The sequence below is a fragment of the Vigna unguiculata genome, chromosome 11, assembly GCF_004118075.2.
Source record: "Vigna unguiculata cultivar IT97K-499-35 chromosome 11, ASM411807v1, whole genome shotgun sequence".
In the NCBI taxonomy this organism is placed as follows: Eukaryota; Viridiplantae; Streptophyta; class Magnoliopsida; order Fabales; family Fabaceae; genus Vigna; species Vigna unguiculata.
This window is the reverse complement of record NC_040289.1, coordinates 34898308-34970396: the sequence shown is the minus strand read 5'-3', so window position 1 is coordinate 34970396 and position 72089 is coordinate 34898308. Positions and strand designations below refer to the sequence as shown.

General features: G+C 30.0%; 5 protein-coding genes and 1 long non-coding RNA gene across 14 annotated transcripts in view; 3 read left to right on the top strand and 3 right to left on the bottom strand.

Annotated features, from left to right (window-relative positions):
• Positions 1–29472: 29472 nt before the first annotated feature.
• LOC114170579 (helicase protein MOM1-like) lies at positions 29473–39993 on the bottom strand. 3 transcript variants are annotated; one of them, XR_003601099.1, is made up of 9 exons: positions 39225–39993; positions 38094–38649; positions 37483–37577; positions 36194–36312; positions 35247–35351; positions 31416–34670; positions 31100–31313; positions 29745–30534; positions 29519–29657 (listed from the first exon to the last, which is right to left on the bottom strand). XR_003601099.1 is itself a non-coding variant. In XM_028056088.1 (8 exons), the coding sequence occupies exons 1-8, from the start codon at positions 39634–39636 to the stop codon at positions 29879–29881; spliced, it is 5412 nt and encodes a 1803-aa protein (XP_027911889.1). In that variant the 5' UTR covers positions 39637–39993; the 3' UTR covers positions 29473–29878. The 3 variants fall into 3 exon arrangements, 2 of the variants coding, with proteins under 2 accessions (XP_027911889.1, XP_027911890.1); XM_028056088.1 differs by having other exon boundaries at positions 29473–30534; XM_028056089.1 differs by lacking the exons at positions 37483–37577; positions 38094–38649; positions 39225–39993 and adding an exon at positions 36755–36843 and having other exon boundaries at positions 29473–30534.
• A 4873-nt stretch (positions 39994–44866) lies between these two features.
• LOC114168804 (lysM domain receptor-like kinase 4) lies at positions 44867–47142 on the top strand. Its single transcript, XM_028053761.1, has one exon. It carries the CDS (start codon positions 45067–45069, stop codon positions 46957–46959), a length of 1893 nt encoding a protein of 630 aa, XP_027909562.1. The 5' UTR covers positions 44867–45066; the 3' UTR covers positions 46960–47142.
• Positions 47143–47626: 484 nt separating this feature from the next.
• On the bottom strand, positions 47627–49962 carry LOC114168204 (alpha carbonic anhydrase 7-like). Its single transcript, XM_028052941.1, has 7 exons — positions 49783–49962; positions 49289–49506; positions 49066–49172; positions 48886–48988; positions 48618–48791; positions 48459–48512; positions 47627–47990 (listed from the first exon to the last, which is right to left on the bottom strand). The coding sequence occupies exons 1-7, from the start codon at positions 49868–49870 to the stop codon at positions 47910–47912; spliced, it is 825 nt and encodes a 274-aa protein (XP_027908742.1). The 5' UTR covers positions 49871–49962; the 3' UTR covers positions 47627–47909.
• Positions 49963–54636: 4674 nt separating this feature from the next.
• Positions 54637–55285, top strand: LOC114169138. Its single transcript, XR_003600830.1, has 2 exons — positions 54637–54697; positions 54888–55285. It is a non-coding gene; the product is annotated as an uncharacterized LOC114169138 (long non-coding RNA).
• A 7444-nt stretch (positions 55286–62729) lies between these two features.
• On the top strand, positions 62730–63652 carry LOC114168933. 2 transcript variants are annotated; one of them, XR_003600790.1, is made up of 2 exons: positions 62730–62955; positions 63114–63652. XR_003600790.1 is itself a non-coding variant. In XM_028053914.1 (2 exons), exons 1-2 carry the CDS (start codon positions 62808–62810, stop codon positions 63375–63377), a joined length of 408 nt encoding a protein of 135 aa, XP_027909715.1. In that variant the 5' UTR covers positions 62793–62807; the 3' UTR covers positions 63378–63652. The 2 variants fall into 2 exon arrangements, 1 of the variants encoding a protein (XP_027909715.1); XM_028053914.1 differs by having other exon boundaries at positions 62793–62955; positions 63118–63652.
• A 5093-nt stretch (positions 63653–68745) lies between these two features.
• The window catches only part of LOC114168384 (BEL1-like homeodomain protein 8), a 6736-nt gene continuing 3392 nt past the window's right edge, over positions 68746–72089 (bottom strand). For 4 of the 6 annotated variants that reach the window (XM_028053171.1, XM_028053170.1, XM_028053172.1 and 1 more), the window contains 3 exons: positions 70735–71138; positions 70548–70608; positions 69112–69642 (listed from right to left, as the gene is read on the bottom strand). In XM_028053171.1, the coding sequence (XP_027908972.1) occupies positions 69112–69642; positions 70548–70608; positions 70735–71138 (996 nt within the window). Of the gene's footprint in view, positions 69643–70547; positions 70609–70734; positions 71139–72089 lie in introns of all 6 variants that reach the window. The other 2 variants (XM_028053174.1, XM_028053169.1) reach the window with 2 other exon arrangements.

Here is a 72089-nt window from a genome sequence, read left to right as displayed (position 1 = left end):
TTATCTTCATTTTTTTCTCCAATTTAATTCTCTGGTGCACGCCTTCTTTGTGGATTTGTTGGAACCTTGATTGAGGTCCATACCTGATTTAAGGATTTGTTGGGATCTTAATATTTGATTTTAACTTTTCTTTTTCATCTTTTGATTTTTTTTCTAATATCATTCGTTCTTCTCTTTATAAATATTTTGATGTGAATTTTTATATGATAATATAATCCTAGTTAATCAGATTCTAGATGTTTAAATCATGATTAGAAATTAATCTTTAAAAATTGATTATAAATATAATTAAAAAAATTAACTAGTGGATAATTGTGTGACATCCCATTAAAATAGAATAAATCTACTCAATAAAGCATCACAAAATTATAATATTAAAGGAGCAATCAGATGAACAGAAAACATAAGAAAATTAACTGATACAGTCATCCGTAAGAGTACTGGAAAAGGAAGCTTAGGCATACTACCATGCCATGAACAAAATAGAATCTAAGCTGCACCACTGCTACCACCAGACCCACCTTGAACGTTTCTCTCATCTGCTCCCACTAAGAGGTGATCATCGCAAAAGAAAATGAAAGACAAGCACAAACACGAAAATGAAAGGGTAAGCTAGTGTAAAATCATTTGAACATATTATAGCAATCAGGTACTTAAAACAATTCCAAGTATACAACACATTAGGCATATTGAATCATGTTATGGCAAGCAAGCAGGATACTATGACTCAATTATTCAGATAAATATAATAAGATCAAATTTGATCCTTTAAGCATCTAAGGCCATTATCCTGCCAAAGACTAGGGTCTCCCGTTACTCTCATCACTTGGGTAAGTTTGTTCTACATGAGACTCATTGATCCTTTAGAGTTTCGGGATGCGATCCTTACTTGAATCCTTGTCTTAATTATATACACTACACACCACCATGAAATTTTCTCACGAGACTCATGGAATTATGCCTATCTCATACCAATTTCATGTCTCTCATACCATAACCACCACCTTTATCTCATACATCCAATTCTCATGCCACAGTACCACCATCCAACAGTTCCAAGCCATACATTAATCCAAACATGCTACTTTCATTTCATACAAATCCAATAACACATGCATATTCACAATAATATTCAGCCACAACAGAAACAAGGAATAAAAAAATGAAATTTTGCACTGTTCTCGCTTAGGCTAAAAGCCTTCGCCCAGGCGACATAAATGGTCTCGCCTAAGCTAGGCATTCTCGCTTGAGCGAGACTTGAAACAATAGTATAATGAGCACTCTGTGAGTCCTCGCCTAAGCGGGCCCATCTCGCCTGGGCGAGACCGCTCTTTGCCTAAAACACAGATCCCTCGCCTGGACGAGAACGCGAGCAAAGAACACCAAGTTTCCTCGAGATCTCGCTTGGGCGAGTCACTCTCGCCTAAGCGAGACAATGCGTTGCTCAAAACAAGAGCCCTCCGCTTGGGCGAGGTGCTCGAGCAGAACCTGGGCGAGTCTCAGCTACTCTCGCCTAAGCGAGACGAGCTCGCTTGGGCGAGAATGACAGTACTCGCCACTGTTATGCGCATGCAACAGACAGAAACACATACCCAAAAATAACATACCAGAACATAAACAAGCCAATTTCATACGACCCAAACATCTTTCAAGCATCCAAGGTATTCAATCAGACCAAAAACATGGAGAAATGTCTTAAAACAGTTAAAACCTAGCTTCCTTTACCTTTTTAGATGCAAGAAAAGGAGCAGCAACTCAAAGAACGCAACCCTAGCACAACAACTCCACGGACTAAGATGTTGACCTGAAACAGAAACCCTAGGACCCAAAACGAGAGTAAGAGGATGAACCCAAACGCAACAATAGCACCCAACAGGAGAAAGGGGAAAGAAGGCTATAACAAATTCGAGGAGTAACTTACTTGGTAGTAGAACAAGCTGAGTTAGCTCGAGGGTGGAAGGTTCTCTATGTCCTAGTAGAGCTTCTGCTTTCGTAGAGAGAGATAGGAGAGAAACTATTTTTCTGAAAAAGAGTAAAGTAAGATTGTGAGGGGGCTGGGCAGAGTATTGGGGTCTCCCTAGTGGGCTGACCGTGTATCTACGAAAAGGCCAGACCCATACACTTAAGAACCGAAAAGGGACTTACAAATTGAATATTCTATCTACTTCGAATACTCCTTAATTATTGGTATCTATTTCTTATTTTAATTATAATATATAAATAATATATAAGTAGGTGTAAACTTTGTTTTACCAAATTAAATTATAGTATGTAAATAGGTATGTATTTTATTTTACTTAAATAATAGCAAATTATGTATAACCTAAGAAACTTCAATAAATTTTAAATAGTTCTGATGTTTTAAAAGTGCAGAATTTTGAAATTGACATCTATCTATATTGTATAATTTAGTCCTATATTTAGTCATGTGAGATGCGTGAAGGGACATAAGCTTTTTTTATTTTTTTATATATTAAAATATTAACTTCCTTTCTTTATGTACTTATACGAGTGTAGATTAAATGTATATGTAAATGTAAATGAATAATTTTTATATCTATCTTGCTTAAGAAGACTTTAGTGTAAAAAGTAAAGTACCTCTTTAATTATTTATAAAATAAGTTGTTTAAAATTGATAAAATACTTGTGATACAACTGTAATATTTTATTTTATCCTTTTTATGTTTTTGGGAAGAAAAAGCTATAAAGGAAGCACAAATATATTGTTTATCCTTCTAATTAACTTTATATAAAATTAAACATGAAAATACTTAATTATTTTTAATATTACATAATAATAATAAAAATAAATAAATAAAGTGGATAATAGTTTAAGAAATAATAATGTTTATATTCTTGAAACACGACTTGGATGTAACACACTAAAGTGCTATGAAAATAACTCATTTTACAAAACTCTTACATAAATATACCCATGAAACACGTTAAAGTATTGTTGGTAAGTTGTAAAACCTGAGTAACAACATCCATAAATTTCCCTTTCACTCCATGACAGTTGAAAATATCAAAACAAGTTGGATTTAAATTCCCACCGATTGAAAATGATGGTTTTGAAAACGATTTGAGTTGCAAAATTTAGAAATATATTTCAAAATCACAAGTCCAGAATCAATAGAGTTAATTTTTAAGGTTTTGGATAAGAATTTTTGAAACCTTTTTATGAATTATATAATTTGAAAACATTGTATTTTGTTATATTATTGTAATTCAAATTAAGTATTTTGTAATTTATTTTCGAATTGATAAATCTACTGTGTATTTTCTTAATAAGTAATATGAAATGTATTTAATAAATGTTTAGATCTTTTAATTCAGAAGACATATCTATATTACTCAATCTAAAATATATCCAAATTGAACAATTTAAAATGTTGTCAAACTGAACAATGTATGGTTCATTTATTTTGTTGATATTCATGTTCATAACTTCTTATGTGCAAATTATTATGGCTTGGACATGATTCTCAACTTATGAATAATAAAAACCTACTATTTTAGCATGTATGAGAGAGTCAAACAGATCCAATTATGTTGATGACATAAATCAAGAAAATGTTCATAAAAATGATGTAAAATGTGAAGAAAGATATTTCACAGAGGTAAAAACATTTTTGGGAGTATGGATTGGTGTTATAAAAAAAAATTACATATTACTTCATTTCACACACCATCACATTTCATTTTTTTTCTTCTTTTCTCATTTTTTATTGAAAAAATATTTTCTTTAATAAGAAAATTAAAGAAAAGATTTCTCAAAATTATAAGAAAAGAGACTAAAAGAAAAAAATGAGATTTATCTGTGTGTGACAGACAAATTGTTCATTTAATATATATATATATATATATATATATATATATATATATATATAAATTACGCAAATAACATTCTTTAATAAACCAAAATTATGTCCTTTGTTACAAATTTTCATCATAGCCTAAACTAAAAGCATAAGAAAGATAAACTTTAAAAATCATCATTTAAGAGAATCTATTAATTATACAAATAATCTTTTTGATGATATCAAGTCGAAGTATATTAAAGGTTATATGACTTCTAATATTAAAAAAAAGAATACTTTAGCAACCATCATCGTAGCTATTGTCCATTTTGTAATAGTTGTTTCTGATTTATGAGAGTCAAAATTACATAAAAGTGTCTTGTCAGAAGTAATCACTTATCTTTCCACCAAGATCATAGAAGAAACTCAAGTCAATAATAGTTTTTAATATTTTCTCTTCACAATCAATTGCACACTAAAAAATTCCATTTGATTTCAAACAAAAAATAATGAAAAAAAAATATAAAATCCATTTTATATATTATCTATAATTACATCATTAATGCATAAATCACATTAAAACGCTTAAATCATATACTAACCAGACAATCATGAAGACAAAGGTGAAGGAAAAGGTGAAAACGCAAAGACAAATGCAAAGACACAATGACTTTTTGTGGATGAAGAAGAAACATTATTCTTATTTGCCTTAATCAATTACTTTGTTTGATCAAATTTTAAAAATAATTTAAAATATAAATAATTTAGTAATATTGTTAAAAATAAAATATAAAAATATTAATATTTAATGTTTAGTAACATTTTACTAAAATGATATTATACAAGTTAATTTTATTTACAGTAACATTTATTTAAAAATGTTACGGTGACATTTATTTCAAAATGTTATAATATTATACCATTAATATTAATTAAAGTGAAATTTATTTAGAAAAATGTTAGAATATTACTATTAATATTAGTTATAGTGACATTTATTTAGAAATGTTACAATACTACTATTAATATTAGTTATAGTGGCATTTATTTAAAAAAATGTTACTATATTTTATAAAACTGATCTATGGTAACATTTTTAATAAATTGACCATTTCTTTACCATACCATAACAATTCATTAATAAGTTACAAAAATTACATTAATCCTAATGAATACCATTAATATAATTCTAAAATTGGGATCTTAGAAGTTATTCTGTGGCTATATAAGTAGGTGTTTGGGTTCCCTTGAAAGACACAACACAAGTTTAAGGTTGTACACAAATTTTTGATATAGTAGAGAGTGGAAAAGAAGTTATGGCAAAGAATGAGATGAAAAATATTGGTGTTGTTGTTGTGATGATGATTATGCTGAGTTTCTCAGAAGCTAAACTCACATGTCAGGCTCAGTGTGGGATAAGTTGTGTTCTAGCTAATCTTGCTTATCCAATATGTTTTGCGATTTGTGTTGCAAAGTGTCCAAAACTCTCTGAAGAAGCCTCCCAATGTATCGGTCGCTGTGGGATTAAGAAGTCCATAAACATCAGCATCGGTATACTCAAACTCTTATTTTCTTATAAAAAATGTTTTTTTTACTATTAAATTTTGACAATTTTCTCTTATAACATAAAGTGTTATTTTCTAAGTGATTTTTTATTTTTTATTTTCAATATTTTAAAACTACTTAAAAGATAATACCTTATATCTTATGTTATAATAAAAGTTGTCAAAATTTAGTAGTCAAAATATTATATATTTTTTCATATGTTAATATGTTTTTTCATTTTTCTAATCACTAATTTTGTCTGTCAGATGATAGCGGTGCTGTGTCTGAAGTGATGGATTCTTGTCTACAGAATTGCCCAACCAATTAGTGTATATATTTTTCTTGTTGAATATTCATCAATAAAGTTGTTGGTTGTAATGATATTCCAAATTGGAATATGAACGGTAAAATATTTCCAAATAAAATTATGTTAAATATTATTATAAATTTTGGAATTTTAATTATATCGATATTTAAAAATATTAAAAATAAAAAATATAAAGATCAAACTCTTATATAAAATTTATATTTCATGATGTAATTAATAAGAGTGCATTTTGGACACATTTTCTGCACCAATTTTCTATAATATTAGAGTACTATATATACTTATTTATTGATTCTAATACCTTAGTTGATGAACCCGTAATTACACTCGTAAAAAAGTTTCTTCTACCGTATACATACACATAAAATAATGTTTTATACTACATGCGTGCAATGGACTTCTAAAAATGGTAATATATTTATTATATTAATTTAAGTTTGTAAAAGTATAATTACAATTTAATATAAATACTTAATTTTAGAAATAATAATATTTTAATTATTTTTATAAGGTGAATGTATTTAAGTTGTATATATATATATATATATATATATAGTAAAATAAATTGTATATAATTATTTTTAATGATATATTATGATCGAAATAAATTAAATTTTAAAAGATACACCTGCCAAATTATGCATAAAAATATAAGGAGTAAATTCTTTAAGAATAAAAAAGATAGAGGATGTAAAAGTGTTCAATAAATTTAGTAAAAATAGAAGTTACACAATGCACATTAATGTGAAGAATAAACAATCTAGAACTAAAGATAGACATGTATAAAAGTATAAAAAGTAGACTCCTTAAAAATATAAAGGTTAAATGATACACAAGAATGGTATAAAAAGCTGGCAATAAAAGTATAAAGGGTAGATGATTCACGAAAAATGTTAAGAGTAGACTCTGTAAAAAAAAAAGTTAAAGGTTAGACGATGTAGATGAGTATAAAGAATAGAGGATCTAAAAACATAAAGGATAAATATGAATATAAAGAGTAAATAATTTAAAAATACAAAGGATAAATTATGAAGAAAAAAATGTAGAGTAATGGTTGTTTGCAACTTCTTGTGCTTATCGGTGGGATTGAAAGCTCGGAGATGTTAGTCTACCCTGTGTATGAACACATCTATCTAATCAATATATGAACATATTATGTGTTTTGATAGACTCGTCTAATAATTGTATGGACACATTCGTATACTGTGTGTTTACATTTACTTTATTATATTAATTGTATGATAAATTCATTCTACTATACCATCTCATTAGTACAAGTGGTAACTTAACTTTGGTTCGTCTGATGAGATCATTTTGACTTGTATCATTTGATACAATTCGTCTATTCAGGTCTCACATATATAATCTTATGATTTCAACTTGTACCATCGTGTCTTGTATCATCTATTTAATGGATATTAAATTTGATAGGGTTTATTTATTATTTATTATCCATTTATTTGTTCATATTATTTATTATTTATAATGTTTATTTATTATTTATCTTTATTATAATTTATTACCATTTATTATTATTTATTTCCAATCATTTTAATACTACTTATTATATTTATGTATTATTTATTGTTACTTATATTTATTACAATTTATTATTTTTAATATTTATATATTTGCTATTATTTATTATGAATTATCTTACTATTATTCATATTTATATTATTTATTTTTTTATTATGAACTATTTTATTGTTATTATTATTTATTTTAAATTCATTTAAAAACACAACTTTTTATACGTGAAGCATTACTTATTCAGACTTCTCAATTTGAATTATACGAAGATGCAGGAAAAATAATATAAAGATTGTAAGAATAACAAGATATACGACATACAATATATTCTGTAAAAAAATACAAAAGTTAAAAAATGCATAAAAATGTAAAGAATGGATGAATCATGTAGAAAGTGTAAAAAGTAAACTCTATAAAAAATATAGAGGATAGACGATGCACAAAAATAATAAATAGTATACTTTGTAAAAATACAAATGCTACACAATGCACAGAAATTTAAATAGTAGATAATGTAAAATTACAAAAAATATAAAGAATAGACTCTATAAAAATACAAATGTTAGAGATGCAAAAGAATATGGACACATTTATCTAATCACTATATGAACAGATTTATCTAATGTGTATGAATAGACTCGTCCAATGATATTGACACACTTATCTATTATGTGTTTATATTTATTCTACTATATTGATTGTATGATCAATTCATTCTACAATATTGTCTAATATGTTTAAGTGGGAACTTTAGAATTGTTTCATCCGATTAATATGATCATCTTGTATCATTTGATTGTTGTGATTATTTGGACTTGTATTATCTTATTAGTGTAAGTACTGATTCGTCTTATTAGGCTTCACATATATATCATCTGATGATTTTAATTTGTATAATCTTGTCTTGTAATATTATATTGAATCTAATAGGACTTTATTCATTATTTATATTATTTACTTATAGGACATTTAGCTATAATAGAATGAAATTAAACTAAGACCACTAACAACATAAAGAAGAAAATCCATGAAGCTAAAGTTGTTAGAAACTTTCAATATAATTTAAAAAGTAAATAAATAAATTATCCCACGATTACTAATGTTTTTACGTCTTATTAATTTTTTGGGTCAATGTTATTTATTTGAATGATTTTAACTTTATTACGAATTAGTATTTTATTTAATTAGATTTATTACAATTTATTCCTCTCTACTTTATTTTACTTATGAATACTACATACTTGCATGAGGAAAAGATACATCAGGCACACCAAATAGCACCTTATATAAAACTGTTCCAGGTTTCAGTTTTTTGTTCTATATTATTTTTTAAAATATTGATGTTCGTAAAGTTCAAATATTCTTTGTTGCATTCGATCAATATAACAAGTTGTTATATCTTGGAAGAAAATCACATAATATTTTGTTTTGCCATTTCTCTATGAGAACAACATTCTGCGTGTATCAACAACCCAAGTTCATTCTAATCCTTTCCTCACTTACAATTTTTATATTATATTCTTATTTTTGTTATAATAGTTTTTTGCCTTTATCAATCTTCATCTCTGCCTTATTATTTTTATTTTTATTATTTGGTTATTTTTCTAACATTCTTAGAGAGAAAAGTTTGTTATTTTACTTTATTAATCATGATTCTTGTTATTGCAAAAATTCAAAGATAATATAATATGTTTCTTATGAATATGATTAAGTCACTCTCAAGTAAGTAAATAAAAAAATGTGCATTTTTTTTTTCTGTTGGTAACAACAAATGAAGTTGTCTCACCGAATATTTTATACGTGATTTCCAAAATTATTGATTTTTCTATTATATTAATTAATTCTTTAACATTATCTAAAAAAGATAAAGATGTTTTATATCATGGACATATTTTAAGTGTTTGATATGATAATATTTGTAAAATAATTTGTCATACTAAAACTCTTATTGAGTGTAGGAAGCACTTGAATTAAAAATATATGCATATGTGAAAAATAAAGAGTTTATCTCGAAAATAATTTAATTTCAAATGACGGGTAATAAATCTAATTTTGATCAGATTCATGAATTTGAAGTTTTTTAATGACATGAAATTAAAAAGAATTATTTGACTTGACATTATGCTTATGACTTTTATGATTTAAAAGTTATTTCATTCATGGTCTGATTGTGGTCGAAGTTTAAAACATGAGTCCACAACTTTCTCTTTTAATGTTTTGCTTGTAAGTCTTTGTATCAAGGAAAACATGTTTTTCTTAGAAGTTGTTCAAAATGTTTAGTGTAATTTCAAACCTAGAGCTAATACTATTATTGGGTGTTGTCTCTAATTTCCCATTTGAAAGGTACTATGTCACTAGGCTTGAGTTAAATTATGTTTTTAACTCAAATGATTGGTTTATAGAATTCGGGGGCTAATGTTCATGTATGTGCTAATAAAAAAAATATGTGCTTTATGTTAGCACAATGACTTTGATGTATAGAGATGTGATGGAGATATTACATAAAGACTTGGTAAGGTTACAAAGGATTGATAAAGACTTGATAAAGTGATGAAGACTTGAAGAAAATGTGTGTTGATCAAGCTTGAAGTTTGCTTAATCTGGCTAACACATGAAGATCTTGAAGTTTGAAGATTGAAGCTTAACTTGAAGATTATTTGGCATAGAATAAGTGTCTTGTGTCTGGTTATAGTCTTTTAGTATGTTAGAAGGGTTTTTAACATGTTAATTGACTTGCTATTATAGTTCTGGTATTAACATATTCAATCAACTAAATTATCATTCAATTAGCTCTGATTACACTTAAGTTAAGTGAAATCAATAGATTCAACAACCAAATCAACATGTTGAATATGTTAACTAACAGACTATTAAGCGTATTTTTTTCATAAAGGTTAGTGATGGATTCATTTTTTAGCTCGAAATCAATGTGAAATCTCTGGAAAACTCATCCTCTCTGAATTACACAGTGCTGCAAACGTTAGTGAATTGCTTGGAGTCTTGGAGTATTGTTGGCTTAGTGTGGATGCCTTGAAGAAAGCTTTTGGTTGGCTAGGGAAAGCCACCACCAAGGTTTGTCTTTCTTGGGTATTTGGGTTTTGTCTGGTGTGATTCCAGTTCTGTAAGTGGGAGTCTTGCTGTATTGAATTAGATTCTTGTGGGACTCAAGAGTCTAGGTGTGGTTTTTTGGGTTTTTCAAAAGTGTAATCTTGTAAGGATTTTATAAAACTTTTGATATAGTGGAAGTCAGGCTAAGGTTGCCTTGATTGACTGGATGTAGCTCTGTTAAGAGTGAACCAATATAAAAATCTATGTGCATTGGTTTAACTCTTCTTCTCTTAATTTATCTTTGATAAAATCTTCAAGAAAACCATTGAAATCAATCTTTTTGTGTAACTTTGGGGCTCTAATGTAATCTATTGTTAAAATGTTGCTTATACTGTCAATTGGAATTAATCTTAATTGGTATTTTGATCACATTCTTTGTTATGTGTTAATTGCGTTTTCTAAATAATTTTTCTAGTTTTTCAACCTCTTGATCTTGTTTCTCAATCTGTTGAATTATACTGATCTTAGTGTGTGCTGCTCTGTTAAACGATTTCAATCTGCTGACTCTGTTTTTAATCGGTTAAAATGTATGTTCCAGGGGTGTGATAGATTGCTAGAAACTTGGTCAATTGAATTCAAAGAAGATATTTTTAAGAGTTTAAAATTGAACCTAATTTTTAGAAAGAGTCAATTCAACCCCCTCTTCTTGGCTAAGAACATCTTTTACATCTTACAATTGGTATTGGAAAACAAACATATGTACTATGAGTATGAGGAATTGGAGCATGACACATGTTCTACAATAGGGTTAAGTGAAATTAGAATTGCCTTCTAGAAATTATCTTACTTTAAACGAAGTTTTTTCATGTTTCCGAGTTTAGAAAAAATCTTATAAGTACTCCTTGTTGTCCAACAAGGTTACAAAGTGGTTCTTTAGTGCCATAAGGTTGTTATTTCTATGCATGGTGTTTGTGTTGGTAAATGATATATTTGTGATACTTTATTTAAGTTAAGTCTTATGTATTTATCTTCAAATAAAATATCTACTAGTTCTTCTTTGATTATTACAAATGTTCAAAGTCGTGATATGTGTGACATGCTAGACCAGGTAATGTAAATTTAAATTCTATTAGATGAATGATGTGTCCTAATCTTTCTATTGATTTGAAGCACAAATGTGAAATATGTGTTCAATCAAAGCAACCAAGAAAGTCTTTCTCTACACATATGAAAAAAAAAAAAACTAATTTATTTGAATTGAATTGGGTAACTGAAAGAAAAATAAAATTGGAATTTTGTTTCATATGATAAATGTTCACTACAAAAAAATATTTCATTAACAATCAATCTTAGCGACCAAAAAGTTATTAATCACTATAGTGATCAATTTAAATAATGATTTACAAAATAAAAAATTATTGGTTGTTAAAATAGTTATTATTATGAATAAAAAATTATAATTAATTGTTAAATTAGTCACTAATTAATTAAAGATTAATTTAAAAACTAATTTTGTTGATAAGAAAAATTTTAATAACTAATATTTAATGACAAATTTTGTTTGGAACTTTTAAATTTGGAAATCAATTCTAATTTTTTATGTGATCTGTTTTGCGGTTTATGTTAGTGTCTAAAGAAGCCTCCCAATGTATCAGTGACTGTGAACAAGTCCATAAAAATCAAGTATTCAAACTCAATATTTATGTTTCATATTTCAGTTAACATGTTTTTTCATCATTCTAATGATTAATTTTCTGTCAGATGCTAGCTGTGCTTTGTTTGGAGCGATAGATTCTTGTTTACAAAAGTGCCCAACCAATTAGTATTTTTCTTGTTGGAATATTCATGCACGTAATAAGAACTACTATTTCTAGGGATTTTTAAAAATTATTATATTAATTTGAGTTATAGATATATAATTATAATTTAATATAAATATTATGAAATTAAATAATAATATTTTAGTTATTTTTACAATAAGAATGTATTTAAGTTTTCTATATATATTTTTAATAAAATAAATTATATATAATTATTTTAAATAATGTATTATAATTGAATTAATCACAATAAATAATTCAAGTTAGTTTTTGAATGAAACAAACGTTAGACTATGCAGATAAATAAAGAGTAAATTTTTCAAGAATAAAAATGATAGGCGATACAAGGAGATTAAATTTGATAAAAATACAAAAGATAGACAATGCATAAAACATGAAAAGTAGATGATCTAAATCTAGAAATGGTAAACCATATAAGTCATAATTTTGTTTCTGTGTTCAAATAGGTTCAATTTTCGTCAATGTTTAATTTAGTTTTTTTGATTAATACCGTTTAAATCATTAATGACCATGAATAGTGACTACCATGTGTCACTTTGTGATTTTTTTTATTTTTTAATTTTTTTTAAATGTTCACGTGTCAACCCAATATCGTGTCACGTGACAGACACTGTTCATTGTCTTTAATGATTTAAATGATGTTAGCAAAAAAAAACCAAATTGAATAAAATTGACGAAAATTTAAACTTATTTGAGCACAAAACCAAAATTAGGACTTATTTAACAAAACTTGACAAAGGTTGGGATCAAAAAAATATTTTAACCAAAACAAAAGTAATTAGTTATTATATTAATTAATTTGATATATTTTTATAAAAAAAAATTTATTAATATCTATAACCACTATAAAAAAAATGCTTCATTAGTGATCAATTATAATGACCAAAAGTTGTTAGTCACTATAATGATCAATTTAGATACCAATTTATAAAGTAAAAAATTATTGGTTACTAAAATAATCATTATTATGAATAAAAAGTTATAATTGGTCACTAAATTTGTCATTAAATTAGTTACCAAAGGAAATTGATCACTAAAAATTAACTACCTCGATCTTGACTATTAAAATAACTTAGTTTCTAAATTGGTTTCTAATTAGTTAATGAACAATTTAGTGACCAATTATAATTTTTTATTCATAATAATAACTATTTTAGTAACCAATAATGTTTTACTTTATAAATTGATATCTAAATTGATTAACTAACAATTTTTAGTTACTAAAATTAATTATTAATAAAATTTTTTTGTAGTAAACTATTTCTCTTATAAGTAAAAAGTTATAATTAATTTATGAATTAGAGTTAAAATAAGTTTTAACATTCTCTTTCTGAAATAAACGTACATTTTTTCCAAAAAAAATAAATAAATTTAATTATTCTAAGTAAAAACTAATTATATTATTCTTGTATATGAAAATCTATAAGTTTCTACTATATTCTCAACAAATATTATCTGTATCCCTTATTGGAAAAGTTTTACTAAAATAGAATCTCTCATTAAATACAGTACTTGCTAATAATAGAAGTCCATTTAATAAAACCCAAATTAGAAACAAGAAATAATATTTCTATATGTCTTTCAGCGATTATAATTTAATATATTTTATTTCTATCTGTTCTGCAGTGATTATTTAATATATTTGTGTGGTGAATAAAACTGTACTCGTCAGATAATATAAGAAAGAAGTGTTTAATATCCATTAAAATACATTTAATACACTCATGCATTAAATTTATTTATGCTCATTAAATAACATTAAATACAGATATAGATCCGACAATGCAACAGTCACCGTTCTCCCCATGCATTAAGGGACTGGGACGGAAAAGCGCACATGTCATGTCTATCTAGAAACTTTTAATAAGATTTTTTTAGCAATTTAGACAAAATCTGGTTATAACCTTTCTCTTTTAATATCTTATTAAAAGAAAATTATCTTTTTTAAAATGACTTTTTTTATTGTTATAATCTAAAACTCTGTCTATAATATTAGATATTATTATGTAAAACTCTGTCTATAATATTAGATATTATTATGTCATGTTATAATATAAAATTTTAAATTGATTTTATTTTAAGTTAACGTGAGACTTTCAACAATATATATTTATCACGATATATATTTTGTGTGTAAAACTTGACACTAATAAGTAGACTGATAGTGAATAAAATAATATGTCCAACAAATATAAATTTTGTTAGAATAGATTCTAAATCATAACTTTAATACTTAAAAAGTGAGTAACTTAAATCTAATTTAATCATAAAAAATTAGTTTGTAAGATAAGGTTTATATCTATTTATATAATCTAAATTGTTATTATCTCCTACTGACACGAGATTTCTAACAATTAATATAAAAGTTTAAAAAGATTTCACATTAAAAATCAACGTTTATACAAGTCTTTGGCTTTTCTTGAAACACACGACAAAAGTTTAAGTTGTAGAGAAAGAATTGATATAATAGAGGATTGATAAGAAGTTACGGCAAAAAGTAAGATGAAAAGTATTGTTGTTGTTGTTAATCTTTACCATGGTGCATGAACCTCAACAATTCATTAATAAGTTAGAAAAATTCATGATTAAAGGAGTGCAAATTACAATAATCCTAATGAATACCATTAATATAATTCTAAAAGTTATATAAGTAGGTGTTTGGGTTTCCTTGAAAAACACAAATTGTACACAAAACTTTAATATAGTAGAGGATTGAAAAGAAGTTATGGCAAAGAATGAGATGAAGAATATTGGTGTTGTTGTTGTGATAATGATTATGTTGTGTTTCTCAGAAGCTAAACTCACATGTCCTGCTCAATGTGGGATAAGTTGTATTCTAGCTAATCTTGCTTATCTAATATGCTTTGCGATTTGTGTTGCAAAGTGTCCAAGAATGTCTAATGAAGCTACCCAATGTATGAGTCACTGTGGTGTTAACAAGTCCATAAACATCAAAATTGGTATACTCAAACTCTTTTATTTATGTTTCATATTTCAATTAATATGTCTTTTCATCTTTCTAATGCTTAATTTTGTATGTCAGATGGTAGCGGTGCTGTGTCTGAAGTGATAGATTCTTGTCTACAGAAGTGCCCAACCAATTAGTATATATTTTTCTTGTTGGAATATTCATGAATAAAGTTGTTGGTTGAAATCATATTCCAATTTGAAATAGGTTTAAATATACATTTTGTCCTTATTTTTGTTGATTTTATTTAATTTGGTCCCTATTTTTGTTTTATGTTTAATTAGGTCCTCATTTTTGTCAAATTATGGTCAATTTGGTCCTTTTCACTAACGGTATTTAAATAGTTAACGTTTTTGAACAGTACATGCCACGTGTCAGCTCTTGGTTTTTTTAATTTTTTTTAATTTTTTTAATTTATTTTAATTTATTTTAGACAATTCAGAAAAATATAAAGAGTATATGATTTAAAAACACAAAGGATAAATTACGCAGAAAAAAGTGTAGAGTAGTGATCGTTTATAATTTTGTGCTTATTGGTGGGACTCAAAGCTCAGAAATGTTGGATAAACTCAATTAGTCTGTGTATGGATTATCAAATCAACATACCGACATATTAGCCTGATGTGCATTAATAAACTCGCCTAATGATTATTAATGATTATATGAACACACTTATCTATTGTGTGTTTATATTTATTCTACCATATTAAATTAATGTGAAATATATGTTCAACCAAAGCAATTAAGAAAGTCTTTTTCTACACACGAAAAACAAAATTTACTTGAATTGAAATGGGTAACTAAAAGAAAATAAAATGGAATTTTGTTTGATATGGTAAATGTTATGTTACAAGTTCTAGTTTGGTTAAAATTATATTATGGTTGTCATATTCTTAAAATATTCTTTATAAATGTTGTGATAAAACTCCTTATGAGTTATAGAAGAAAAGATAACCACATTTAAAATATCTCAAAAAGTGTAAGGGTGTCTTGCAAAGGTTAACATACCCCGTAATAATAAAAGAAAAATTCTTGGTTATTTATTTTTGAAGTAAGTAAAATTTCTTACAATACTATTATGGAATCTAGAAATATTTCCTTTAAAGGATAAATTGACTAAAATTGTTTGTGATACCTATAGTACTCTTTTGCCTTCTAGTGATGATATTATTTATGATTAGTATAGTTATGCCTTCAATATGTGAAATTTTTTGAGAATACTGAAGGATATATTAATGCAAATTAGATTTTGATTTTGGTGACACAAAATCAACAACTGATTATGTTTTTACTTTTGGTAGAGGGGCAGCATCATGGAAATATGCTAAACAAACTATGATCTACCATGGAAGCAAAAATTGTTGAGATTATTGTTGTAGATACTACTACTGCTAAGGAAATTTTTTTAAAATGTTTTTTATGATTTACCATTATTAAATATGTATATACCTCATATTTCAATGCACAGTGAATGTCAATTTGCTATATAGAAAGTCTCTGGAACAAATTTAGTGAAGAATAAGGCATCTAAGAGTGAGACATAAATTTATTAAAAACTTAATTACTCATGGTATTAATTTTCTTGACTTTGTCAGGTTAGAATAAAAATATTATGGATTTGCTTATCATATGGTTGATGCATCAACAAGTACTTGGTTCGTGTAGGGGAATGAGACTAAAGCCCATAAATTAGTTGCAACAATGGATATTCATCTCCATATGAATTGCGATTTCACGAAATTAAGTTCAATAGGTAACAACGAAGTTGTGTTGACTGAGGTACACCCACATATTTTAAATGTTATGTTTCCTTTCTATTAGGAGGTGTATTGTAAATTGTCACAATATTAAGCGATTGAGGTATGTACATTATTATGCTTATATTTTAAAAGTTTAATTATTCTTTTGGTTCCTGTTTTCGTCTAAAAATGTCAAGTTGGTCCTCCAATTTTTTATAGTCTCAATTTAGTCTCGATTTTTGAAAAATTGATGCAATTTGTTCCTTATCATTAAATTTCTTGAAACGGATCAATAATTTTCATCAAAATTGATACTAAGATTATGTTAGTTATACCAACAAATTGTTTCTAAAGCTTTCCTCATTTGAAATTTTATAGTATATTCTTATTTTTGTTATAAGAATTGTTTGTATTTAATCTTTATGTTTGCCTTATTATTATCATTATTTGCATTATTATGATTATATAATAATAATAATAATTATTATTATTATTATTATTATTTATAATTGATTAGCACAAGTAAGTGATGATTTCATTCAAAAGAAAAATAAGTAAAGATGATAAAAGAATGGAGAATTTTTTTGCATAAATAGGGCAAGAATTTTGAGATTTAATGCTAGAATGTTTTTGCCTAATAATACAAAGATTAAAAGGATGATTTTAGAAGAAGTACATAAGAGCAAATTGAGCATACATCCTAGCACAATAAAAGTGTATTGAGATCTTAGGGAAATATTTTGGCGGCCTAAGATGGACAAGGAAGTAGCACAATATACAACATGTCTAGTTTGTCAAAAAACTAAGATAGAACTCCAAAAGTCAGTAAGAATGTTACAATCCTTATATATACCTGAATAGAATGGGATAATATAGTAATGAATTTTGTAGTTGGCTTACCACGAACGATAACAAAAATTTGATTCCATTTGGGTTATCGTGGATAAGCTAACAAAGTCTAGGCACTTTTTACCCATTAACATTAACTATTCATTGGAAAAATTAACTGAGTTGTACATAAGAAGAATTGTGATATTTCATGGAGTTCCAACCAATATTATATCTGATAGGGATCCTAGATTTACTTCTAAACTCTAGGGGATTTACATCAAGACTTAGGGACCAAACTTCATCTTAGGTCAGTTTGTCATCCCCAAACATATGGATAGTTAAAAAGAACCATTCAATCTTTGGAAGATTTATTGAGATATTGTGTGTGGAGGATTCTAATAGTTGGGATCGATGCTTACCTTTGATTGAATTCACTTGTAACAACAATTTCCATTCTTGTATACGTATGACACCTTATGAGGCATTGTATGGGAGAAAATGTAAAACAACACCCTTATGTTGGTTTGATACTAGAGAAAATTTTGTCTTAGGCCTTGACATGATTCTACATATCACAGAGAAAACAAAACTATTAGGAAAAAATTGAGAGTAACTCATAATAGATAAAAATGTTGTGATGATAAGAAAAGACGACCTCTTGAATTTCACGAAGGTGATCATGTATTCCTGAAAGTCACACTAACAATTAGAATTGTGTTGTGGCCTAATTGAGGGTCTAACTTATTTAGCAAGTGCACTGGGTCAATTATAGCATAACAAGGTTGTATCCATAGGGATTTGATAGACAAATCGATAGTCTGTAATCTACTTTAAGTTTGACAATGGAACAATAATCAAAGTTTTGGTTTGGTATTGTTAAAAATATGTTAGAATTAAGTTTGAAAGAGGTGATCAGGGATGTCAAAAGAATTTGTACTTGCAGGTATCCGTGGATAAAACCTGTAATGAGTAGAAAATGAATATTGCAAATGGATACTCACGGGTAACGAGTTTAGGTATTTTTTATACATGCATGTTAACAGGACAGGGACGAGTATCATAGTATTCGTACCCGTGGATAACCGTACCTGTTATACTATAATTTAAATTAAAAAAATATAATTAAATTATTAACACATTGATTTTGAATAGATTAGTTTTTATTAATTGGTTTTAAAAAAATTTCATTTCCTTGTAAACTGTCATTCAACACTATTTAAATGAACTATTTGGACTTTGTTTGAAATTTATGAATGTTATGTATTGTATTTTATTTGAATTTATGGTTAAAATATATTGTTAAATATTTTATTTATTTATTTGTAAATACTCACGAGTACCCATGGATATTAAAAAATATGCGGGTACCCACATAATGGATATTGGCACGGATATGGGGACGAGTACGAGACGAATATTTATCTAAGGCGTTGGGATTGAACTTGACTTCTTTACTCAACTGTATTGCCCTTAATTATCTATAAATTGTGTTCTTTATCTTAATGTTTATGGAATTATGCTTTACTTTGTAGATCTAACCTCATGTCTGAGAGTTAGAACCTAAAGGTGTCAGACGTAGGATGCCCCTATCTAGGTGGAGGAACCCTTCCATTGAAAATAAGACTCTTTAAACCAACTAAAGCCTCATATAGGAATGACAAATAAATTTATCCCTGTGGGTATTATCCGAATCACTCATCGTTTTGATAGGGAATTCCCACATTGACTAAGTATGGGTATGGGAAATACCCGACTTTTTCAATTGGATATGAGAATGGGGATGAGAATATACATATTCGCCTTGTCCCCATCCTTATACTTGTCATAATACCCATCCCTACCATATCTCCATCCTCGTTTAATTTAAGTTATTATAAAATACTTATTGTTTGTTAAGTAACCTTATATATATATATATATATATATATATATATATATATATATATATATATATATATATGTGTGTGTGTGTGTGTATATATATATATATATGTATATATATATATATGTATGTATATATATATATACATACACACATACACAATACATACTTTCTATTTTTTTATTTCTTTTAATTATTTGGTTTGTCATGAAATTCATTTGTATTCCAACCAAGCTATTTTTCGTCTTATCACCTCCTTTATGCAATTATGTTACAAAGATGTATATCAACTAAATATTTTTTATGTCTCATATTTAAATATTTTTACTTTTTTCTAATATTTATATCTATTATGTTATTTTCACGTGAGAATGTTTAACACACTCAATTTAAGTATTCAATAGCATAAACTTTTCATTTACCTTTCTTTTACTAGGTAATATAAAAAAAATATCTTTTTTATTATTTTTTTATTAATTTTTATTTCATTTGAAAAACTCTTTTATTTGCTAAAACAATTTTGTTGTCTTTCAACTGTTGACTATGTTGATATTCGAAAAATTTTGTTAGATCTCTAAGGTAATTTTCATCTTATCATACCCTTAATTATACATTTGTTTTCTTTTGTGTGATTTCCTTCAATGATCTCTCATATTTTTTATAAGACATACATTTGATCATTTGTTTTAATATTTTTATTTATTGTTTATTATTATCGTGTAGAATACTATTTGATACTTTTTATATAATTTATTTTTTAACTCATTATCATACATGTAATTTTATCATTACAATTCTATAAATAAATTTTATTTACTATAATATAACAATTTATTGTAATTGTCATGAATCTTTTTTATATACCATCCAACATATATTGAAATTCAAAAAATGAAAGATCTATGTTAAATTTATATTATTATTAGTTTAATTTTTATTCTTTGTGTGATTTTGATCAAGTAATGTATTATAAATTTTATTAGTGTATAAAAAATTCATTAGAATTTTAAAAAATTGAAGTAAACATACATTTAAAATATTTTTTAATTTGAATATTTGTTTTCCTTTTATATTTTTGTAAAAATATTTTTAAATTTTATCAACTAAGTTTCATTAACTCTTGCAATTTAATAAATAGTTTGGTTCTCATGAAATTTTGTTTAATATTCTAATTTGAAATGTATACAATTATATTTTTTTTTAATATTTGATATTGAAGAAATAATCATCATTTTAATATTGAATATTTGATAATATTATGTTTGTTTTACCATAATTTTTTTATAAAGATTAATTAATTGATATTCAAACAATAAGAAAGTGAGTATAGGTATGAGTACAAGTATATACTTGTTATCCGGTGGGTATGACGATGAGACAAAACTTGATACCCGTTGAGTTTGGGTATGGAGATATAGATAAATTTTTTTATGAAAATGAGTATGGGATAACGAAATTCGTCCCCCCGTTGACATTCCTAAATGGAAATAATATGTCATTTCCAAATGATATAATAAGATCAAGTGATGAAAGTAAAACAAGATTATGATAACAACTTTAGTCATAGAATTGTCTTATAAACTTTTAATATTGGGTTGTTTTATCAGATACTTGAATATTTTATGTTGATCGATCATGAAATAAAATGTTTGTTAATTTCTTTTAGCTAGTGTCATAATTTATTTTTATAATTTAAATTATTATTATTATTAGAAAATATTGAATTATGAAATATTGAATTAAGAATAATTTATAATAGTGACATTTATAAATATCTTAATATAATATGAATTATGGTATTTTTAAGTGTATTCTTTTTATTGAATTTATTTTAGTAAGTAAATAATGTCATTTTTAACTTTCATTATTTATCTCTTTCAAATATCACTTTATGGAATATATACATTTATGACATAAAAATATAAATACTACAATTTACACTATTTTTGTAATTAAATTGAAGTTTTGAATTGTTTACTAGATGAATAAAAAATGATGAAATTAATAAATATTTTAAACTTTTTGGTATATCTAAACAGGTGATTTAATGGTTGAATTTGTTCCAAACTAAAGATATTGTTTTATATAAACTATACAACAATAATATATAAATGTTCACACGTGATCAAGACCATTCTTAAACAACCAAAACGAAAATGAATAGATTCTCAATAAAGACTTTGTATGAATAAAAACTTCTCAAATAAATATAATATTTTTCATATTTACTTCAAGTGACTGCACATTTAGACTTTATGATAGAACTTAATATATATTATATTCAAATACATCAAAATACACAGTAAAAATATCATTTAATAGCAATCAATTTTAAAGATAAAAAATAATTAATCACTATATTAATTAATTTAAATACATTTTTACAAAATAAAATTTATTAATATTTATAATAATTTCTTTTATAAGAAAAATTTATAATTAATTTGTAAATTAGAGTTAAATCGTTAACATTCTCTTTCTAAAATAAACTTTTTTTTTCCAAAACAAATAGAGTTAACTGATTATACTAAGTAAAAATTAATTATATTATTCTTGGATACGAAAATCTATAAGTTTTGTATACCTTATTGAAAAAGTTTTACTAGAATCTCTCATTAAATACAGTACTTGGTAATACTAGAAATTCATTTATTAAAGCCCAAATTAGAAACAAGGAATAATATTTCTATCTGTTAGATTATAATTTAATATATTTTATTTCTATATGTTCTGCAGCGATTATAATTTAATATATTTTATATCAACAAAAATAATAAATATATCATTTTAAAAATAATATTACGGAAATTGATTTAATTTTTTTAGTAAAAGAATAATTTAAATAGAATGCAAGAAAAATTTAAGAACAACTATGAAAAATTAACACTTCAATATTAAATTTAATATTTGTTTGGGTGAATAAAACAGTATTCATAAGAGAATATAAGAAAGCAGTATTTAATATTCATATTCATTAAATACATTTAATACACTTATCCATTAAATTGATTAATGCTCATTAAATATCATTAAATACAGATATAGATCCGACAATGCAACAGTCACCGTGCTCCCCTTGCTTTAAGGAACTGAGATGGAAAAACTCACATGTCGTGTCTATCAAGAAACTTCCAAAATCAATAACAATTTTTATAGCAATTTAGACAAAATCTGGTTATAACATGTGATAAATATGTTTGTTCTAAAACTTATACACTTAATATATATATATATATATATATATATATATATAATTTCACCAAATTTATTATATTAATTGTTGTATTTTAACGTGTAACGAAAGATATAATTATATAGATAAATTTTTTTTAGAAGTTATAAGTCTGACATTATTTTAATCTCTTATTAAATGAAAAATATTTTTTTAAATTACTTTTTTTATTGTTATAATCTAAAACTTGTGTGTAATGTTAGATCTTATTAGGTATAGTAATGAAAATGTATTATACTCTTAGTTTAAACTTAATATTAAAACTTATAAGACACAAACATTAAACTTATAAGTTAGACATGAGTCAAGTAGTGAAAATATATTAACCAATATTAATTCTTAGATTAAAAAGGTTATTTTTTTTCTTGAATTTTTGTATCAAATTAAAAATATTCGCATTAATTTCAACAATTTATTAATATTAAGAATTGAACTTTAAGTCTAATTTAACCCAACAAAACTTGTAAGGTGAATTTTACACCCACTTAAATATTCTAAATTAGTTTTATATGTGATTAATATGGAACTTCCAACATACACCCCTTATGCCAATATATATATATATATATATATATATATATATATATATATATATATATTAAAAAAATTCACATTAAGAGTTAGTGTGTGCCTATATAAGTAGGTGTTTGGCTCCCCTTGAAACACACAAGAAAAGTTTAATAGAGAAAGAATTGATATAGTAAAGGGTTGAAAAGAAGTGATGGCAAAGAGTGAGATGAAGAGTATTGTTGCGGTTGTTGTGATGATGATTATGTTGGGTTTTTCAGAAGAAGCAAAACTCTCATGTCCTGCTCAATGTGGGATAGATTGTGTTCTAGCTAATCTTGCTTATCCAATATGTTTTGCAGCTTGTGTTGCAAAGTGTCCTAAAATGTCTAAAGGAGCATTACAATGCATTAGTCACTGTGGGGTTAACAAGTCCATAAACATCGACGTTGGTAATACTCAAACTCTTACAACATTAATGTTTATGTTTCATATTTCTGATGATGTTTACATTTTTTTCATCGTTCTGATGATTGATTTTGCATGTAAGATGGTAGCGGTGCTGTGACTAAAGTGATGGATTCTTGTCTGCAGAAGTGTCCAACCAATTAGTATTTTTCTTGTTGGAATATTCATCAATAAAATTGCTGGTTGTAATAATATTTATGATATGTAATAAGAATTTAATGAAGTGAAGAAAAAAAAATTGAAGACATTTTCTGCTCCAATTTTCTATATGATATATATTAGAGTACTCTATACAATTAGTTCTTTTTTATTCTAACAACTTAGTTGGTGATCCCGAACCCGTAGCTACACTCGTGAAAAAAAAAAATTCTTCTGCCAAATTAATTTTTTAAGTGACTCTAATATAGTCTCGTAATAAGGCATAAGAATCAAAACTTATGGTGGTTTACAAAATAATTATTATTAGGTTATGTTATAAAAAATAACATAAATCTCGAGACTTCTTAATTTGATACATCATAAATTTAAATTAAATATATATATATATATATATATATATATATATATAATGATAAAATGATTGTTTTATATTAATGATAATAAATAAATAGATGCAAAATTATAAATTAATTGAGCACGATTTTTTACATAGTAATTTTCTTATTTTAATTTACGTCTTTGTTTTCACATAAAACAGATATATTTGGGTCATTAATTACTTAAACAATTATTATATGTCTTTGACCAACTTTCTGATTGCAGTAGATTTAGAATGAATAATCAACACAACATTCCAATTTTATTTTATTTTTTAGTTTTTTGAACAGTTTAAAGGGAGAAAAATCGTAAGGTATAAATAGAGATATAAAATTTGGAGATGTGAATAGAAAAAAATAATCTAAGCAAATCTTGAATAGATATTAAGGGTGAAGAAATATATTTTGGGAATTTAACTCCTTAAACATGATTTTGCTTATGAAAAGTATAAAAAAATAATAATTTAAATACATAAATAAATATTTTAAATGTACAAAGAAAACTCCGTTAAAGTCACCTTGAAAATATACAAAAAAAGAAGAAGGAATCTTTAATAAGTTTCTTATTATCTTTATGATAGGTTGATTCCTTATGATGATGTTTGCGAAACTCACTACATTTAGAATTAGATGAAACTAACTCTCATGTGTTATCTTTTATTATTTAATTCTCTATCATTGTGTTAAATACATTTTATGGTTGGAAAATCATAATTTTCAACTTTGAATGCAGAATTTCAGTATAAAGTTTCTACGTTTTGTATGGAATCAGTTTAACTAATTAATTGTATGATGTTGCTAACTTTAATCTGAGTTTTCTAGTTAACCATTCGAACCATTTATATTTCAGGAAAAAATTTACAAAATATCTCTTAATAATAATAACGTGATTTAGTGATTAGATGAAAGAAAAAAAAAAGAAAAAATCGTAAGTTCATCCAAATATTTAAAGAAATAAGAAAATTGAAACTTGTTTTCCAAAAATAGAAAACCTAACAAGTAACATCTCTCTTGATTAAATATAAAATAAATAGTTCTTTAAAATTTATTCCAAGTGAAGTATAATTGAATGACATTCTAGGATTCTAAATAAAGTTTTAATTTAATTTTTGTGAATTTGTTATATCACCTGTGTGACCTTTACTTCATACAATAATTATAGAAGGCTTAAATACCTTTTTGGTCCTCAATTTTCGTAGTGTTTGTTACGAATGGTCCTCATTTTGACAGAATGTTTAAAATGATCCTCATTTTGACAGAATGTTTTAAATGGTCCTCATTTTCGCAATTCGTGTTTTATTTAGTCCTTTCCTGTAACGCTGTTTAAATCATTAACATAGCATTGTACAGGTAGCACATTTGTATTAGGGTGTGTTACGTGTACTGTACATATGGCTAATTAACGTTAATTTATCAGTTTAGGGGAAATTTTGCAATTAGGAAAATTTCTTCATCTTCGTCTTTCTTAAGCTCGGATTATTTGCAGAGGAAGCAGCTAATACTTGTCATTTCATCATTGGATTGTATTTGCGCTCTTCATTTCAATTTTCCAGTTAATCTTCTTCTTCCTGCAATCCCATTATATAATTATATAGGTATGTTACGGTCCAATCTTCTTCCTTTACCTCTGGTTGTAATAGTTGGAGGCAACCGTGTTGTATCACTTTGTGCACTGTTGGTAATTCAACGAGAAATGAATTAACCCCGATTTGTAGCTGCGAAGAGATGACAACTTCGAGGATGGCAAGAACTCCAAAGAATATTGGTAGAAAATTTTGGGTACAATCTGTTTTTATTTTTGTGTTAATAATAAATTGATTTTAATTTTTGGTTTATTGATTTACAGAGTGGTGGTTCTTGCAATGTTTTCAAATGGTGGTGTTAATGAAAAGGATGTCATCATCATGACACAAATCAGATTAATGATTTGGAGAAGTCATTGAAGGTTGTTGAGAAGAGGTTGCAATTAGTAATAGGGTTCACGTTATTGTGTGTAATCTTTTAAAGTCCAATATGTAAAATTGAAATAAAGAGCGCAACTGCAATCCAATGATGAAATGACAAGTATTAGCTACTTCCTCTGCAAATCCGAGCTTAAGAAAGACGAAGATGAAGAAATTTCCCTAATTGCAAAATTTCTCCTAAATTGAAAAATTAACGTTAATTACCACACGTATACAGTACACGTAACACACTCTACTACAAACCGTGTGCCACCTATACAATGCTCCGTTAATGATTTAAACGACGTTACAGAAAAAGGACCAAATTAAACACGAATTGCGAAAATGAGGACTATTTTAAACATTCGGTAAAAATGAGGATCATCTTAAACATTCTATCAAAATGAGGACCATCCACAACAAACATTACGAAAATGAGGATTAAAAAGGTATTTAAGCCATTATAGAACAAAGTTAAATTTAATATAATACACGTTAATTAACAATTATCCAAGCTTCACACTCCCATACCTTTAGATAAAAACAAAAACACTAGTTTAGACTTAAACCTTCTTAAAACTAAATCGATCGTAGCAAAGTATTTTATTTTTTTCAAGCCTTAACAAAGTATGATCAATTTTAAAAATAGTGAATGAAAACCAAAATTTGTTTATGGTATACGATTTGAAACCTTATCATATCTATTTTTTATATAAAAAAAAATTGTGTACTTCATTCCCAAAACAATAGCAGAAAGTAATTTTACACGGTCAAGATGAGCCTCAATTTTAACTTATATCTCGACTTTTCATTCCAAGATAAAATATATTGTCTAAGTTTTTTTCTTATAAAATTCGGGTTTAAGGAACTTTGAGTTTGGAATCCTTCCTAAATAAATAAATGGTGAAAAACATTAAAGAAATTAAAATTCGCAAAATAAAACTTATTGTATAAGTCACCATAAAAATTGTTCTTTAGTATATAATTCACGTAATAAATTTTATCTGTCAGGATATTATATTTATACAAAACACAAGACGTAGACAAAGATAATTAATCATAAACAAATTCATATGTTAAAATTGTAAGATTTTATATTTATCATTGTTGAGTAATACTTCTTTTATTTTATTTGTACTAAGTAACAGCTATTCATGGTAGAATTCATCGCTAAACCACTGTAAATGTAATGTTGATGTAATTTTTTTGCAGTTTCCATGCATGGTGTTCCTCGTCATTTGTTGGATTCATGATATGGCTGTTTTCCAATGTTCTTTATGAAACAAATTACATTTATAAAAAAAGAATGTTAATCGGTGTACTTAAGACTCAGATAAAAGAATAGTTAATACGTGTTAGTTTCAAGGTTTTATTATTTTTACATTGAAAGTTGAAATAATTAACTTCATTAATTAAAATAATATAAATACATATAATATATTTTATAAAGATAAAAATATTTTTTAAAATTTTTAAACAATAACTCTCTAATATAATATACTTCTCCGTCAAGAGTTTCTAAGTGAACTTGAAATGTAAAAGAGATTTGTAATACCCAACTTTATGTATTTATAATTAATAATAATTTTAGATATTGAAATATTGTTTACTTTTTAATATAGGAGATTTTGTTAAACTAAAATAACTGCTACAAAAAGTTAAAGAAAAAAATTCAATGAAATCTGAAATTCATATTTTATTTTAATTTTTTAAATTTTTTAGATATTTGACACTATTTTTTTTTGTTTTTCTATTAATTTAAATTTTTTAACGTTTAATTATATTTTAATTTTTAACAACGTGAAAACATAATTATTTTATTATTTAATTATATTTTAACTTTGTGAACATTAAATAAGATATTAAACACAATTATACAATACTTATGGTATTTTTGGTGAACATTAAAAAAATATTAAACACAATTTCACAATACTTATGGGTAATTTTTGTTATTTAAATAAAATAAAAATTATTAAGTCAAATTTTATTTAAAATCATAATTAATTATAAACTTTTACAAAATTTAATACGTATTAGTTATTCTTAACTTGTGCATGTCCTTAGGACACTCATACCCTTATTAAAATTAAAATATATTCAATTACTGCATCTATTAACAGAATTTAAATTTTTTATACTAAGACACTAATTTTTTTCTTATCAATAATTTAATAAATTAACTATTTACACATAAATTATGTTGATTTAAAAATGAAATAGATAAAACAAAAGATCTCATAGTTATTTAATTAAGATCTAAGAAATTCAGTTCCATTTACTAGTTTAGAAAAAGTAAAAGACAAAAAAATTAAAGAAAGTAATAACAAATATTCCCTTTGTCAATATAACATGCCTCAAGTACTAATAAATAATGTTCGAGAAAGATTTTTCTTAGGATTAGAATAACCTCTGCTAAAACACTTAAGCGAAAGTCTTACTAAGCTTTTTTCACTCTTTTAAAGTGTATATGTGTTTGTCAATCCCTGATTCCAGTAAGAAGAAATCCTTCTTCACTCTTTTAAAGTGTATATGTGTTTGTCAATCCCTGATTCCAGTAAGAAGAAATCCTTCTATCTACAATCTCGGAAGGTACTCAAGATTCTTACTACATATTCATGATTACTTGAGATAAGTCCAATTGGATATCATTGATGCTTGTTTATAATCTAATATCAAATTTCCTCCTACAATCCAATAATTTCTAACCCCATATATATACATATAAAAGTTACATATTTTGATGTTCACATCTCTATTTTTAATTTTATCCTTTTAATAAATAATCATTTTTTTAAAACTGTTTCATTCACTTAATTTTTCTTTTAAATATCTTTAATAAATAAATAAGTATTTATAATAAAATATACAAATTTATTTATATTTAATTTTTAAAATTTAAATAAGTGAACAAATGCACATGTTTTCACTAGTTTTAATAAAGTGACTTCAAGATTACCGATTTTCTATTCAATAAATTTTCCAAAACAAGTTTTAGAATTTTCAAAACATAATTTATGAAACAGTTTCTAAAATATAATTTTTAGAATCAGATTTTCGGACCAACCTTTCCGGACCATATGAATTGTAATTCAAAACATGTTTTTCATAACAATTTCCGAAACAAACTTGTCAGAAGATATGTAATACCTCCCAGAACAAAAATTTTCTGAAACAAATCTTTCATCTCTCCCTTCCCTCCCTGCCCCTTTACTAAATCACCCCAATCAAATATGAATTTCACAAACAGCCTAAGAGAAGTACTCTTAACTTGTCTATTAATGAAATACTTTGCTTGCAGAGGACTGGAGGAGCACTTATTTAAACAGCAATAACAAGTATTCTATATTTAACTTACAAAATGATACGAAGTTATGAACAACGCTTCATTTCAAGGAACACTCCTTCATCCGCTCCACCGAAAAAGTAGCACAACCTTCATTGTAATTCAGGAGACTAATAAAACTAATTACATTGCATATATATAAACATATTTAAAATAAATAATAGTTACAACATAACAGAAACAGGTAAGCACGGTACCAGAACCGGCACCGGCACCGGACCGCAACAACTTCTACCTTCCTAATTCTTGTTAGAAGCCCCCTCAACGAGGGAAAAAGAAAGAGATTATAATTGCCTAGTGTTTAGGCCAAATATGCAAATACTTCTTCATGTCATTCATCATCTGATAAACAGACTACATCAGATGATGTAGCTGGATGAGCTGAGGTTGCCGTCGTTATACTACTTTTGTCACATTTAGATAGGTTCATCGAAGGCAAATCTGGCATATGTGGCCGAACATTTGGCAGATATGTGCCGTGTTGACTGTTTGGCTCAGTGTGAGGATTAATGACAGGTAAAGTGGGTGGCCAAAGCCCCCCGTGTAGAACAGGTGGAAAGGTTGCCGGCGCTGGCCGGGGTGTCTGGTAAGAAAATGGGGGGGAAGTTACATGAATATTACCGGGTGCCGGCTGACTTGGTCTCCCACGCAGAACTGTACAGAAAGTGGAGGCTGGGACGGGCGTCGGTGCTCTATAAGGGTGGAGATGAGGTGCGGGGGCACGTATCTCCCCACCAGTTTGAACATTTCCCAAGAGTGAAGTGAGGGGGTTGATACGTGGTAGTCTTGAAGGAGTAACGGAGAATGTTCCAGGCGAACTGTACGTGGCTTGTATTGGTGGTACCATAGTCTGTGAGGTAGTTGTAGCATAGGAACTCTGCAAGCTGGCTGCAGAATACTCACGAGAAGATGGTCTAGCAACCACATTGGGCGCAGTGGCATTTTGTGGACTTGCAACCTGAAATAATTGCTGTACCGGACTCGCATCTGACATTAAATATAAAATGGGGTTAGAAGAGACAAACAAAAGTTGGGGCAGATGGGTGCACATGAGGTGGATGCACCTGCGCAACAGATACAGACGTGCATAAAAATGGCATATTTAACAAAATAAAACCCTTCCTTGATGTTTGCATAAAACTAAACCATCCTTAACTGCACTTGGCAAATGCACTGGTAGTTTTTTCCTACGTATAAAGAAAGAAAACAGAAAACGCCAGCAGTGTTTGACATATTGATTCCAAAGGCCCTACAAAGCCCACTAAAATGGAAAGCCCGCTGTCCACTAATATTTGGTTTTGTGAAGATTCATTTTTTTTTTCCATTCGGGAGTTTTTTCCCATTTATTTATTTACAAAAATACATGGACAGTGGAAGAAACACAACACTGTCATGTTAAGAAGTCTAAGCAAATGTATTCATCGTAACAGCAGTTTAGATACGTTTGAAAGCAGCAGATATACTTCGGCAGAAACTTGTACAGTCAAAAGGAGAACAATAAAGGGGATGGAAATTTCCACAATCACTAGAGTCATTATAACGAGAAATATACCTTTGTGCATGCTTGGTGAACCAGATAGTAAAAAATTCATGGATTTAACCCTACAAGCCTCAGCCAATTTCATATTTACATTAACTATGCTATGTTGTCTGTCCAGGTCCTTCCTTATTTTCTGTACTTCAACTTCATTCTCCTTATGTTTAATGTCAAACTTCCTGTAAAGTTCCTCGAGGTCCTTCTCAAAATCTTGTTTCAACTTCAATTTCTGCTCCAACAAGTAAAATAATATAGTTACTGTAAGAAAAAAGATTGAGGATATATAATCTAATATAAAAATCATCATAGCAACAGTAAACCAAAAGCTAACCCTTTCTTCAAAGTCTTTCTTATTATCCTCTACCAGTCGATGTAGTCTTTCCATTTCACACTTAAGCGGATCAAGGGCCAAACGTTGAATAATCCTGGAATCTGATTGGCTTGCAGGTTGTATAGGATGATTATTAATCTCTGTGAGAGTTGACAAATTTCTTGTGTTTGAAGACTGTTGTCTAACTACAGCAACCACATGCGAAACCAAATCCATATTTGAGGCTGGATGTACATCTTGGCGTAAACATGAAGAATCAAGTTCCACATTTGAGGTACATTGCACAACTTGATCTTGAATCTCAATTGATGTCTCAGGAACGTGGTTCGGTAAATCATTTTCATTGGATGGCTGGTTTTCAGTTCCAGTCACTGTAGGCAAGTTAGACGGGTCTCCATCATTGGAAGAAAGGATACTTGCAGAAGGTAACTGCCCCTCCTTCCCGGGAGGCTCCATGACCAGTGAATCATTCGTAGATACGTTAGCTGGTACAGTATCAACAGAACTTGATACCAAACTGTTCTGCATTTCTATCGTAGTATTCTGGTCAGGTGGAGACTCTAAAGATGATAATGGTTGCACTTGTTCAAGAGGCTCCATGAGATCATCAACTGATAAAGATATTGGAGTCTCTTGGGACAAACTGTTACCAATCATGGTTCTACACACTCCTTCCTGCTGGTCTGAATTTGAGGGATGTTGCACAAAAGATTGATTTTGAATCTCAATCAATGTTCCAGGAATGTGGTCGAGGAGATCATCTTCATTGTATGACTGATCTTCAGTTCTGGTCACCAAAGGCAAGTTGGATAGGTCCCAGTCGGAAGAGAAGAAATCCGCAGAAGGAAATTGCCCCTCCTGTGGAGGTTCCATGACCAGTGAATCATTAATGGATTGATTAGCTTGTACAACATCAACAACACTAGATACTACATAGTTCTGTGTTTCTCTAGTAGTATCCAGATGAGGAGGAGACTCCACAAATGATAAAGACTGCACTTGTTCTAGAGACTCCATAAAATCAACTGGTCTAGATACTGGAGTCTCCTGATACGAACTGTTTTCAGTCATGGTTGTACATACTCCTTCCTGCTGGTCCAATGTGGCACTTTTATCAATCACCACATTGTGTGTCAATTGAAATTCAACCTCTCCGAGGCTATTTTCAGGCATCAAGACAGAAACGTGTTCATCAGGTAGGGCCCTGCTATTGCTTGGGCTTGTAGTACAAGTCTCTGATGATAAATTGTCATCAAATACTGGACCTCCATTAGCTAATTGATCCATGGATGAAGAATTCTGAGGAATTACATTGTCAGGGTAATTGACTGCGTCAGGCATCCAACTAGCTTCCTCCGCATCTAATACGTTTACAATGGCGCTCTCATTAGTTTCTGACACTCCAACTGGAACTTGTCTAACAGGTATGCTTGATGAGACTCCATCATGATTTTGCTTCTCTATAGAAGTTTGATTTGAAAGAATAGCGTTAGCATCAGAGCTATTATTACTGGAACTATCCGCTCCACATGGTTTTGACAACACACTACTTAAAACTGAGTCATTTACTGCACCTCGAGATATTTCCTTAGTGGATGAAGTCAAATTGACAGCCACATGTATTCCCCCATGTGCATCTCTATTTAATACTATGGTCCTATCAGCATTTCTCTCGTCAACCAAAGGAGAATTAAGAATAAAATTATCTGAACCACTGCCATTAAGTGCAAAAGTTTCACAATCTAGAGTGTGCTTGTCATTTTCATTATGGATACGATCTTGAGGTGATTTTGAATTCACGGAGGAAATTCTTTCATCATACAAAGATGAGTTCAGAGTGTCAGCATTATTTGAACCATAATTGTTATCAGCGTCATGGATTTGTGCAGTATTCTCACAATATGGTGTGCACATGGTATTCACACTTGGAATATGTTCTTCGGATGACTGAGAATTCAATAGGGTCATATTCTTTTCACCATCATTGGAACCATTAGCAGCAACTTCTATTGATGGTCCACAAACAGGCTTGATCTGTATAGTCCCATTTAGTTCCCCTTGCCTAGAAGGAATTTCAACAAGATCATTCTCAGAACTGCTGGTGTTACAGACTAAAGGAGCCACCTCTGCACTAAGAACATCTAGAGTTTCTCCGTGACGTATGTCTTCATTATATGAAGGCAGAACCTGTATAGCATTCTGCCCAAAATCATTATGAGATTCATGATTAATATTTACACACTCTTCCCCGTCTAGCACTCTAATAACTCCATCAGAACGATGCTCTCTGGATTTGGTATGTTTAGAGATAATATTTCCCAGACTTTCATATTCATTTTCAACAATATTACTGCACTTAATTTCAGATACTAGTCCATCTTTTGAAGCAACTATGTCCATCTCATCATCAGCATTTTTAACAAGACGAGTTTGCAGTTCAACTGTGCTACTGAATGGTGCAACAACAGAGGCATTGGCATCAGGAGCTTCAGATGATCCAACCCCAGATTCAATCCTTTCCTTGACTTCCACTGTATCATTGAAACCCTTTTCTTCAGCAACATGGTCAGACACAAGGACTTTTGGAGCATTATGATGTTGGGCTTGATCACAAATCTGTAAGGATTTGACCATGGTCCCAACTTTGTTCGAAGCAATTGGGTTTAACAATTCATCTGGTGCCGAAGACTCTTGGAACATCAGCCTTGCTTTTAATTGCTTGACCTCAAGATCCTTGAGACGAATTTCTTGCTGCCTATTCAATTCTCTAGTTCTTTTCATGTAAGAACTTTTGGAAGCCTGAAGCTTTCCATCGTTAGTCAAATTACCGGGAGAACATGATTGAATAGCTTCCCACTCTATCTGGTGCCTTCTCTGAATTTCAGCATTTTCATTCTCAATATCTTTTTTTAACTTTATCTTCTCTTCCCGTTGCATCAGAAGTAGCTTGTTCCACTGGCTTTTACGTTTCTGAACGGTTTTAGTATTTACAGAATTATCAGTTTTTACCAATTCAGCCTCAGGTGTCACTTCAGTATATGAATAAGCCCCACTTGACGATTCAGAAGCCTTTGCACAGCCAGCAACATTAGAGTTTCCTTTGAGCGATAAAAACTTTTCCTTCAGATCCCAAAGCCTTGAATTGATTTCATCTACAATTTCTTTTTTGCAGTCAAAATTCAAATGCTGCTTTGCAAGCAAAAGGGAAGCTTCAAAGTTGAGTTTGTGATTTAGCAAAGCAGCAGCAGTCAAACACTGAAATTTAAAAGTACACAGAAAAGCTTGTCAATTCTACGTATTAAAGGCAACCAAGTGAACAACACATTTGATTCAGAGTTTAGAAACCCTAAGAACTAATTATTCTACACTTAATTTAACAGGTTGTTAAGGTTGAAGCTTGAACCTAGCCTCATTTAACCAGCTGACGATGCTACACAGATATCAGAATCTCAACTAAGAAAATTCCAACAGGCTTGAAGTTGACTGGTTAGATCAAGTGCAGACTAAAAAATTTCTGCCATTAGGTTGCAGCAACAGACAAATATCAATAGATGAAAAAACAACAGGCTTCAATGAAGTATTAGATTTTCCCAAAGAGAAAGGCTAACTGGGGTAGAATGAAGGATGCTAAGGATTATTATGTTATTCTTATTTATTAGAAACTGTAAGAATGATGCACTTCTATGATTTAGTGAGATTTCGGATTACCAACATTTATGTATAAAAAGGCTAAAACGAAAACTTTCCAAGCAAGCAAGTGGACATGGCCAAAGAAAACTGAGAAGGAAAATAAATGAGGACGAAAAAGAAAAAGAAATGTAATATTCTGACCAGAGATAGTTGAAAAGCCTGTAATATTGGCAATGGTTCTGTACAGATCTGGTAATTGTTCATAGTATATTCAAGACAATTTTGAACCATACTTTTGACATTATCCTGCATGAAAAAAGGATGTCAAAATACATCGAAATTCAAACTGACACTATACTAGAACCCAGATTGAAGTAAACTAAATCAACTATCATGAAACTTGTACGGCGTACAGTCCTAAAAATCATTCCCTCGGGATGCAGGATTGGATTAGAAGAATTCAAAGCTATATTATTAATAAGTCAAAGTCAGAGACAACAAAATAAATTATGAAAAAATAAATCCATGTTCCTTGAATCTAACCATTATATGACTATTTGAATCTTTACAGTAACTCCCATTTCCCAAATACTACAATGTAATGCACCTCCAACACATTTCCATACTCCAATAAAATCAAACTAAATCAACAACAGACTGGCCTGATCACATAGCAACCATTTCTGACCCATTATCATCCTTTTAGTTACACTCTTAGCAATACATCCTGTTAAATTTCTAAACATAATGTTACTTTATCAACCAAAATCCGAAATTCTATGTCAACAGGTGTTCTTCAACATAACCTGAGTCTACCCTTTTAAACCTGGACTTCACATATCCAAAACTGATGTCATTCCACATCACTGGAAGACAGCCTTCACAAGATTCACACTACAGTATTTGCAAACTGTATGACGGGATTAGTAATTTATCTGAACATCCAGAACTTAATGAGAGGATAGCATCAAATCAACAAAATTATGAAGGCATAAATCAATATTACTAAACAGCACATTTTTTATAATCTCATAAATGCATTTCACCAATAAAAAAGCTGGTAAATAAATTGCAATACTATGAACAAAAGACCATAGCAGGACAAACAATGGCAAGTAAAACATGACAAAGAGAAACCAAGAGCATACAGGGAGATGCAGAATTTCACAAAGATTTGCTATCTCTGGCTTCAGTAAAAGATGTATGCTCCTCTGCTGTTTCCTTATTTTGTAAGTTTCAACAGTGTTCATTTGAGGTCTCTCCGAGTCTGACATTTGATCACAAACAAATGATAAGAACTAAGAACTTTAATTCACATGGAATAAATTACCAAATAGTGTTGTCGTCAGGACGAATGACAGTTGAGGCCGCATGCCAAAAAATTGTCACTCCGAGACACTTAAGACAAAGTGAGTGCCTTTTGACAGTAAGGAAACCAGTTTTTGTGCGTAGGGCATGAGAATCAAGCAAATTATTTCTAGGGCTGTGACAGAAAAATAATAAGGAAAGCAAGTTAACTTAAATCTTAAAAGCTGGGGATTGAGGAAACCAGAGCTGTATTAGCAGGAGTTTGGCTGGTAAAAAAGAGATTTGTACGTATTTCCTTCAGTTTGAAGATGAAAAAAGAAAAGATCAGAATTTATCTTGGCTATGATGAATGGAAACCCATAGAAAAGATAAGAATCTTCACCAAAGATGGAAAAAGCCACCTGTATTACTCCTTTGGCACTGTCTGAACTCTACAACCCCCCCAAACTCAAATGGCCAGGGTAACGCCAGAGGTTCAAACTAACTGTAGACCATCTATCACTTTGGCACGCCTAGAAGCAAGAACATTCAATGCAAAAAAGAAGAAAAAAGGAGTCATTTTGGATGAAAGTTTATGATACAACTGAGGTGAATGCCTCATTGCTCAAGTATAAGATGAAGCCACATAAACATTTAGGATCCTCAGGTGATAAGGAGCTATCCAAGGAACCAGCCTTGTCTCTATATCTCCAGGTTTTCCAAGAAATACTGTTACAAACACACACAATTGAACTAAACAAGAATCAAAAGACATTATCCACAGGAGCTACCAGATTTCCAGTAGAAAGTACCAGACAATGTCAAGCTCCGATGAGAAACATCAACAGCTACAACAATTCTAGCTGTGTGAATGATATGTTGAAAACAGCTTTTTAGCTGTCCTTAGTGTGGATACAAAGAAGTTAGCTGTGACAGCTGTCGCTAATTGTTTATGTTACTAGCTCAGCACTTAAGAGTAGTTATATCTAATGTAATAGACAGATTCAACACAATCATCCAAATAACATTTTTCTCTCAAATTTCAATTTTCTCTTTCTTTCTCTCTTAACTCTTGTTATTATTTATCCATGTCATTGAACGGTGAAAACTCATAATAAACTGAAACTTAATAATGATGGGAACAACTAACCTTCCTTGTCCCTAGTGGATATCTTTGAAGAAGGTTGATCAACATTATTGGTTGATTTCTTCCGGTCCTTTTTCACATCTGATAAGGAGAGCTGCCTAAAAGATCAACTCAAACACACTTAGGAGATAATAAAATAAGCTTATCCCTTTTCAGTTGCATGTCAACTTTTATTATTATCAACGTATCTGAGGTGTTAATGGGATGGGACCCGTTTCCCAGAAACAATAATTTTCAGACATCAACTTTTATTATTATCAACGTATCTGAGGTGTTAATGGGATGGGACCCGTTTCCCAGAAACAATAATTTTCAGACAAACTAAACTTTAGGTTGTTATAATGGTAAGGTAGTTTCTTAACAATGTGTAGAAAAATCCAACTTAACACCTCACATCTTCCTAGACATAAAACCAAAAATGTATTTTTAATATACAGAGAAAGATATCTTCTAAGAGAGAAAAAAAGGAAATTATGTGAAAGTTGAACTTAATAAAAGAAATAAAACATGCCAATATTATACGCCTGAGCATTGAATGGATTAAAATTCTTATTTCATATTAATTAAAGAATAGGATTGATTAATTCCCTAGCATTTGCTAAAAATTAAAGTACCTTATCCTTTTGGAACATGACCCACTGGTCTCCACAACATTGTTGCATATCCTTGACGGGCGGGTATCCTCAAACAAGTTGCTGTTATTGTTATTGTCATTGTCCACTAACAGAGTAGAAGCATCTGAATGCATGGCCACCGTTGTTCTTTTTCTCTTAGAAGATATTGAACTTTCATCCTTATCATGCTCAATACGTTTCCTAATCAAATTTTCATTTGATATGAAATCACTTGACCCTAAATTTTGTGATCTCTCCTCTTTGCATGAATCCAACTGAACCTTTTCAGGTAGCCCACTGGGCTCACAACTTGCAGTATCAGACGGTACCATTGGATTTACAGTCACATCATCATCTGACAGTTCTTTCACCGGCTCACTCAACTTAGGCTCAGCTCTAGTCTCTTTACTGGTGGCATCTTCAGGCAGCCGAATACCCTTATCATCGTTTGCAGAATCTAAACAGTTCCTTCTAAGATAGCCATCAATCTTGCTCCCACCCCCATCATCACCTTCAGTTGACCTATTCATCCCATTTGTCTTCTTCACATGGCAATCTGCCAGTCAAAAGTTAATATTTTAAACATAAAAAACATACTAACTAACGCTAGCACACCTCAGTCAGCCACATTTTTCAATTATTCAAACTTTAATATCCATCTAAGTCCCATCTTCATCTATATAGGCACCACAGACATGGCGAACTGAGTGAGTGAGTATGAGAGACAGAAAACTGCATGTGATTGATATTTTTTTATACAGAAAATTTAGTGGGAGGGAATTATGCCATTGATAATTGATTGAAACTGGTAAAATCCAATAACAAAACCCCCCTAACTCTTCATTTTTAAGTATTAATTAAAATTGTAACTTGTAAAGTAAAGTCCAATAATAGAACTCCACCTAGCTCTTCCTTTTTTAGAATAAAATAAACAAAAGTGTAACTGATCTGAACCATCTCATAACCACCCCCACTGAACTCTATCGAGCAGCATGAGTTTTAATAACACTTGGAATGGTCTGAAACCGAATCATAAGCACTCTCCCTTAACAAAAAAATTACTAAAATCATTAAATTTAAAAAAGTTCAGATTAGCTTAAGAACTAAGAAAGAACAGAACACGATACTCACGCTCAGTCACTCTCCTAGTTCTGGGTCTCGAAGAAGCTTCCACACCTCGTTCCTCATCTTCATCGTCCCCATCCTCGCTGGCTTCAAACAACAACTGCTTCCCAGTGCAACGCTTCTTCTGCCGCGTTCCCGAACCTGAACTTCTGGAAGCAGGAGGATCCGAAGGACAATCCTTCCTCGTTCTCTCAGATCTCCTCAACGGAGTCGGAGACGGCATCTCCGTCTTCTCCGTCTTCCTCTTCGGATCCACCAAGCCCCCAGGCGACGACGGAGACCTCTTCTCAAGCCGCTCTGACTTGCGATTTGGAGTGGCTGAGGCGCTCGCCGCAACTTTCTTCGACAATGTCTCTCTCGAAGACCTCGTCACAGGTCCTTTATCCGCTACGCAATTGGGACCGGTATCGTTCGCCATTTCCTAGTGCTGGAACCTATTTCACTAACCCTAATTCCCTGACTCTTTGGGAGACAAGGTGTTGAAAATGGCCAGCTCAGAGAGTACTTTTACTCACTTCGAAGGTAACTGTTTGGGGAACAGCGGCCAATTGCTGTGGTTACTATTCTGGTAGTTTAATGCTATGTTACAATCGAGGGGATTCATCCACCACTACCACGCTTCAGGTATCCCGAGAAAACCAGATAAACTTTTCTGAAAAAACTAATACTAATGTTTTCTAACACGAGGAAAAGGGTATTTTGGACTATCTACACTCATGTCCGCTCATCGTTTACTCTGCGAAAGGAAATGGAAAGAGAGACACATGTAACGGATAAACGGCAAGGAATCTGTTGTGTACATATATGTAAAATTACACTTCTAACTTCTTTTTATGGTTAACAAAGTGTTTTTTACAGGTATTTATACTTTTTCTGCATTTCATGATTTTAAATAAAATATTTAATCTTTTAGAATGATGAGTTTTGAAACCCGTCATTAGTTAATGTAGTTATGGTAGAAATGTAAAAGTTAGTAATATAAAATTATTTATAATTTCTTTTATTGAACCTTAAGATTTGACATTGTTGAATGTTTTTGTCATTGATTTAAGATGAGTAACCAACAAACTCTTTTTTAAGTTTTTTCTTGTTTTGTGCATATATGTACGTAGTTTTTTTTTTCATTTTTCTCTCGTTAAATGTGTATTTTTTTTTATGAAAAACATAAAGAAATGTTATTACATAAATAAAATTTTATTTTCTAGGAAAATTATATTATTATATGATTATAATTTTAGACATTTTTAAAAAATAAATTGCTATTACATTTTATTGCTTCTGTTTATTCTCTGAAATTTGTGTTTTTTATTTGAATAAATTATTTTAATTAAACTCCTTCATATAATAATTATTAATTAAATTAAAATTTTACTTTTTAATTTCAACTATTGTTGTATTTAAATTTTTTATAGTTTTTATTACGTGTAATTTGTAGACATCATTACAATGAAATGTTAAATCTTTCAATTTGTATAGTTAAATTACTTTTAATTTGAACTGTACACAAAAATTAAAATTTTATCCAATAAATATTGGTTAAACAATCAATGTACGTGAAAAAATAAGAAAAGATTACAAGAATAATGAAAGAGATCTATGTTATATATAAAATATCTATGTAAAATTTAGATACATTACATCCAATAGAGGATTTTACTATTACTATACATTTGGAGCAAAACATTAATCTAAATATTTGAATGGATGAAGGAGAATGGAGTTCTTAAGTTGTATTTGCAGCTACATCCTTTTCTCTCGTCCTTAGTTGCATTCTCACACAAAAAACTCTTTTTGCTCTACGACTTTACCTTTCAACCACTTCTAAAAAGTAATTTATGATTGAGAGAGCATAATCTCTTGTTAAGTGAAACGAACCGTTTCTTTTTGTAACAAAGTTAATTGTATTTGTTTGTTGAGCGAGGATATGAGTGATTTGACAAGACAGTTCAACTAAAAAAAATAATTACATCTATATTAGAAGGACATATTTAAATCCTAAAAAATTGTATGAAAATAACATAGAATGCACGATACAAAGACAAATAAATGGTTCTAACAAGTATGAAAAATAATGTTTCTACAAGGTCAAATGGACACTCACTGAGACGGATCCTTGGATTGTCGATCGGGTGGTACCTGTAGGAGGCACTTCAACGATCAAGTCAATTGAAGTCTGAGTAGGAGTGAATGCTAATAATAATCGTAATAAATACATCACCTGAAACATTTATTTATACTACTCATAGTGGGTCTTTACCTTTTGGGGACTAATTATGACCCAATTGTCTTATAATCTTCATTGTATGCATAACTTGATATTTACCTTGATAACCCTCGTTTAATTTGGTCTGTCTCTTAAAAGTGTGCTAATTAATATAGATCGATCAGACACAATCATTGGTTCATTCATTGACCTTTCAGTTGTTGACCTTGGTGGTTGGCTATGTGAATACTAGTGCAGATTTGACATTTTAATTTGCCTTATAGGTCTCGGTTATAGCGGAATCGAAGTCTATAAGGAGACGGTGACATTTTTGCAATTTCGTCCAACTATATTGTCTCGGGTCTCTGAAAATCGGTGCAGTAAAGAGACTTTAGGCCTCAGTTACAAAAGAACTGAAGCCTATAAGGCAGCCCAGTAAGCAAAATTTCAAAATTGCCACCAGCATCAACATTTTTTGCCTCAGGTGTGCAGGGACCAAAGTAGTAAAAGGACTTTAAGCCTCAATTATTAATTGAACCGAGGCCATAAAGCCGGTTAAATTCCCAAATCGCGAAACTCTTTCACTGTTCATCGTATTCTCAAAACTCTCTACGCAGAAAACCCCTCTTCACTCTCTTTGCGACCACCACTGTCCAACTCCGTCACGCCATCCATTGTCGCCTCTAGCTACCAATGAGTTCGAAAAATGGGTTTCCCTTTGCGTTTTGTTTTGTTTTTTTTTTTTTTGCATTTTTGATTCGTTTGTGTTGCTTTGAGGTTCACAGATTTAGGGTTCAAACGCACCATTGTCCTGTCACGAAGAGACACTACAAGTGAAGAAATGTCTTTACCATCGTAACCCACCATACCAGAAAACGAACGAGAACTGACACGACAGAGGAACCTCGAGTCATTGCATGCGAGCCACGAGCCCCACCACGAACGCGCTACCACGACGAGAACGCCTCCACTGCGGACGCGCCTGAGCCACCGCTGCAGATGGAGGCCAGCGCAAAGACCACCGCTGCTGCAAGAGCTCCATATGTGCCGTTGCGAGCCATCGTGGCTAGAAATGCGAGCTCAGATTTTTTACAGAATGGCTTCGGTTCACATTAGAACCAAGACAGAAGAGTAGCTATATGGCTTCGGTTCACACCTAAGGCCAAAAGTCATCTCCTTTTGGCCTTGCTCTAATATGTCTCGGTTCTGGAACCAGGGCAAAATATCAAAAACAATTGGGACCAAAAGCCCTTACTACACTGGTGGAACGTACTATACAAGTTATTATCACACTTATTAATAAATGAGTTTTATAAGATTATACACAAGTCTAACTTTAAAAGTATTATTATACACACCTATGACTTTTATGATAACAAATAAATCCATATTTCGATGTGTCTAAGAAAGCTACATAGTACGAAATAAGTTAATAAATTTATTAAAGTGTTAATCACCATAAAAAAACTTAGATTAAGTCTAACACAAATGTTAGATGAAGTTAAGAGAAATATTAAAAAGAAGACATCTTCAAAACATAGATGAAGTCAAGAGAAGTGCTAGATGAAACCAAATGCAAGATGTCAAATGAAAGGTAATGATAATAGACACTACTCCAAAAGTAGACAAAGTAAAGCTCATAGAGAGTAGATGCAAGTTTAAAAGAAGTAGGTGGAACTTACATGCAAATATTGACTACTAAAAATGCAAATTATGATATTGTTTACGAGATTTGACTTAAACATTTCAAGATTGATTTTGACACTAAAAACCAAGTATTTGAATATGTATGCTCAACATCACCCAAAAATTTAAGTGTTATAGAAGAATGTGTCCATATGAGGTAAACATAATATGAAAGTCATTGACATAAGAATATCATCAATAACAATTCTTGTAGGACTTCTATAAATAGAAGACACCATGCAAAAATGTAAAAAGTGCCCATCATGCAAATTATATGAAGCATTGTATGCAAAACAAATTCGCAATCTTTTAAACACAATATACACACCACCCAAGTAAAAGAGTAAATAAAAACTTACTTTAAATGCAAAAATGATGGGCAAATTATGGTTTTCTCTCTTTTAATGCCATTAGGAAACTTTTGAAAAGTGATAAATAAATCTCTTAAAAAAACTAGAGAGAAAACATGAACAATATTTTTTTAAAAAAAACCTAAAAATTCTTTAGGGAGTAGAATCAGAATTCAAAACCTAAAAATTCTTTAGGGAGTAGAATACTCATTATTCTATTTTTAGATTCTAACACTTTCTTGTTAACTAAAGCGTAAGAAATTTTTTTGCAAATAAATATTTTCTTTTAGACAAAAATGGATATGAATATACCTAAAACTAAACATAACTATAAATAACATTTTTTATTGAATATAAATATACCTAAAGATAATATAACTAAATTCTCTTTCGATTGTCATTTCTTCTCTGTCGATCGATGATGATGGATAATAAAAAAGTTAATGTTACAAGTGATCCCAAAATCTCAAATTGTCATCATATCATTTTAAAAGATAATCATTAAAAAAATTGTCATTTTAAATGAATATATTCACGCCAATAATTATTTCAATATTTTCTATCACAAAGAGATATTATAACCTTTATATATGATGTGCACCCTCATGGATAAAAGCATGACCTTCGAAGCTTTTTAGCAAATAACATAATGTTATCTTATTATTACTCTGCATTTTTACTAGTATTTATTTATAATGTGAACGCAGTCATTTACTTGTATGGCTGATAAACCCTATTTAATATAATTACTAGTTCGGTTCCTTCAGTATTAAAATACTATAGTATTAAAATGCTATACAATTAAAATAAGAAATTTTAATACTAAAAAAGTTCTTACATCTATTTGGACACTATGTTTCACTCTCTTTTTTTTTTATAAATATAAAAATTCACTTTTTTTATGATCATTTTACGGTGTGGGGTGTCAAATTGTTATTTTTGATTCTATTAAAATAATACTTGATCAACAGAACATTGTGTTGAACATGTACATGGGAAAAAAAAGTATAAAATACTCTGCAATTTTTAGTTGATCTGATATAAACGAAGAATAAACCTATTGTGCAGTTCATATTTTTCTGGCAATTGGGTTTTGGTTTGGCATTTTTAAACTATTATTGATCATTGGCTGATTGATAATCTGCAACGTGTGTGAATGAGAGGAAGGGCCAAAGTTTCTGACACAGTGACAAACAACACATAAGATATTGAATATGATTGGTAAGAAACAAGTAGAAAGGAATAGAACAAACATCATAAAACAACTACACAATATATAAAAGTTTAGTCTGAAGTAGCCATTTGATTTTTCTGCCGGCTTCTTACACATTTATGCATTTGACCACGCATGTTGACAAACTCTGATTACGTTTTTAGTCAAATATCCATGATCTCTAATGTCATATACATTTGGAGGCTAGCCAAGTAATTCATTCATTGATCATAGTCATAATCATAACATCCTTTACCAATGAATGACTCTATTTCATATGAATCAAGCTCAAGAGTGATCTAATTTATTATCACTTTGATTTTGCATCCTCTTCTTCTGTTCCCCTGCATTTTTTTTTGTAACATATTATACCAGTGACTACTGAGAAATCTCTTCATGGGAAATCTTGTACTTGTGCACAAAATTATGCTTCATCTGTGGTTTGCTGCATGGATTTGCTTAGGTGTGTGCTCTGCTTACAACCAAAACAATTGTACTTCGAATGAGATTGGGCTAGGAACAAGGTACAGCTGCAAGTCAACGCATGATTCATGCGAAACATTCGTGGTGTATAGAGCTAACAAAAATTTCAACACCATTTCTAGTGTCTCAAAGCTCTTCAACAAGAGCTCTGATGAGGTGCTTCTGAAGAACAACCTCGTATCTTCCTCTTTGTCCCTTGTACTCAAACAAGGTAAGGAGGTGCTTATTCCTGTTAACTGCACCTGCTCTGGCACGTATTATCAAACCAGGTTAAGCTATAAAGTCATTGACAACACAACATTTTCCGAGGTTGCTTGTGGTGTTTTTGAAGGGCTGCTAAGTCGTCTCACACTGGCTGAGGAAAACCTCTCACAAGGTAATGAACCAGAAGCTGGTTCTGAGCTTCATGTACCTCTCATATGTGTTTGTCCAAACAGTGAGAATTCCACCTGGAGCAAGAAGGTGAAGTACCTTGTCACGTACCCTCTTATAGCAAATGATGATCCTGACAAAGTGAGTGAAAAATTTCAAATCTCACCACAAGAGTTTTATGCAGTGAATAAATTGAATTCCATGTCAACTGTTTATCCTAACACAGTTGTTCTAGTTCCATTAGAGGATGGTCCAATCAGAATACTTGATATTCCTGACTCTCCTTCTCCACCTCCAGGTTTTCTTCCAACAAATCCAGTGGACAAGACACAACAATACACAAAACCATCACATTTGTACATTGCAGGGTCTGTCATCGGATTTTTGTTGCTCATAACATTGCTTGCTAGCGGATTTTACATAAAGAGATTGAGAAAAATTGATGTTGTTCATTCCCTCAGCACGACCAACTCCCTCACTTTGTGGTCACCAACTAGAAGCTCTCAGATATCCACACAAACGGGTAAAAGCAACACAACTTGGTGCCTGTCCCCGGATCTTCTTGTTGGAATAAAGTACTACTTACTCAACTACACCATAGAGGAGATTCAGAAGGGAACCAAGAATTTCAGTCAAGAAAACAACATCAGTAGAGGAGGTGACTTTGTCTATAAGGGCAGAGTCAATGATGTTGAGGTGATGGTGAAGAGGATGAGGTTGGAAGACACACAAAAGGTGATTGATTTACATTCTAAGATCAACCACATTAATATTGTGAACTTGCTTGGTGTCTGTTATGGTGAGAGCAATGATTCATGGTCTTATTTAGTGTTTGAGTTGCCTAAGAATGGATGTTTGAGGGAGTGCTTATCTGATAGATGCAATGCTCTAAACTGGTACAAAAGGACACAAATTGCCTTTGATATTGCGACATGTCTCTACTATTTACATTGCTGTTCTTTTCCTTCCTATGCTCACATGAATGTCAGTAGCAGAAACATATTCATAACAGCTGACTGTAGGGGGAAACTGGCAGATGTTGGAAGAGCTTTGGCTGCTAGTGCCACACTCAGAAAAAGCAATGATACTGTGGAGATTCCCAAAGGATTGGTGGCACCAGAGTTCCTCTCACATGGCTCAGTTTCTGAAAAAGTTGACATTTTTGCATTTGGGGTTGTGTTGCTTGAGCTGATATCAGGAAGGGACAATTTTGATGGGAAAAAGATGAAAGATTCCATGGGATTCTTGTTGGGGGAGGCCAGTGAAGGTGGTTGTTTTGAAGGGTTAAGGAGTTTCATGGATCCTAATCTAAAGGATTACTCTCTTCCAGAGGCTTTGTGTTTGTCTTTTCTGGCAAAGGATTGTGTGGCAGATGATCCTTTGCGTAGGCCAAGTATGGATGATATCATGAAAGTCCTTGCAAAAATGGTTTAGCCAAAATGTGTGCTAAGATGCTAATTGTGAAATGTGAGAATAGTTATATTTGTTATATTTTACCTTATCAGTTCTGCTACTTACTTGCCCCTCTTGTTTGTACTTATTAAATAGTAATAGATATACTGATACATCTTTGGTTTGTAAAGTAAATAATGAAATGTTTTTGCTGTCATTTCTGAATTGGCCTTCAGTTATGTCACCAATCTTTGTCGTTGAACAGAGATGAATCATCACCTGAGCGCTTAGTCTTTGGAGGACATTAGAAAAGCAGATTCCATTAGTCTTTGGAGCACTTATTAAATTCTGTTTTGGAAATTTCGTTACCAAAATCTTACACTTAAAATTCTGAAAAGCCTGTTCCGGAAAATTTCCTATACATATATTCTGGAACTCACTTTTTAGAGGGTAAAATAGTCATTTTGAAAATTTGTGGAGGTACATGAAGTAAAAGCCTTTTACACTCACAGCAGCAAGAAATAGACCGGCCCTCACACCAAGCCCAATCTTATGGGCCTCAATTTAAGAATTGGACTTGACTTTGGAGTCGATTTTGATAGTTTTAGAAAGTACATATAACATTAATCTGACCTTATTAATAGTTGGATTACTAAAAATAATATTTTATTGAAAAATATTGATAACATAATAATCGACGTGAGTTATATCAGTATAATTTGTGATAATTAATCAGAATAAAAAGATAAATGTTCTTCACCTTTTGAAACTATAATGTAAGCACTGCCCAACTCTTGGTCCTAATAATATATACATCAAAAAACATCATGTATAGGAACAAAATGAAAATTAAACTGAATATACCCGAAAACATGAAATAAACATCAGAAAATAACAACAGACCAAGTGCATCAGAAAAATCTCTCTCCCACCAAAACTTGAAATCAAAATCTGATAATTTATGTATTTGTCCTCGTCAATGCCTTGAAACACTAATCTTTAACTTCGGGATCATTGAACTGCACTACGCGGTTGTTCAATTTCTGCAACGGTCTTGCATTGGAAATTGCATGCTGCAAATTAAAGTGCAGGTAAAGTTTAGAACATAATTAACCATCCGTGCCAGAAAATTGTAAGATGACATTCTAAAGTGCAGTAACAAAACAAGAAAAGTTGATACCAATTTTGACTTCTCAACAAATTATATATGTCATATATTTCTTTAAATGAAAAAATTGCTGGAGTTTGAACACACATAATACCAAAACTAACCATCAGCTTTGATAGCAAAGATGGCTTTCAAGTCCCATATTCCTCGGATAAATACAATACTAATAAAACAAAAGTCTAATTCAATACAATACTAATGAAACAAAAGTCTAATTCACGTATAAAAGACTGAGATTATTTTCATCCTAAAACCTTAAATAACGAGATTTATGTATTTTCATCCTTATAGGATATTCAAATTTTAAAAATTTAAACTCACACTTAAATTCTCAATGATACAACGTACTAAAAAAATACATATAGTTACTTACATCTTCAACGGCCTCTTTAAGCATTTTGATTTGCTCCTGAGAAACCGATCTCACCTGATGAATAACAAGATTGATTTGAGTACATATACAATTTGAAGGAAAAATCATACAATAAATTTTGCAAATACTGCTAAATGATGAATTTGTTAGCAAATTGACCTCTCTGAAGACGGTCCAAACAACATTCTCAGAGCATGGAGGAGATGTGAGAGAACCAATATATCTGTAATAAAATGCTGCGCTTGCGCGTTCCATAACCAGATTAGGATCCAGTTCAGCCACTTCTTTTTCTGCTCCAGTTTTATCAGAAAGGGCCTCTAAAACTTCCGTTAACTAGAAAAGATGTGCAAAGTATATATAAGAAATTTAGGGTTAACTCATAACAGAGAATTCCAGACACTGTGACAGACATCCTTAATCAATGTACCGATGACAAAAAAGGATCTGCTCTTCCAGCCCTGTACATTATTCCAACCACTGCAATTTGTCCTGATGGAGTTTGGTGCACCATGTGCAACTCTAGATCCAACCTGAAAGTAATAGTATATATATATATTCAGTTAAAGTACTTAAACTTTGATATTTTTAGGGTTTAATTAGTTTGTACCTTGTGCCATCAATGGCATGTTCAGAGGGAGAATGCCAATGAGACTGTACAAGTCTATACTTAGTTCCATTAATTTTTACACTGCTTTTGTCCCCATGCCATTCCACCTATATTCACCAAAAATTACTTTCAAACAAAATTGGTAAAGGGAAAACAAAAAGAAATTATGAGCACAATATAATTCAATAGCAAATATCATTAAACATTTCTGGTATTGACTAACCTTGATATCGTAGCCCCTATTTTTAATACTTGCTCTGGATGGTCTATAGTTGGTTTGAAGTTCTTCCAAATTAGTTACTTTTTCAATCTTATCATTCGAGAAATCAATTGGGGATTGCATGGATCCCATCTTGCACAGGTTCCAATCAGGTTTTAGGTCTCCCCATTTATCTGGTCCTGTCTTGCCCTTCATATCATAGGTAAACTCGTTCTCTGAATCTGACACCAAACAATAAATCAATTAATAGTTAAAAAAAAAAAAACTTTCCGTAAATGTTCTAAAACAGGTTTAATCTTATGAAATGAATGATAAGTTTGAAAACTTCTTTACATTCTGCCCTATATTTTGGTAACCCTAGAAATCAGTTAAATCTATCAGAAACCCAGAAATTATGTGTTTTATGTATGTACGTGACTCGATTTGTTTGACGCATGCATGCATGCATGCAATTAAGAACGAGAAAGTAATTAAAACCAAGAAAAAGAAATGCTCACCACTTTGAGACATTGTTATTGGGCATGATGAAAAAACAAGTGCTGTTAATAAACTGCAAATCACAGCGTGCTTGGTAAGATTTTCCATTTTATTCAACACGTTTGAGAGCTTTTTTGCTATGATATTTGATCGATGAAATTGAATGTGGAATGATGCAGACGAAAGATCAGAAGCGTGCTATATTTAAAGACAACCACAGGGTACGAAAGTTAATTTAGAAAGGGTCAAGGATATTCAAATGTGAAAAAACCATTACTTTGACGTCAATGGAGACACTTTCTTTCATCTTTAGCAATGTATCTTTGCAATTTTAGCAAGCAACAAGAATTTGCCATTTTTCTACCAACAACATATGTGTGGTTTAAACATGGACGTTTGTACAAGCACGTGTCGTGTCCTTAATTATGGAGCATGTTGTGCTTCAGTGAATTAATTTCCAAAAATATACGCTTTTCTGGAAAAATGAATTCACTCGCTTTTAAGATGAGGAGTCTTAGTTTGACTAAAGCCATACTTATTAATTACATAATCTTATGCACTATTTTGGAGTTTTGAAACGAAGTAATTGGCTCACAGTCCATCACAGAATGAAAAAAAAAAAAAAAAAACTCCGTAAAAGTTAAAACCAACCGTAGCAAAGCAAGATGGAACCCCTGCTTGCTATTGAATGAAAAACTGCGTGAAGTTATCTTCATCTCTCGTACTCATGGTTGACATTATTGAGACGTGTTTATGATTTTGTGCTAACAATAAAATAACTACAAAATTTTTTAAAAGTGAGACGATAATTTTTTTTAATAATTATAGTTATATAAATTCTATCGATAATCATCAAAATATATCGATAAGTTAACAATAAAGACAGTTTTCCGATAGTAAACAAAATCTATTGATAAAATATTCATAAATAAATTTTATTGATGTAGAAAATTGTCAGTAAACACTGATGGTAAAATCAATTAGTTATTAAATCAATTAGTAATTACTGATAGTCTAAATACGTTAGTAATTATCTATCGGTACATATTCATTGGTAATTCCTGTTGAATTTTGACTGATGATACAATTCGTTAGTAAATATTGAAATTTGGTCTTCTTTTCCCTTCTCTTTTTCTTTATCTTCTTCCTCTTCTTCCTACTTCCTGAAAATTACTTATCCAGATTTTGGCTATCAAAATGACTTAGTTACTAAATTGGTCTCTAATTAATTAGTGACCAATTTAGTGATTAATTATAATTTTTTATTTATAGTATTAATTATTTTAGTAACCAATAATTTTTAATTTTGTAAATTGCTATCTAAATTGGTCACTATTGTGACTAACAACTTTTGATTACTAAAATTGGTTTCTAATGAGATATCTTCTTATAGTGATCCTTCTGTTTCTCCTCCTCCACCACCGTCACTAATCATTGCCGCCATCACCTTAAAAGTCACCGTGATTGTTATCATCGTAGCTACCACCACCACCTCTTCTTTCTTTTCCTCCTTCTTCTTGTTCTTCTTTTCCGTTTTCTTCTCTTCTTTTCTTCTTCTCACTCACTTATAATTAATTTTTAACAATTATTTCGTGAAATTTAGTTAGAAAATTGACACTATTTTTTTAACGAATATAAAAAATACAACTATCGGTGAATTTACTAATAGATTTGACAAAAATTAAGTTATCAATGGATTTATTGACAAATTTGACAAAAGTTGAATTAACAACAGTTGAATTTTAATTACTGATGGATTTATAGATTTCAACTACTAACAAATTTATGGACAAATTTTTATCACATGGTCAATGTCCAAAGGGGGAACCTTGGCGCTCATTTTATTGACAAAATTTACTAATAAAAATATCTCTCGATAATAAATATTATAAATTATCAATAAATTTTACCGATGGATACTATGAATATATCTAATAGATATTTTCATTGATAATAAAAATTATAATTTATTGATAAATTTTTATAACGGATCCATGGTAATGCCCGTTAAGATTGCTCCTTGTCTTTCAGCCCTAAACTAAAAGGGTTGCCCTTGTAAGTGAGCCTAAGGGCTGGCCCAGTAGATAAAAATCAATCTTAGTTGCCCTAAGTCTCATTTTTTCCATTCATTTCAGAGAACCTAAGACTGCAGCCGTCAACCCTCTCCGTTAGGGTTTGCTTCCACTGTCACGTTGAGCTAAGAGGACTTGTACTCCATTACCTTGAGTCGCCCCTTGTGTTGTCGTTCTCCGTTGTTTAGAGGAGGGCGAGATCTCGTGCTTGTCATTTTCCAGGTAGGGAAGCTAAGACCTTACTCATATGTCCTGTTTCCTTCATTGTTTGGCTGTTATTTCGAGTTTGTGTGGTTGGTGTGTTGCTATTTTGGTTCTGAACGCTTCAAACTGTTGTATGAATATGTTGTTTGGGCTGGAGCGAGGAACTGTTGCAGGAAAACAGTGGCGAGACCTGTGAATCTCGCCCAAGCGGGCCAGTCTCGCCTAGGCGAGATGAACAGGGGCTCGCCCAAACCCTTTTTACGCGAAAGGTCGCCTAGGCGACCCACTCTTCTTTTTGAGCGAGCGAGTATCTCGTTCAGGCGAGAGGGGTCTCGCCTAAGCGAGATCCCGCATTGATTTCTGGATGCCTTTTGAGCCCTCGCCTGGGCGAAGGGGGCTCGCCTGAGCGAGCATGTCTCGCCTGAGCGAGACCCTTCAGCCTGAGCGAGGTGCTGGACGAGACAGTGCTGTATTTAGATGCTTGTTTATTCTTGGATGATTGGTATTGGTTTGAGTATGAATGTTGTGATGAGAGACATGTGCATAATGGAGTATTATGTATGCGTAGCATGATTCATGAATTATAGATGATTGGTTTGGTATGAGAATTGGCATGTGAACTAAATGAGATGGGCATTATTAATATGGCATGATAAAGAGATGAGTTGAATTCTATGTACGTGGATTGGAATTAAAGTAACATGGTATTGATATGAGATGAGGCCCTAGACTCATGGGGTGGTGATAACCAGTGGTATGGATTCAAAATGTGATACGTATGAGGAATTAATTCCAGGGGTTGGTATGAAATTGTAAACATGATTTAATGTTCCCATACTGCTGATTTATGATTGTTGGTCTGTGTCAGCGTGTAATTCCTTGGGGTCTCTAGCTGAGACCTTCGGGGTTGTGCTTCAGTGGTCGGGACGTAATTCCATGGCCCCTGTTAGTGTGAGTGTCCATGGTGGTGCCCCATCTGTATAACTAGGTAAGGATTCAAGGTAAGGTTGCATTCTGACACTCTAAGGAGTCAATTAGTCTCACCTAGAGCGGACTGGCTCCTGTGGTGAGAGTAGCAGGAGGCCTGAAATCTTCTAAGGGCTAACCTTGTGGTGAGGGAAATTGATTTATTGTAACACTGTAACACATAGCTCGGGGGTGAGCAGAGGTATCCACCACAAGTGCAAGCATCCGCTGAATCCGACCAAGTTATATGTATCCGGATGAGTCGAGTCGAGTCGTAGTGTATTGCCTGATGAGTTATAACATGCTTGGTTGAAGTGAGTGTATGATACTGTGAAATTATATCGGACTTGATGGATGAAATCTTTTGTGCTTTAGCTTACTCTACTTTTGTTGTTGTGTGTTCTGCTGTGTGGTACTCTCTCTTGCGATGATTATCAACTTGTTGGTGTGAGCAGATGCGAGGAACAACCGCGGACAACATGGAGGTGATGATTCCGCTGCATGATCTGCATGGGCTGGATCTTGGTTTTCCTTTAGGGCTTTGTCCCATGTATCACATCATGCTTTACTTTCTCTACCAGTATGGATTAGCCTTTTCAACTGTATTCTTTCGGCATCGTGGTGTGTCTAGTTTGCAGGGGTTGGGTTAAGAACCCCAAGACTACTATATAGTATCATTTGTGTGTGGCGTTTCCTTAATTACGTTTATTAATTAAATGGGACGTTACATCCATGACCAATGATATTTTTATCGACAATTAAAATTCTAAAATTCATATAGGTAAAATCCGTTTGTAAAATCATATTTTATGATGTATGTATCAGAAAGTGTGAATAATTGGAATACAAACATAAAGTATTATATTATATTATAATATAATACTTAGTTCTTCTTTATACATATACTAGGATTCTTATTGATAGAAACACTTCAAGTGCACCTTTTATATAGATATTTTTGGTTAATTAAAAATGCCAATTTCTAAAAAATAATTTTATATTAATACAATAGCAATTGGTTGAATCATTAGTGAGTTGTTGAAAACTTTTTATATCATGTTAAGTTAATCAAAATATTTTGAAAAGCATGAGATAATTAGATAATGTTATCCAAAAGTAAAATAGAAATATATATAACTTTGATATTTTAATAACTTAAATAGGTAGATATATCTTTTGAGGGAAGAGAATATATATATCACAAAAGCATATATTTGTTAATTTATGAAACACATATTCTTACTCTATTTCAAAGCATAACCGTTTAAATTCTACTTCACTTTTTCTTTCCATGGGTAGATTTGATATGATTCTTCACCTCATTGTGTTTCCCACAATTCAAACAAGTTGGACATACCATTAAAACGAAGAAAAAAAAAGCCATCATACCAAATTAGATACTATAACCTATATTGCGAATGCCCTAGCATTAGGTGGAATTTCTCTATTTAGACCACATAGAAAATTGGACAAAACATGTCATCATTTTATTTGTTTGGTCACGAATTTGAATGGGCATCGCACTTAATATTGCCTCACACGTCATTGGTGACAACCCCACCACTATATCACCATTATCATTCCATGCTTAGCTATGCCCTATTTAAGTAGCTTCAACCTTCTTCTTTCTTCGTGTTAGATATCATACAAATCTCAAAGCCAAATATAGCCCTAGCATCTACCTATATATCTGGTGCGTTCACTAAACTATAATACACATCTTGTTTTTCATAAAACCTAAATATACTCACTCATTATTTCTCTCTTCGTCTTCTTCGTTTAAAACCATACATGTACATATACATAAGCTTTATGTCATGAACTCGCATGATTGATTTTTTTTTTTGTGTGTGTGTGGCTAACTAAGTAACTAAATTATGCAGAGAGTGAGGAAGAAATATGAGAATGAGGGTTGTGGTTATTGCACTAACAGTTGTTGTTGTGATGGTTGGAAATTGTTGTATGGGTATGAATAAGATGCAAGAACACATGAATGGTGATAATAATGTTGAACATGATGAAATCCCTGTGAACAGCTATAGTGATGTTACTATTCATCAAAGTCCTGGAACAGGTGGACCAGGCGAACGCACAGTGAGTCATCATGAGATCCCTCGTAATAAGGACTTCGGTCAATCTGGTCCCCAAGGAAATGCTTAGAACATCAAGGATTACATCTCATATATCTGGTTGTATAATTATTGTGTAGTGTTGCAATTCATATGTTTGATATGTATGTTTTACGTTGCTACTATTAGTAACTACTAAGTTTCTACGTGCATAACAATGCATGAAAGAATACGTTATAAGGTGTCATTTATATGATGCAAATCCTGATAGTTCTTATTACCTCATGTCAATATGGTATGCATGAATTTCTGGGGTTGGTATTCATATATATATATATATATATATATGATGCTTCATGGGATAGTGTATGCCTGTAATTAATATAATAAAAAATGTTTGCTTTGTTTTGTAAATACTTTGAATGTCTTTCATGAGTCTAGATTTTCTACTAGTTTGTTTTTTGTGTTGTTTTTTGCTGAGCATTAAAAATACATTGTGTTGGTATTTTAAATATTTTTTTAATATATTTTAAAGCGTTAAAATTAGTTGTAATCAGTGTATTATGAAGGCACGGTAGAAGAACAGGACAAAAAAAAAATCGAGAATCAGTCCAGACAATTAAAAATACACTGTGTTGGTATTTTAAAGATCTTTATAATATATTTTAAAATGTCAAAATTAATTGTAATTAGTATATTATGAATGCATAATAAAAAAACAACACAAAAAAACTTGGCAGAAAATCTAAATTCGTCTTTCAATCATTTAATTTGAAAGAAAAAGGATTACAATAGTCTTGATAAATAAAAGTTTATTAATATTTTTTCTATAGGAAAATACGTTGAACTTAAAATATGGAGAGAGAAAGTCATGCTTTTACATTTTTATTTGGATCATACAGACTATTATTAGCTGTATGCTTGTTGGCTTCTGTAATAATTACCCTAAAATCTATTTTAGTGACAATTTAAGGACAATATAAAATTGTTTCATCGTATATGTTCTGCCATTTGTTTCATTAAACTCTAAAATATATCACATTTATAATTTAATTGAAATAAACTGACAATATAAAAGGATCATAGTAAAAACTGTTATTTGGGATGATTTTTAATTAGTTAATAAAAATTTAAACACAGGAGATGATTGTAGATAGTCAATATGGTAAAACACCTGCATATGAAATTATAATTAGAGTTATGTGAAGAAACCTTTTCAAAAACTCCTAGCACATTTAAATATCATTCGATGTCTGTTTTCTGTTTGAAGATTGATCGTCAATAAATTATTGTTGAAAATTTAATTATGAGATTAAATTTTTATATGATAGAGATGAAAAGTTTAGTAGAAGAGAATCGATAAATTTGTTGTTTTAAAATTTTAGGTTAAAGATTTTATTAATATAACAATATATCTATAATAATATATAAAAATAGTTCCTTTTTTTGTCCACATTTTATTTTTTAGTTTTATCCTTATTTATTATTTTAAAAAATAATTATTTTTAACCGTTATAAAAACATCTATTATCTTTACCGGTAGTTTTTAAAACTTCTTTTATTTTTCCAATTTTATTTATTATTTTAAAAATTAATTATTTTACAATAGTTTATTTTTAACCTATTCCAAAAATCTTTTTATTTTTTTTATTCAACAACTATTTTAAAAATTAATTATTTATATTTCGAAAGACCTATCATTAATATCTCTTGTTGTTAGCCACTTGTTATTCTAATCCTCTTTTTAGGGTGTGTAATTTGATTGCTACAATTGGTTAGGCTCGTAAACAATCAACAACAATAAATCTCATTTTTTTTTCAACATTGTCACATAGGAAAAAGAAAAATAGGAAAGCTTCGTAGGTAGTATGATAATGTTTAGTCAATTTGGTACACATGTCTTATATCCTCTGTTTGTATCACGTGAATACCGTTCACGCGGATGGATTCGTGGGAATCATCTTTGTTTGTAATTATCCCTACTATTGTGTAAATAAGAGAAAGAAAAACCAAGTAGATAATTATTTTAAAATTTGTTGATCATATGATAATAACGGCTGTTATGAATATCAATGTACTTTAATAAGTAATTAATGAATATTTAATATATAGACGCATGTATTTTCACTGATTTATCATAAAAGATATATAAAATAATATTATGAAAAAATTAGAATCATTCAATTAATTAAATAAAGAGCCATATATACCTTGTCTTGTCACCAAAAACATCCCAATCACATTTTTCTGATTGCCTCTAAATTCGTTGGTTGAAACTTTTTGATTATGCATAGTGTTAAAGATGATGGATGATACTTTCACTACATTGGTGGATCACGACAAAACGAGGTTGTGGAAAATAGGTTAGATTGTTTCATGGAAGTCATCCAGCTTATATCATAATTGGTTGTGAGAAAATAGGTTAGATTTTTCGTTTGGCTAAATATATCATGTTTTAGACTATTAAAATTTATAACTATTTGGTAGATCAATTTAAATACATATAATTATATATTTAATAATAATAATAATAATAATAGTAAATTTGTTAAAATATTAAAACCTGACCTATTATCTTTTTAAATTTTAAGCATCTTCGACACAGACTTAAATGTCTATTAAAGGATATATTTATCTCATATTTAAACATCTTATTATAAATGATTTAATAATTATACAAATTTTATCTATAAGGAAGCGTTTGGATTTATATTATCCATCTTTGGTTTATTTTTTAAACGATCTCGGAAACAACATCTTACTGTAATAGTTTTTTTGGTTTAATTATATTTGAAATTCTTTATAGATTTGTAAATTTTTAATAAATTTTTATAATCCGTTGAATACTCAATAAATTTAAAATTTTTAATTGACTTATAGTTGTTAACTATTTTGTTTACTAAGAATGTAGTTGGTTGACGTGATTATTATCTTGATAGATCACTGTGCTCAATTGTCATTACATATATTTTTATTATTTTAAAAATTTATAAATTATAATTTCATAATTTAAAATTTTATAATTTTATAATTTTATAAATATGACAATTTGACAATAGTATAATATGACGATATATCCCCACGACGATATCACGATATAACGATAATATGATATAACGATAAAATGATATGACGATATAACGATAACATGATATAAAGACAAAATGATATGAAAATATGACGATATAACGATATGACGATAAAACAATATAACAATACGACGATATAACAATATACCGATATAACAATATACAAATATAACAATATGACAATATAATGATATGACAATATAATGATAAGACGATATATAATATGACGATATAACGATATGACGATATAACAATATGACAATATAATGATATGACGATATAACGATAACACGATATGACAATATAACAATATGATGATATAATGTTATGATGATATGTCAATATAATGATATAATGATATGCCAATATAACATTATGATAATATAACGATATAACAATATGATGACATAACAATATAATGATATAACGATAAATTATAAATATATAAATCATAAAATTGTAATTTATTAAAATTTAGAAATAATAAAATTACATGTGACAAAAACTCAACAAGGTGACAGGACAAAATAATAACATGTTAGTCACGCAACAAAATATATGACGATATAACAATAAAATTATAAATCATAAAATCATAATTTATAAAATTTTAAAAATAATAAAATTACATATAGCGAAGACTCAACAATATGACATGACAAAATAATAACAATGTCAGTCACTTAACAACTAGCTACATTACTAAGTTAATATAAAAGAGATTACAAACATATTCAATTGAAAATTTTAAATATTTAAATTTATTAAGACTTAATAGATCATAAAAATTTATTAGGAACTCAATTGAAAGTTTTCGAATTTATCATGAACTTAAAACATAACATAATTAAATCTAGTTAATACTAAAATTTCAGAAAAAATCAAGGTAGTCAAAACTATCGTAAATTCGTAAGATCCTACATAATCATAATATAGTAGGATCGGTAGGATCATCAAACAAAATCGTAAAATAGTGTAAATTGTCATTTTTTTTAAAAATTTTCTGTTACACTACCTCTTCATATTCTTCACTGAGTAAATTCAGCTAAAATTAATCCTAAATCTTACTAAAAGGTGATGTAATTAAAATTTACATTGTTACTTGTGTTGTTCAATCACTAAGTCACTCTCACCTCATTAAATTAAGGGTTAAATATGTGTTTCATTCCTTAACTTTCAGTGAATTTTGAAATTAGTCCATTTCAAAATTTTTGATCAATTTAGTCTTTCATCTTTCGAAATATGTGGATTTAGTCCTTTTAATCAAATTTTGTTAGGTTTATCTGATGTTTCGTATGCATTTCATGATTGTATTTGAGTTGTTTATACTGTTTGACACATTTTTGTTTTGATGTTAAGTCAAATACTATTATGAAACACATTCGAAATGTCAAATAAACTTAACAAAATTTGATTAAAAGGACTTAATTCACGTATTTTAAAAAACGAATTACTAAATTGGTCTAAAATTTTGAAATGAACTAACTCCAGAATTCATTGAAACTCAAGGAATCAAAAACATATTTAACCCTTAAATTAAATATTGATACAATTAAAATTCATTTCTCAATTAGAAATCAATACATCTAAAATTCTGTTGCAACACATCATAACACTTCCCAATTAAAATTTAGTACAACTATAATTTTCCAAATTTGCAACCATAATAGACCCAAAACATACATAGATAGTACTTATTAATTCTTGTATAAAGAAACATAATAACGTTAATTTTTATTATTTTTTGTATAAAGAAATTTATTTAAATGCTATTTATGAAGACCAATAATAGATTGTTTTTTTGATATATTTTTCTCATTAAATTTCTTGAGAATTATGGATACAATTTATTACATTTTAATATATACAAAAAAGTAATAAGTTATTATAATTTACTTTCCATATATTATTTTATTTTAATTTCTTTTATATTCCCATACTTTATTACACTAATTATTTTCATGCATATTATTTAAAATTTTAAAAGATAAAATTTGATTAATTTCTACTTCCAAAAAATTCGATAATTATTTTATTAGTAAAGCATGACGTACTTTACTAGCAACTAAAAACTCTACCCTATTTCCTTTTGTAAACTTAGTTTAAATAAATATTGACAAAATGATTGATTTTATTTCCATATATATATATATATATATATATATATATATATATATATATATATATATATATATATATATATTATGTTTTTATAAAAATTAAAAAATTTACGATCCCATAATTTATGATTATATGATCTTCACGATCATAATCTAGAGTTTAATTACCTTGGAAAAAGACCATTTCCACTATGGAAGAGATGGGAAAATAACTTTCTTAGGTAAAAATATAAACTTTATTAAAAATCGTATTGCATTATTAAATGTTTTAAAGTGATGATAAATAAAATATTTTAATAAACATAACATATTATCTTTATGCTTTCTAAAATAATTGTATAAATATTCAAATAAATACTTTTCACCGACCAAAACATAATTTAGTCATTCCATTCCTAGGATTTATGATTTTCAGATATACTTCCATAATCACTATCTTTAGAAAGAGGACTGTATTATATATAGAAAATTCTAAAGACTTGATTTATTTTCATCGCTATTTTTTGTGTTAAATTACTACACAATGGACACTTAAACTCATAGCTCTTAGCACACATTTATGTAGCTCACACTCAAGTCTTAGAAAAAAATGTCTAAGATAGTTAAACAAGTAGGATTAGCTTCAACAAATTAAAATTTAACTTTGTCTAACCTATTTGTATCTCGAAGCACATGATGAGAAACTCCATTTGAGTTTTCTTCCAAAAATTATAATGCTCATGAAGTGGGTAAAAGGTAGAGTGAAAAAAAGAGTTATATTTGTGCTTGGTACATGAGTTTGTCATATAGAAAAGTCATTTTGGTGAGGAAAATAATTAGACAGTGTTAGTGCATACAGATGGAGGATGATTATAATCCTAAGATGGTTAAGATTATGGTTAGTGAATGGACGTTTTAAGATATATAATGACAAAAATAAAGTCAACTTTATAATTCAAGGGACATGTGCAAGGTTATGCAAACAATTGTGGTAGGAAAAAAAAGGAATCTAGATTTTTTGCTCGTTTTTTTTTTTTACCATCTTCTATTCGACATTAAAATTATACTGCATTGATATTTTAAATATATTTTTAATATATTTTAAAAAGTTATAATTAGTGATAATCAGTGTATTATAAAAATACAGTAGAAGAACAACAAAGAAAACAAAGTAGAAAATTCAAATTAAAAAAAAAGTTGTCACCTATACAAACTAAGAATATCTAAGGCAGAAGCATCTTTTACATATTATCATAAATGTTTTAATTTGTCGAAGGCGTTGAGATTTTTTAGGAATGCTTATTGGAAATAGATGTTTTTGACACCTCTTGTGTTTCTACATCTTTACAACAGCCATAACTAATAGAATAATATATTAAATTAAGTTATTTAATTAAAATATAAACTAAAGTATTGAATATAAAAATTGTAAAATGAATGTAGTTATCTCTGATGATGCAGTGACAAAATTATTTTTGATTTTAAAAATAGTATAATTTAGTTTTATCTTTAATTAATACGGGATCTTTAACCCTCACGTTGCGTTGAAGATATTATAATTTATACCATAGATATGAAGAATGAAAGGCGAGGAGAATCAATAAAATTAACTCAGTTACAAAATCAACGGTTTATTCTGATTTTATTTCTAATATAATTAAGATTAAAATTTATTAAAAAATATATTTGTATTTAAATTTTTTAAAACAAATAAACTTTTAAATAAATGATTATAAATCACTATTTTTGTAAAAAAAAACGACTATTATTTTGGAAAACTTTATAAAATATATAAGAAAAACTACAATAAACTCCTTTAATTTTATAAAATATCTGCAAAAAGAAAAATTAATACAATGTAAAGGACCCGGATAATGAATGTCAAATTATATTGTAAAAATATAAAAATATCATCATATATGATCAATATGATAAACTCGAGTGTTGTAAAACCAAAACAAATATGGCCACGTACTAAAAGAAAAAGATAATGAGATTATATTTTAACTAAATGTTGGACTACACATAAAAGATTAAATGCATGCTAACCAAATAATTAGTTACACTCTTCTTTTCTTCTAAAGGTAGAAGAGTTATTTTAGTTTTTATTTTCACTCATTAATTTCTTACTTAATTTTTTTTTCTTTCTGCTCTATACCAAAGCACTAATGTCCGTTAAATACGTGTATCAACACGAAATATCCTATATCCAATCAACGTTAAAACCACATATTTCTCCAAGCGTCAATCCATTGTTACAAACATCATTACAACAAAATATTAAAATAAGCTTAACAGTAAAAGCGTTCTTATTGCTGGTCATTTTAATGAGGTAGATTTGACATGATGATTCTCTACTTGTGTTTCCCGACAACATTCAATCAAGTTGAACTTTTAATTCTACCTACATGTCCAATTAATGCTCCTTAAATTAGGTGGAATTTCCCTATTTAGACCACATAGAAAAACAGACAAGCATATCATCATTAAATTTGTTTGATTAACAAATTTAATGGCCATCGCACTTAATCTTTTCCTCAACGTCAATGGTTTCAACCCCACCAAGCTATTATTTCAAACTGACTTCGCATTTCCCTATCTCACATTCCATTTCCCCCTATTTAAGCTCCTTCAACCTTCTTCTTTTTCTTCTCCCTGTAAGATCAAAAAGGGTTCATACCATAGCATCTTCTGGTAAGTTAACTCAACATGCACCTAGTTTCTTATGTGTGTGATTTATACGAATTTCAATTATCAGCTGAGTTTTTATGTATTGTTCTTCAGCTCTATTTTATCCAGACTCGTTTTATACCTTTTTTTTTGTGTGTATGGCTGAAAAAAAATTGATCCAGTTAGTGTTAAAGAGAATGAAGGTTGCGGTTACTACAGTGGTAGTGTTGATGCTGCTGGCAAGCTCTTCTGTGGCTAGAGATAGGAAGAAACTGATGACGAAATTGGAGAAGGAAGAACTGAGCAATAAATCTGAGGATAGTGGTCACCATCAAATCCCTCGAAAGGAGTATGGAAAACCAGGATCTGGACAACGTACGGTGAGTGAGGAGTTTAATCACCATTACATACCTCGGAAGGATTATGGTGGTCTTGGAGGAAATTAATGTTGCTCAGATGCATCATATTGCTGTATATATAAATATATATGCATGTGCATGAGTCATGGAGTGTGTGATGAGTATAATGAATGCTAGATATGTGTGTTATGCATAAGATATGTATGCAAGGAGTTACTGAGATTAATTAGTGTATGAAATTATTAGGTGAAAGAACTAGGGTAACGTATGATGCGAAAACCCTGGTGGTTTTATGTACTTATAAGTGGAGTTGTTATGTTCGTAACTCTATATAGCTCTAATAAAAGACTTTGTTTGATCAATTCTGTGTTTAATTGTCAATCTTCCAACCATTTCTTTCGAATGATCTTAATTACTTCCGAGATTGTGTGTTACAACCATTAACTGACAGAAAATGTTTTAAGGATTGAACATCATGTCGTCAGAGGAATCTTTGAAAAGGTTGTGAAACACATAGAGATCCACTTGATAATCATACGTAGGGTTTTATTCTTGGTTAAAGGTAATTTTTGTCTGTCAAATAAGAGATATTCTTGATGTGCATCCACACAAAACCAGACAAAAAAAAGTAAGCGAGAGAAAAACAAATTGAAATCTATGTGAAAGTGTTCACAAAATGAATAATATTAAGAAAACGTATTGTTCGTATTGTTGATAAACTTAATTATCAAACAAAATAGAGGGTCTTAATATGAGTTTTGTTGATAAGGTGAAGTTTTCCCGGCTATTATTGCTAGTCTACTTTGAAAAACTATAACACTTTCCTTTTGGTGCAGAAACCAAAACTTTTACCCAAAACAAGTTGTTATTTACTCTAAAGTGGAGAAGTAAATAGGGTGAAAAAAGTAAAAGCGGGTCTCGTTAATTCTAAATTGGACAATGATATTTTTACTACTCAATTTTAACAACTTTCTCTTATAATATGATGTGTCATCTTCTAAGTGGTTTTTGAATATTGAGAATGAAAAAAAAAATGAAAAATCACTTAAAAAATGACATCTAAAATTATAAGAGAAAGTTGTCAAAATTTAGTAATCAAAAAATTATTATCCATTCTAAATTAGAAAGAGTTTATAGTTTACGTCAAATCAAAGTGGTAGTAAAAGTTTTTTTTTTTCTATTTTTTTTATTTGGTCAATCTAAATGAGGGAAATTCATGATTCATTATTCTGTCAAGATTGATCATAATGTTAGTTTGGTTAATTTCATTATGTTTCAGGAGTAGAGATGTCATGGGTTTCAACCCGTGAGCCAATCCGGCTCACCATGGGTTTGAGCTGGGTTGGGTTGAGAAAAATTCAAATTTTTTAAAAGTGGGTTGAACTCAACCCGGCTTCCTTAACCCACGGGTTAAACGGGTTCGAGCCGGGTTGAAGGTGGGTTGGCCCACTTAATCCACCAACATTTTTTACAATTTTTTTAATTTTTTTTAATAATTATTTACTACTCCTATTATATTTGTTCACAATTTCATATTTTTAAATGCTAGAATGTTGTTTAATTATATTTGAATAGTTTGAATGTTTAATTAATTTGATTGTCAAGTTATATAGGTTGATACTTTAATCTTTAACTATAATCTTTATAATAAATTACTCAATAACCGTCTTATAAACATTTTTTTCTAAATTAGCATGAAAAAAATGTATAATTTTTTTATTTATATTTTGCTGAATAACATGACAGAAAATTTGTAATATTAGCCATGTTTTCTTAGATTATATGGATACTTTCTTAGAAATAATTCTTCATATATTGGTAGTGAGAATGATCAAAAAATTGGTTCTTGATTTTACTATGATATTCATCTCATGGGTTACTTAAAAATTTATTTAAATATTTGAATACTAAAAAAATAAATAAATAAATAATTTTTTTAGGTAGGTTGGTGAGCCAACCCACCAACCCACCAACCCATGGTAGATTGAACCGGATTACAAAATTTTTGGTTCACCATAAAGTGAACCGGATTAGATTCACTCATTTTCAACCCGGCTCGTGGTGAGTCAACCTGTGTGAGCCGGGTTGGCTCACTTTAACATGTATAACCATCGCTAACCTTATGCAGAAGGAGTCACCTCGGGGTCAAGTTCAAGTTGGTTGTCTAAACTCTATAATGTATCCTTCAGTGAAGAATATTTGTGGTCAGACACGTGCAAGTAAATGTTACTGAGTACAAAGAACTCATTAGAAATTCATTAAAATTAGACTTTAATAGATTTAAGGACATCTTTGTCCGCTTAAATTTTGTATGATAAATTTTGTACATTTCATACTTTTAGGTTTATGAAGTGAATTGCAATTTTGGTGGACAAAAGGAGCAAAAGTGTCCTATTTGCATTGGCAAATAAGAAATTTATGGATATTCTTTGTAACTTGTTAACTTTTCCTCTAGGGACCATCACCAACCTTATGCAGAGGAGTCACCTCGGGTCGAGTTCAAGTTTTTGTCTAAATTTTATAGTGTATCTTTAAAGGGAGAGTATTTTTTTGTCAGATACATGCAAATAAATGTTAATGAGTACAAAAAATTCAAGACATTATTAAAATTGACTTTAACGATTCAAGGACATCAGAACGTGATAACAAATGTGAGGAGGAGATTATGAAATGTGCTATTCAACTCTAACAACTTTAAACGTACAAAATTTAATTTGAATTTAATTTGTCCAAACATATATATCGTGATGAAATTATAACATATTTACTATTAATGTCCTATAAAATCATAAATTTGTAAAATTGTAAAATTGTAAAATCATAAAATATTAAAATTATAAAATCATAAATTATAAAATTAGTTTACTAAATTTAAAAATAATAAAATTACATGTGACAATAAATCAACAACGTGACATGATAAGATAATAATCACGTTAACCATCTAACGATCACGTCACTAAGTTAACAGGAAAAAGTTAATTGCCGTAACCAGGATTCAATTGAGAAATTCAAATTTATTGAGTACTCGACATACTATTGAGAACTCAATTGAAAGTTCACAAATTTATCATGGACCTAAAACATTTTTTAATGGGCAATAACTAATATATGAATAAAAGAATGATGAGACATTAGGATGATGAAAACAAAGGTGATGAGCAAATGAAACCATTAAGATCTCCTTTCCAACCTACAAAACCCACACACAACACCAAAAACCCCATAAGACAAAACACAAATGAACAAATGAGATGCATCTTATATTCTACGTACCCAAATATTACAAAAAATCTATATATACATCATAGTGTTATCTTCCACCAAGATAGATATAACATTCTATAGTTAACATACAATAGATTTGTTAAAAACTGAGGTCCAACAAACTTCCTAAATCATCCTTTCCACTAGAGTCAGCAAGAGATATTTGTTTTTAAATGTAGCTTGTTTATGATAATTCCAATACATAAATATCTCATTTTGCAATAAGTTTGCCTACAAACTTTAACAACAAAATCATACATAGATGATGACAATAAAGAGTTAGAGTGAAAGATAATAACATTATAACATATGATACCCTTATTCTTATTTCACTTCTTAACTAATGGAGGGTGTATTAAATACATGATTTTGAACATAGACACCCATCACAATATGAAAAATTTGTTCTTGATATTTTGTTTCTCAATCATGTCCAGGTCTTTAATTGTATTATCCCAAAAATTTCCTCACCATCCCTTTGGCCATTTCTAAATACAATAGAATTTCTATGGCCGTACATATTTTCATAACTTATTTCTTTTATATTCAAATCAGATATATAGAATTGATAGAAATGCGGTCAAGTTCGGTTATGTTGTGTTGTTAATACTCCAAACCATTTAAAGCAAAATTAGATATCATACCCTCAAAGACACGATGTTGAACTAATTCTTCGTATGCACCACAAAATGCACATATTGCAGTCTAATTACACCCCTCTCTTACCTAAATTATCTTGTGTGGCTATACAATTCAAACTCACCCCCAAACAAAGTGTAATACACTAGAGATTGCTTTTAATTTCCAAATTGTTTTGAAAAAAAATCAATTTGTTAAAAATTTTGGTCTCTTCTCCCTTTCCATTCCATGTGTTTTGTTCTTGAGTTGATGGTATAGATTGTGAGTTAAGTTGATTTAATTATCACTCAAACCATTCCTTTTTTTATCTAAATTTTCATTCCCACATCATGTTATTCCAAATGCCCATCTCTAAGTATGGGGTAAATGAAGTGGTAGCTCTAATATAATGCGGCATGATGAATATGGGTGAAATCACATGATATGATAAACCTATCCAAGAGATCCCTTCGAAAATTTATTTTCTTCCCATCCTAGGTTTAGACGAAATCATTGATACCCCGAGAACCTAGGCCCTCCTTCGGAACCTATATTCACCTTGTAATTATAGAACTTGAATTTTTATTTCATGTTAGAATATATATATATATATATATATATATATATATATATATATATATATATATATAAATGATATGCTTGTTTATAATTAATTATATGTTAAGAATTCAATATGAAACAATAGTTTTATATCCAAAGTGTCATTATGGGAGGCTAAAGGTACTCCTATGTGTGGACATCATTCCAGATGAGAGAAGATTGTCTACAATTCATCAGAAATGTTTTTTATGTTGTGCATCATGACTTTGTTCATTGGTCTCAACCATCATAAGGTGGTTGTCCGTCATTTGACTAATAAATTGGTCATGTAGAATTTGGAGTTTGATTTTATGTCTATGGTGCTTGAAATCGTTGGATAGTTGAATCGAAACGTTCTTTTCATCTGTACACTTATAATTTTTTTCTATATTCTTTTTTATTCTTTTGGAGGAAGTACTCCATATGTATTTTGAGATTGTCAATATAAAATATGGTATATTTTTGTCAGAATATTATATATGGGCGTCAAAATGTTTTTATCAAGAGTCACAGGACATGTTATAAACTCCTAAATACGAACTCTTTTGACAAATACCAAATGAACATCTACTTGTAAAGGATTCTCTTTAAAATTCATCAATGACACAAAGTAAACACATTTGAAGCAAATTTTTACAATTTTGAAATTAATCACACACTAGACCTTTGGTAATACTTTAGACGGTGATGTGAAGACCCCAGTATCATGTAGCACTTCCAGAACTCTTGCAATATCTTCTCCAATATCATCATCTCAAATGTCGACAAGACAACTTCTAGTTTTGACTCAAATCACAGAACAAGGTTTCATAACCTATCTAATAACGTTGTTCTCACTGCAAATGACTATCTATTATCATACACATACACCCCTTGTACAGTGTGTAAAAGGTAAAAAAAAATAAAAATCGAATGGTATAGAGCGAGGAGAAGAATTTATTTGTTTAAATATTGCTGCTGTTCTTTTCTCTTTTTTTTTTTTCTTAAGTAGCCCAAATCACATTAAGTTAAATATTACAGAAATGTGCATGCAGGAATATTGACCTTAAATTATTTGCCCTGCTCTTCACTATCTTTGCAAGTTTAACCCTCTTCCAAATATTCATCTGCCATGTTGTAAGGTTAGCCACCAATCTCAGTTCAGAATTTCCCCAACAAGCAAAAATTTTGAAGGTAAAAAACATCTTACACAGTAACCCCACCTCTTCCTTTTTTGTATACAAATGTATACAAAACTTCTTTTATGCCACATTCACGGGACGTGACTTCAGCTACAAAAGGGTCCCCATTCCCTTTGACCAATTCTTATTCTTTTTCCCTAGGGACAAGTATCTAACTAGCCCACAAAGTCATGGATCATGTGCCCTCCAAACTGACGCCTAAGCTCCTCCTCTTGCTGCAGTTGTTGCTGTTGCACACCTTCAACACTATGCCTAAGCCCCAAGGTGAGTGACACAGATCCAAGACCACCAACCTCAAGTGCACCTCTTCTGTAGGGCATAAACCCCATCACAGTGCCCTCCATGTTTGGTGTGGCAGCAATCTGGCATTCCAGTTTTGACCTCTTCTCTTGATTCCATTGCTCCTCATTCATCCCAATGTGTTCCTCATTGCCTCCTGCTGAAGATGATGACCCCATTTCCAAACACTGAAACTGCTTTTCAGGGATTGCATGTGTGTGAAACCTGCTCACAGGTTGATCTGATTTGGGTTGGTTGCTACTACCTTCACATGCAGAAGCTACCTGGTCACTTTTATTAGAGCCTTGGTGGTGCGCTTCTGCTGCACCCTTTGTTTCGAGCATGTGTATTTCCTCAACCATTGGCTTCCACACACGCACTCGAGCATTTATGAACCAGTTTGATACCTACGTTTCAGTTACATCGTTATTCCAACCTTCTACAACTAAATATATATATATATATATATATATATATATATATATATATATATATATATATATCAGCTGGTTGCAAATACGTTATTCCAAATTTCAAGAAAACCATAAAAAGCATGTTAGGATACCAGTTTCCAACAATGCAAATTTCAAGCATTAAATGTGTATGCTTCAAGTTTGCATTCTTGGAAATCGTTTACACTACAAATATGAGAAACTTCTATAACCCAAACCATTAGACAACAAAAGAAAACACTTTTCACAACTATCCCTAAGGTATCATTACATGGTGAACATCATCTGAATCCAGACTAGTATGTACTAAAATTCTCTCAGATTAAAATGTGTGACTACAGGTTACGTAGAAATTTGTACAAACAAACGTTCTCAGAACATGTACTAATTTCCCCGTAATTAAGGTGAGTTTGACATTGCTTCTTTATTACTCAAATTCCCTTTATATATGCATACCCTTATTCAAATCTTCAAAAGTGACATTATTTTCAGTTGTTTTCAGTGAACCTTTTGATTTAGAGAAGGAAATAAGTGAAAACACAAATGTTCACTATAAGATGTTGTTTCAAAAAATTTGAAAACCAGAAGCAAAATGAAAAGTGATGTACATTTGTAATTATGCATAAAAACGTATGTGTCGGCCTAAAAGCCTGAGAATGAAAAACAAAAGGAACAAGTTTCCTCACTGATTAAATTAAGACTTAGACTTTGAAATAGCAAATATTTGACGATATTTGGCACACTGATTGGACCCACTAAGAAGCCAACAAAAGAGCATGTCAAAGACACAAATGAAATCAAGCATATATAGCTGAAGGACTATAGACATAATAATGAATTCAAAAGGAGTAGACCCCCACCTGGTTTCTCGAAAGACCTGTTTGGGTAGCCAACATGTGTTTATCAGTGTCCGTGGGGTACCTGAAATGAAATTGAACAGCAAAAAGAAAACCATAACTCAATCACTCTTTCCTTCTTCTGAGCAAACAGAAAAGAATCATAGTTTTATTTCATACACACGAGAGGTCACAGAGAGAAAAGACATACGGATGAAGAAAATGCTCAAAGAGCCAAGCTTTAAGAATTGCCACTGATCTTTCTGGTAAGCCTCTCTGGGGCCTCCACACGTGTTGTTGGGGCTCAAGAAAGTTTATGTTACCCCCCAAAGATTTGTTTTTTTGAAAACTTTGATCGATGCACCGTAGCCTTGCCATGTTACTGTCAAATTTACCACCATTACTTGTGGTTGGCATTGAAAAGTCCTCTCCCAAGACTTCACATGTAAGCTTCAGTTGATCTGAGATAGCACTTTTTAAGTACCTGAAGTGTTTCGATACTGACTTCAGAGCCAAGGAGACATAAGGAGTTGCAGAACTAAGACCAGCAACAGACTCGAATGATTGAACCACCATTTGCATTTGTTGATGGTATTGCTTGTATCTCCTTGTAACCTATCATCACTCACAAAACCAAAAAGCTTAAAAACATTGCCATGTTTTTTAACCAGAATGAGAATAAGCCTAAAATTATACTATTCCAAACCATAACAACACATCATTATTGAGTTGTGGCGAGCACAGTAAAACAATAATAATAAGATATTTGAATGTTGTTCTAACCACCACAATTATTCAGGTTAAATTATTAAAAGTGTGTTGAAGAACATGACAAAAAACTAACCACTAATAACCCTCCAATTTGAACAATAGCAACCAGGTAGGATAACACCTCAAACGCTTTGTGTAGGAATTTTGGAAGAAACAAAGAACTTTCGGAAAGTGGAATGTGCACAGGTGAAAGGTTATCTAGCAACACTGTTCTTGCATAGGCATAGACTCCTATTAGAAGTGAATCCAAGACATTTTGAGCAACAAACTTCATTTCTACTATTAGAACACAGTATTCCAAAACTACAGTAATTCCAACAGTATATAAAGCAATTTAATGTAACCTATATTCCCTCATTAAAATAGCTAAATCACGAATCTATACCAAATGTAGTACAAGAAAACAGCAGTATCATCGAACCTGTTTGAGTGCATTAAGATTTGTGTTTTCTGAAAATTTATTTCAAAAGTAACTAAAAAAGCTTGTCTGTAGGATACATCAACATCTAAGTGAGTACACTGCTGTGTGCAGGTGAACATATGCACGTGAGTGAAGAATATATTTCAAAGCTCTTAGGTAAGCAACAATCATTATTTAGTGTGCAAGAAACTCAATTATTTTGTAGAGGAGACACCACATATTTTGAAACTGTTCACTTAGCAAGGAACAATTATTTATTAGCAAAGAGGTTCTTTTAACACAATTTCACAATTTTTATAGAAGTAAAACAAGCTTTAACATATGTTAACTCTTGTATTTCTAAAGAGAAAGAGAGGGAAAAGTATATACTGTTT

Coding starts and splice junctions, on each gene's coding strand:
- LOC114168804 (XM_028053761.1), top strand. CDS start 45,067: ATGGGAAATCTTGTACTTGTGCACAAAATTATGCTTCATCTGTGGTTT.
- LOC114170579 (XM_028056088.1), bottom strand. CDS start 39,636: ATGGCGAACGATACCGGTCCCAATTGCGTAGCGGATAAAGGACCTGTG. Junction 38,650..39,224: donor AACTAGGAGAGTGACTGAGC/GTGAGTATCGTG, acceptor TTTGACTGGCAG/ATTGCCATGTGAAGAAGACA. Junction 30,535..31,099: donor TTCACCAAGCATGCACAAAG/GTATATTTCTCG, acceptor ATTTAATGTCAG/ATGCGAGTCCGGTACAGCAA.
- LOC114168933 (XM_028053914.1), top strand. CDS start 62,808: ATGGTTTCAACCCCACCAAGCTATTATTTCAAACTGACTTCGCATTTC. Junction 62,956..63,117: donor TCATACCATAGCATCTTCTG/GTAAGTTAACTC, acceptor TGATCCAGTTAG/TGTTAAAGAGAATGAAGGTT.
- LOC114168204 (XM_028052941.1), bottom strand. CDS start 49,870: ATGGAAAATCTTACCAAGCACGCTGTGATTTGCAGTTTATTAACAGCA. Junction 48,989..49,065: donor CATGCCATTGATGGCACAAG/GTACAAACTAAT, acceptor TATTACTTTCAG/GTTGGATCTAGAGTTGCACA. Junction 48,792..48,885: donor CAGATCCTTTTTTGTCATCG/GTACATTGATTA, acceptor CATCTTTTCTAG/TTAACGGAAGTTTTAGAGGC.